The following is a 72,089-nucleotide window of genomic DNA, read 5'->3' as shown; positions in this document are numbered from 1 at the left end:
CAGAAGGTGACCGTCTTATGAAGACCTCCTCCACCCCTACGCCCGCACTGGGTCTGTTGTTCCCTCGCCCGGCCTTCAAGCTGCACAGGAGACGCAGGAGGAGTCCTCTTCTTCGCAAGAGGCAGATACCTGGATCCAATGGGAAAGGTACGGAATATGAGCTACACCCAGCACTCATCAGATGACATTTGTCAATTTCAATAGTGGACTGGTGGCCCTCAAACTACAGCAGTGTAAAAACATGGCAGGTTGACCTGTAAGCATGCAGCTGCAGCTAATAAAGTGACTGTTGTGACTGAATGTGTCTGTTCGATTTATAGGCATGCCAATGTACAAGCATTGTCAATGTTGTTGACTACTACTGTCTATATGCCATTGGTTCTCAAAGTGGGGTCCGGGGACCCCCAGGGGTCCTTGGGGGGGGGTCCAGGGGGTCCCCAGCAAAATGTTAACCTTTTTACTTCGAAAATAGCAGATATACAAGCTCATAGCACGGCACTCAGTGCCACGCTATGAGCTTGTAGATAGTGTTATTTTTTAAGCAAACATTTGTAACTCAAATCTTTGCTTCTGGGGGTCCCTGGAACAAAATATTTCAGATGGTGGTCCGCGGCCAAATACATATCATTTTGGGGGTCCTTGACATGGAAAAGTTTGAGAAACACAGTTTGAGAAACACTGGTCTATGCTTGCACGTTATTAATTTGATCAGCTTCAGCTGCGTTGCTTGCTAGCCTGCCATGTTTTTTCTTACCCTTCTGTAGTTTTTAACCTGTACCGGAAAATAAAAATTGTCCCAGGCCAGTTCACCAGTCAATCTAAGGTAGATGATCTTACTTACTGAAGTGCATTCTCTTCTTTGTTGTTGCAGTTTGTGCCGTAGTGACGGAGTCCTCACAGCGCGTCAGCCAGGTTCGAGACTCGTACCGCTGGGTCCTGGGCATCCCGACGAAGAACCTTCATATGACCTTCCAAGAGGTACAAAATCCTTACAAATATTATGAAGACAGAGAGGATGAGAGTTTGACTGAGCTTTCCAAAGAACAAAACAAGATATCGTCGCTGTCGGGCAGAAACCATCTCCATAACTTTTTGTGTTTTTTTGGTAAATTAACGTCCAACTTGATCATACTACAGCGTCACACAAAAGTATCAAAAGTACCAGATCTACAAGCTCGAAACGTGGTGTGAAGCGACACTTTTTGAGCGTGTTACTTTTGCAATTTTTTTATTCAAATCTTGAAAAGCAACAGCTTTGGACATACAAGGTTTCCATATATAGCCTATTTCATATATTTAAGAAAATGCTACTCCTTAAAAGGGTTCTGTGAGTTTCTTATTTGTATTAGAAAATCACAAAAATCGATAAGAAAACAACAAAAAAGTCTGTTAATTTTGGTGTAAAAGTAATAAAAGAGATTTGAAAAGAAAATGGATTTCCCAGGGTCAGAAATTTGGGAATACATTTTTTTAGTTAATTTTTTAATGTTTTGAAACAAATCATGTAAGAAACCTAGTACAGTATGAAATGTAGGGAATACAAACAAAAGGTGCCGAGTCATGTAGTCACGTCCTCTCCCTCTGTGCTGCTAACAGGTGCTGGTGGATCTCAGCTCCAAGAACGACCGCGGTCTGTACGAGGCGCGCGTCCGGGCCACGGTGGGCGGACGACCTTTGACCTTCTACAGCCTGGTGGGCCTGGAGAACGAGTCCTTCTACCGCAGCATGCCACGCATCATCGCGCTGGCACTGGACGGGCTCAAAACGTAACTTCCGCCCCTCCCCACCAGAATCAACGCAGAGCGAAAACACCGCAGAGGAAAGCCTTCGACCATGACGTCCGGTGGTTTACGATAACAGGAGACAGTGCGAGCAGAGAGAGAGAGAGCGGTCAGAGGAAGGCAGTGGAACTACCGTGTTTTGGGATTGTACGCTTGTTAATTTAACTCTGAGAGGGTGCAAATGTAAGCAAAAGGACGTGTATATAATCCATTTGGTTACATTTGTGCCCTCTCAGAGTTACTAGTGCTTTCGGGTGGGAGACGCACTGTGCTCAGACTCAGAGAGACAACCAAATGGACTCGTAATTTGTACCCTCTTGGAGTCACAAGTGGTTTCAGATGGGGGACGCTCTGACTAGACTTTTATGGCTGGCGCCCCCTTGTGGAAGGAACACATTTATTTGCGAGACACTTCACTCCTGTGATGTGAGAGCCTGACTTTTGTCTCACAGCGGAAGAACACACAAGCATGAATGTATCAAGACGACAGATGACAGACCACCCATGAAAGCCACAGAGTGTGTGTTTCGTTTGTGGCTGGGGGGAGTGTAACTGAGTTAAACACACCAGTCTGTTCTTAACTTATGAGCATGTGTACAAAAAGAAGTATAAGTTATTCATATCATGTCTGGTTTCTTGTTTTGTCTTTTTTTGCAAAGGTTGAGCCTCTTGTGAAGCGCACAGACTGTACATAATTACCTGAATTGCTATCTTTATTACAATATTTATTTGTATAGAGAAAATGATTTGTATTTTTGTAAAAGAAAAATGAAAATGAAAAAGGGCGGGAAAGAATAAAATTGGAATAAACTTTATCAGATGTTTGTCAGTGGCGTTGAATTTAAATGTGGCAAGAACACAACTGCATTCATTCACTAACCCAGTGGTTTTCAAAGTGGGGGCTGCCAAAAGGAGAAAGTGGAAGAAAATTTAAATCATAGAAAACAACACATATATTTGTGTCGCGACAAAGCTCAGGAGCATGTAGGACCCACTTCCAGAAACACTCAGGAACCAAAGAGTCATTGTAAACATAGACGTACTAATAAAACTCGCAACAGAGGTACACCTCACAGGGCATTAAAGGTAACCAAAGTTCTCCACACTAACGTATGAACAAACTCTCAGGACAAAGGCAGACATTTCAAACAAGCAAACACAAACTCTCAAATGGGTCATGCCTATGTTCCCTCAGCCCTATATTCCCTCAGTTTAGGAGTAGGCTTGGGGTTAGGGTTAGTGTTTTGAGGGAACATAGGGGCTGAGGGAACTTATCCAAGGACTCAATTCATAGCTGAATGAACAGATCATAGCTGGGTGGGAATCCCAGATGATCTCAATCACTGTCCACAGAGGAGAGGGGAAGGAGTGAGGAGCCCAAGGGGGAGGACAGCCGTCTCAATAGGGCAAAACAGGGAATTGACGAAAGGGCACCACCAGGAGTGGAGCCTGCGGCTTAATTTGACTCAACACGGGGAAGCTCACCCGGCCCGGACACGGAAAGGATTGACTAAACAGGGCAGGGCTTACATGACATGGGAAGGGCACACAGGGCAGGGGCAGAGGGCATAATCGTGACATATTTGTATTGTTTCCTCCCCCCACACCCCCCACATAGAGGCAGCTATCCCATTAACCTCCCCATACCTGCCCATCTCCCCCATTTCCCACCTGCAGCTACCTGTAAATGGCGCATGCACACAGTATAGGGCTGGCCCCCTATTGGCCGGGCCCTAACCTGGGTCTGGGTGGTGTATATTTATGAAAAGTATACAAATTCTATGCAAAATGAACGGAGAAAAAGGTTGCCAGTTCAAAGCCCAGACACGGGAGCTATATTTGTGCCACGTTTGGAGGCAGTTGGACGACATGGCCTACAGTGGAAGGGCGGGGACACACACACAAATAAAATCCACTGCTTCCTGATGAAATAGCGAGATTATTGTGCCAAATTAAAAATGTCAACCAAATGTCAACTTGTAGGTCGGCTATTTTTGCTATTTTCATTTTGGGGTAAAAATGCCATTTTACAATGGGGTCACAGCCTATAGGGGCCATGCGCTATTTGTGGACGCTTGGAATGGAAATGTTTGGGAACCCATCATTCTGAATAATTATTTTTTTAAGATATGTTTTGGGGCTTTTTCTGCCTTTATTGATAAGAACAGTAGACTGACAGGAAATGGGTAGAAAGATGGAGGGTGACACGCAGCAAAGGTCGTCGGGATCGGGGGTCGAACCCGCAACACGCTGTTAGGCAGCCTAGGTGCCCAGACGGCTACGGCAACTGTCTGGGCCCGGAGTTAAACTTTTAACATCACAAGATCAAGCCGACACGACAGATATAATGCTGCTAATCCCATCGCATTGCTGCCTGTCTACAGCATGTGGTGTCTTTGCCAAGCAGTGCATTTTCTGCTCTCATCAAGTTTGAATTCTCACTGGTCAGGTTGCACGCAGTGGTGGAAAGTAAATAAGTAGCCTACATTTACTCAAGTAGTATACTTACAATTTTACTTTGGCTGTTCGAAAATAGCAGATCTACAAGCTCACAAAAATGCATCGCGTTGCATTGTGAGCTTGTACATTTAAAAATAAATCAGAGTACTTCTTCTATAGCAGGTGTTCCCAAACTTTTCAGTCAGCAACCCCCCAAAATAATCATATTTGAAGCGGGGACCCCCCCAACCTGACAAGCACTTGGAATTGTAGGAGTTGAGGCATTACATTTAGTTTGAGTCGGTTTCAGATAAATATTGTGAAAATAGCAGATCTACAGTACATGCTCACAATGCCTCGCAACACACAATTTGTGCCTCTTTCTTAAGTAATATTTGAATTTTTTATAGCATAGTTTTTTATAGCATAGTTTGTTGATTTATTTTGACACAGCAATGGTCTTATATTTTATATATATTTTTATTTTAGAGGTATTAAAAAGGTCTTTAAATTGTGTTTAAATTGTCACTTAAAATGTGCAGATAGCCTGTACGTTGGTTACACCGTAAGCAAATCATCTGGGGACCCCCCCAAAATAATTTGGGGGCCCCCTTGGGAGTCCCGACCCCCCACAATGCATCGCATTGCAACGCATTGTGAGCTTGTAAAATAGATTTGAAAAATCTGAGCACTTCTCCTAGCACTGATTCCGTGAACCCAGGTCGACCCTGCTGTCTACGCTGACAGCTCCAGGCCCATTAGCGTTCCCATCAGCCACTGCAGCTGCTCTGGCGCACGGCGACCGCTGAGGACCGCCTTCTTCTCGCACTCCCTCCTCCTTATTCCTGGACGGGGGAACTGTAACCGGAGTCCAATCTGGCTCGACTTTTACATACCACCGGACCGGACCGGTGCGTCAATGGCCATTGTGACTCAGACCATTGTACTGTACCAGCGTGGTCTAATATGAGAGTGACGACACTAGCGTTGACTCCCATTGTAAGAATGGAATGCTTAAATGCTCGTTCTGTCTCAATGAGGAAGTTCCAATGTTTGGAACTATAGCCCATAGTGGCCCGCTTTGCGGCGAGATCAAAGCGTGTTGTAACTCTCTCTCTCTATGGGGGGGGGGGGGGGGGGGGGGAGTCCCCAGATGATTAGCTTAATGTGCATTGTTCAACATTGTTTTCTCACTCAACTGTAAACAGATCAACATACAGTATGAGTGTATTACAGGCTATCTGCTCATTTCTAAAGTGACAGTTTAAGGACTTTTAAGACCATTTTAATGACTCGAAAATGAAAAATAAATACAAAATAATTACTATAAATGAGTCAAAAGTAATCAACAAACTATACTACAAAACCTTTTCAAACATTGGCCAAATTGTCAAATATTACCAAAAGAAAGAGGCTTTTTTTTTAAAATAGCCGATTGTGAGCAATGAGCATATAGATCTGCTATTTTCAGGATATTTATCTGTGCAACCAAGTCAAACAAAATGTAATGCCTCAACTACAATTCTGTGTGCTTGTCAGGGTGGGGGGGTCCCCAGTTCAAATATGATTATTTTGGGGGGTCCACAGTTTAAATAGGTGATTGTTTTTGGGGGGGTTGCAGCCTGAAAAGTTTGAGAACTACTGCTTTACATGCAAGCAACTGCAGTATACTGTAGTTGTTTGCATGTAGCATAGAGGCCGACCAATGACCGATTTTTGGGTCCGATGCCAATTTTTTTCAAAGTTTCTTTGAAAATAGCAGATATACAAGCTCATGATGTGTCCCATGACAATGCATTGTGAGCTTGTACATCGGCTATTTTCAAATAAACAATGTATACCGTATACATAGCTCTAAAGAAGCTGATTTTGACTTAGCTGAGGACCCCCTGGAACCCCCTCAAGGACCCCGGGGCAGTCCCTGAACCCCACTTTGAGAACCACTGAACCACTGTAAATATCTTCATCTGTTGCCGTACCTTTTAAGTGGTTAAGAAAATATCCCCCCACGCCCCTCACCCCCACACATGGTGCCCTGTGTGCGTCACTCTAGTACTGTAAACAGTACAAGTCCTGGCTTATAATAAGCGGACATGGCAACCGTGTGGTTCACAGTGGTGTAGTGAGCGTAGTGGAGGCTGGCAGGGCAGACTGACCCTGGCCCGACCAATGCAAACAGGGGATCACAATCCCAGAATGCCCTCTAAATCTCTGTGGACAAAACACACACAGCCTGTTGCTGCCCAACCCTACTGGCCCCGAATCACAGATATCCATGGGATAAAAGAGCACGACAGCTGACCACACACACACACACACACACACACACACACACACACACACACACACACACACACACACACGTGGACAGTAACTAATTCCATACTTTTACTTCGACTCCACTACATCTTAGAGGCAAATATTGTAGCCTACATTTTACTCCACTACAATTATTTGACAACTTTAGTTAGTGGTTACTTTGTAGATTTCGATTATTATTACAAAAGATACATTAACATCTTCAGCCCTTTATATAATTTGGCTGTTTTCAAAATATATTTATACATTTTGAACGAGTGAAATAGGACATTTTGTACATAAGCATAAGTATTATAAGTATAATGTAAGTACATATATTTTGAGGCCAACACTTTTGTACCTTTATTCAAGTACATTCTTAATACCGGACTTTGACTTGTAACAGAGTATTTCTACATTGTGATATTGATACTCTTACTTAAAATTAGTACTTATTCTGACACACACACACACACACACACACACACACACACACACACACACACACACAGGGGGGGGGACTATAAGGGTGAGGCGAGGTGAGGTGAGCCAAGCATTGTGGTCGACTCTGACGGGAACACAAAGTATTTCTGTGATGAGTTTCTGCAATGACCCCCCACCCCCCCACACCCCACCACACACAGTGTGACAGGCATGTCATTCAATCTGACCAGGCTTGCATCAACCATCAAAGAGGCTATAGGGGAGGGGAGGGGTACATTTTGGTCTGATTGCCCTCACCTGTTGCCCTGCCTCCATTTGCAGCGGCAGACCTACTGTACCTCACCTCCCTCACTCTCCCTCTCCCTCTCCCTCTCTCTCTCTCTCTCTCCCCCTCTTTCTCTCTCTCTCTGTACCCCAGGCGTCCCGTCTTGTCAATGCCTGTCCTGCTTCTATTTTCATGTTAAGGACCACCAAAATTGACACATACTGTATTAGCCCGTGGAATTTGAAAAGATATGCCAGGGACCCCCATAAGAGAATTTTTTTTTTTTTTACAGCTATAGCAGTGATTCTCAACCATTTTAATTTCAAGGACCCCCAGTTTGATATGCATTAGACCACGGACCCCCATTTAAGGGTTCATTTGGTTTCCTAACTATCAATCATTTGGCTGGGGACCCGCTGGAACCACCTCAAGGACCCCGGGGGTCCTTAGACCCCACTTTGAGAACCACTGCTCTATACAGAGCCCAAGGATCCTTCGGCATCACACAGCAGAAATAGCCAATCTACAAGCTCAGGACGTGTGTCGTGTGGCAAACGGGACGCGTCCTGAGCTTGTAGATTAACCTATCCAGTTATCCTACAGATAAAGGAGAACAGTGCAGCTTGCGGTGGGCCCCCGAGGGGAACGCTGTTGGAAATTATATTATGAGCAGTGTTGGAAAAGTTACTAAAACATAGTAATATATTACTTATTACATATTACTTGTTTAAAAAGTAATATAGTTACTTTACTTATTACTCCCTGCCAAAAGTAATTAGTTACTTTACTAGTTACTGGAAAAAAGTAATATATTACTTTAAGTTACATATTTCTTTATAGTTACTTTCCAACACTGTGTTGGAAAAGTTACCAAAACATTAGTTTCCAACACTGTGTTGGAAAAGTTACTAAAACATAGTAATATATTACTTATTACATATTACTTGTTTAAAAAGTAATATAGTTACTTTACTTATTACTCCCTGCCAAAAGTAATTAGTTACTTTACTAGTTACTGGAAAAAAGTAATAATATTACTTTAAGTTACATATTACTTTAGTTACTTTCCAACACTGATTATGAGTCACGGACGTGCTAAGTTTGCCCTCTTAAAACCCCCCCCCCCCCCCACCCCCCCACCCGCCAGAGGTATTTTTGGTTTTGTTGAGTGCGCCTGTTCGGAATGCTGGCGGGACAATAGCCCCGGAGAGAGTTAATGAACTACGTGCACTTTCTCCACATGGAGATTGTGGGGTTTGTTTGAGCAACCCCCCCCCCCCCCCCCGCCCAAAAGGGGAAATACGATAAGACTTAAAGGAGTAGTTCAACCTTAAGACTGTCTTTTGTGCCGGTAGCCATGAAGATTTATAAGGAGGCCCACGATGGCTGCTCGGCTCGTTCAGTAGACTAAGTAGTAGCTAAGTAGCTAAGTAACAACAGCTCATTATAACAGTAAAGGCAGTAAGGATCTGTCATGGTTACTGAGTGTGTTCTTATTATTTATTTAGTTCCAGCATAACGCAAGCTTTGTTGAGGATGTATACTGTTGTGTGTATAGTATACTGTTTATATTATATATAATATTTTTGCTCATTAATTATAGTGCTTCTTTTTTGGTTGATGTCTTGATTACCAGTACCTGTGTATTGTGTTTTCTCTCCAACTACATGTGTGTGTGTGTGTGTGTGTGTGTGTGTGTGTGTGTGTGTGTGTGTGGGGGGGGGGGGGGGGGGGGGGCATTGTTGTGACAGCTGACTATGCGAGAGCTGGGGACGGGAAAGTGGGAGAGTGGGAGGTTCTCTCCATCTCTCAGTTAACAATCATCACTCACTCTCCAACCACAGCCTTCCATTACTTCCATCCATCCATCCATCCGTCCGTCTATTAACCCCCCTACCCCCAGCCCCCCAACACACACACATCTATCCCCTCCTCCCTCTCAGCCCAACCCCTGACCCCATACCACTACCCAGAAACACACACACACACACACACACACTCAGGCCCCAAGCCAGGAAGCCCCTTAACTCCCAGTGTACATACAGAGTTAAACCAGATTAGTTTAGTCTCATCTAGAGACACAGTGTACATATGTTTCAAACCAGATTAGTTTAGTCTCATCTAAAGATGGATTGTGGATCTCTGCCCTTGGTACTTATTGCCATGATGTCTGCTACAGGTAGGAGTGACTATCTATTCTATCCACTGCTGTGTTTGGGGGCGAAATGTTAACCCGCTTAAGCCTGGATTATACTTTGTTGTAACTAATGTTGTCATGCGGTGAAAACAGCAGATCTACAAGCTGACAACGTGAGCTTGTAGATCTGCTATTTTACACTTCTTCTGGAACATTTCCATCTATGCTGACGTGGCCAAAAATAGGGACACCAGGGTTGATAGTGGTTTTGACGGATTCAACGTGGTAGAGTGAATGTAGGAATCCAATATGGCCCCATCAAAACAGCATGTAGCCTAATGACACGTTGTGTTTGTTCAAACCAAGCCAGTCTGTAGCGTGGGGAATGCCATGATGTTTGGCTTAATAACTCTTGTAATGGAACGATGCCCTGTTGAGTCATGGTCCAGTAATTTTCTACTGTTGGACCAATCAAATTCTATTCTGGTCTCTGAACTGTCTTCTGTGTGCCTTGGCAGGACATTGTTTAGTCCATTGGTTCTCAAAGTGGGGTCCGGGGACCCCCAGGGGTCCTTCGGGGGGTACCAGGGGTCCCCAGCAAAAAGTGTTAATATAGCATCACAATCATTTTAACTTTTTATACTTTGGCTATTCAAAAATAGCAGATATACAAGCTAATAGCGCGGCACCGAGTGTTGCGCTATGAGCTTGTAGATCTGCTATTTTTGAAAAATCGTGAACATTAATTTTGTGCAAACCTTTGAATATGTATATTTTTAAGCGAACATTTGTAACTCAAATCTTTGCTTCTGGGGGGTCCCTGGAACAACATATTTGAGATGGGGGTTCGCGGCCAAATACATATCATTTTGGGGGTCCTTGGCATGAGAGAGAAAGAGAGAGAATTACTACAAATAATGCGAATTATGAAGTTGTGTTAAAATGCTAAATGTTTAGGGAACATTTGATTTGTGGGAATATTAGATGATGTTCCCTTTAGACATCAGCCCTCATAAAGGGCTTTCTTTTGGAGATAGTAATTCTTCCTTTCCCGGTGTTGTGTGCGTGCGGGTGCGTGTTGTGTGTGTGTGTGTGGGCTTGCGTGCGTGTGTAGCGTGTGCATTGAACCTGGAGGGAGAGCTCATCAAAGACCTGATGAAGGGCTACAACAAGAACGTGAGGCCGGTGGAGAAGAGTGGAGACATCACACATGTGCAGATCAAGATGACCCTCACCAACCTCATCTCCCTGGTGAGAGAAGACAAGTGTGAGAGACAGCATGCCGTGCACACATTGCACAGTACATGCATGGTGATAGCCTGTCGGTCTATCTAAACACAAAAACTAAACACACTGTCTGACTGTGGGTTAGAGAGCAGTGGTTCTCAAATGTTTTAGCTCAAAACCCAAAAGAGAAATTTGGTGTCTCCCTGAGACCCAAACTAGTGAAAATCAACAAGCTCACAACGTGTCGCATCGCGACACGTTGCGAGCTTGTAGATCTGCTATTTTCACTATTTCTTACAGTAGTTTTTTCTTATTAAAAGGAACTTCTTTGATTTCTTTGATTTATGAAATTATTTTAAAAAATGCTTGAAATTGTAATATTGTGAATTGTTGAATTTTCTTTTAATCTTTTTTTTAAAATAATAATAATAAAAAACAAAAAGTAGGAAATGAAAAATAAAGGGCTACTTACTCGCGACCCATAAAAAAGGTTCCGCGACCCACACATTGGTCCCGAGCCACTATTTGGGAAACGGTGGGTTAGAGTGTACGCTATACATATTTAACCCGATTTATTCTTCAACGCACGTGCTGCGGATGCTACGCATTGTGGATTTGTAGAGCTATTGTCGGCAGGGTGGGGCAAGTGATGGCAATTGCCCCACCTAGCATTCACATTGAACCTCAGTATTAGTTATTTTTTCCACATTTTCTCCACTTCTGTTTTTTTTTGGCAGATTAATCTGACACTAGATTGCCGCTGAATCCACACCGGTACATTTACATGAGACATATCGTCGCTGTCGAGCAGAAACCTCTTATTTCCATATTCATATCTGTGTTCTTTCGTACTTTCCGTAACTCCTTGTTTGATCATACAACAGTGTCACACAAAAGCATCAAAAGTAGCAGATCCACAAGCTTGAAACGACGCGTTGAGCTTGTGGCTTGGACCCGTTGTGGCTTGTGACAACCATGTCATTATGGGCAAACTAAAAAGTTTACAAAAATGCATTTTGTATTTTTAAAATAGCAGATGTACAGTACAAGCTCACAAAGGGTCCCATTGGGATGCGTTGTGAGCTTGTAGATCTGCTATGTTTGCTATTTTTAAGTCCACCATCTAGGTTGTTCTGAAATTACCTTAATTTGATGGCTTGCGACACTGTCATACAACAGAGCATACGTTCAGGGTTTAGAGTGTATGTGTCTGACTGTATAGTCTTATGGTTAGAGTGGATGAGTAAGAATTGTTTTCATATAAATGTACTGAGAAAAAAATCCCCATTTGTTTTCAGAATGAAAAGGAGGAAGCCCTGACAACCAATGTGTGGATAGAAATGGTAATGTTACACCAAATGCATGCTTATTCTGATGTTCTTCAATGTTAAAAGCATTATTTTAGTCCTTACGGTGTGTAACTGGCCGCTTGCAATGATGGTGATGATGAAAAGTATTATTGTTTTCAGTTATTCAGATAAACATTTGCTAGCCTAAATTCCTGTAACATCACAGATAATATATTTACTGGAAAAACATGTTCTCATATTTTGGATTCTATGTGTGTGTGTATGCAGCAATGGTGTGACTACAGGTTGCGATGGGACCAGCCCCCCCGTTCAGAGCTGTATGGGAACATTACCTCACAGCTCCGCATCCCCTCCAAGAGCATCTGGCTGCCTGATGTCATCCTGGGGAACAAGTCAGTCAATCACTATTTAATACACCTATGATTCTCAACCAGATCCCCCAGTTTGACCCCCAACTTGACACGTTAAGAGCTTGTAGATTGGTTATTTCCACTATTGGGGTTCGCCCTACGACAAATATATATACTGTAGGCAGGGTAAAGTGGTTAAAGTGATAATTTATGAACAGTTACAAATACAATCTTACCTGGAACATAGTCCTCAGTGACAATGGGGTGCAGGTTGTAGTTATAGTCACTCCAGCTGTGTAGATGTCTCCTCCATCCAGAGTGATGGCATCTGCTTCACCGACCTGTCAAAAACACCACTTTATCAGCTTGCGACTAAACAACATTTGCAGAGAACCTGGTAGCTATCTCTCTCTATATATATATATATATATTTTTTTTTTTTTGTTGCTTTTTACCCTCTTTTCTCCCCAGTCTGTTGATATGCCCAGTCCCCCAGTCAGTTGATATGCCAATTAATTCCTCCCCACACACATTTCTGTGTGTTGTCACAGCTGTTCCCTCCTACTGACTCACCTGTCAGGGAGGAGTACGTAGAGCCTTCGTCCTACCCCTCCCACCCAACACTCCCTGCTGACAGGTGTTGCCCCCCAGCCCGTAGGAGGAGTACATGCAGTGACAAATATCATCCTCCCCGCCCGGCTTCCCTCCCCCGATCGTGTTCGTATAGAGACGCTCGAAAAAGCCGGGTTGCACCACGGTGGATTGGGACCCCAAGCCTCCGTAGTAGTGGTGGTGGTGGGCAGGTACCCCTGCACCACCCGAGGCGATTGTCTTAAATCTCTGAGACCCCAATAACTCCAGTAATTAGTTATGACGCTGAACTTACATTTATTACTATTATTTGTTGTTACTCCTAACTGTATCTCTTTTTCTTTATCTGTCCTGTGTTTCATAACTGCAGTGGTGTAAAGTACCGTAACTACGTTAACTAAGCACATCGCGATGCATTGTGAGCTTGTAGATCTGCCATTTTCAAAAGCTTTTCATGCATTTTGAAAACTGGTGAACATGGGACATTCTGCACAATTAATACTTTTTACTTTTGGTACTTTAAGTGTATCTTGATGCCAAAACTTTTGTACTTTTACTCAAGTGAATTTTGAATGACAGACTTTTACTTTGTAACAGAGTATGTTTATAATGTTGTATTGATACACTTAAATGAGTAGTTCACCCCAAAAATTACTTGTTTTCCTGAGCCAATAATTTCATTACCGGAGGAAAGATGCTAATGCATGGTATAGGGGACTCTTTGAGTCTCCTACCAGAGAGACTGCCGGTCATCAAATTATTGGCTCAGGAATGCGACAAAAACTTAAAAAATCACTGAATTCAAGGCTTCATGGGGTGTGTAATTGATAGAAAACTAGAAAAAGTGCTCCTCGGAGCACAGGTCTCCGCCAGGTACGGTTATTGTGGCCTCCTGTTGGCGCTATAATAGGCCAATGTGAAAAGGGTGCCATTTATTCTTAGGCCTTTCGCGGCAACCGGACACTGCATTCATGATTTGAGGCATTTTGTTCCAAAAATTTGTTTTGCTAAATTAGACCTGCTGGTGGCGCGATAACAGGCCAATGTGAAAAGGGTGGCATTTCTTCCTTGGCCAAGTGGAAATTTCACAGAAATCGCAGAGGTTCTGAATTGGCATCCAGGGAGTGTGTGTGCACAGTTTGGCTGCGATTAAGCCAACGGTGCCAGAGATTAGCTGTCCACAGACGGACGGACGGACACACACACACACGGACGGACGGACAGGGGGTAAAACATACTCTCTCGCCATGCCTTTCGGCCTGGCGGAGACAATAAGTCCTTTTTTGGGTGAACTAAAAACATTTGAGTACTTTTTCCACCACTGATAACTGCAGCACTGCCATGACAATTGCATTTCTCCCATGGGATAAATAAAGGTCTATCTATCTATCTTGTGTCCTGTGAACAGTGTGGATGGCCAGTTTGAGGTGGCGCTGTACTGCAACGCGCTGGTGTCCCCCGACGGCTGTGTGTACTGGCTGCCTCCTGCCATCTACCGCAGTGCCTGTCCCATGAAGGTCAACTACTGGCCCTTTGACTGGCAGAACTGCACCATGAATTTCCGGTGGGTAGAATTATGGATAATGCTGGTGGTACTTGAATTGAATTTGGTAACTGGAATTTACATGAAGAGAGGTGAAGAAATACATCTCCCTCTTCAAATCGGTGAGAGCTATTTGGGATTCTCTCAGGCTATTGTAGATGGGAAAGGAAAGGGAAATGTATGTATGTATGCAGTGGTGGAAAATAACTAAGTACATTTACTTAAGTTCAATTCTGAGGTACTTTTACTTTACTGGAGTATTTCAAATTACTTTACTCTGAAAGTGTACAAATGGAATAATTTTTACAAATGGAATAATTTTTACAAATGGAATAATTTTTACAAATGGAATCATTTGTACACTCAGAGTTAAAGACCCGTAACCGTAAGGGTCCATTGGAACCCCATCAAGGAACCCTGAGGGTCCCAGGACCCCACTTTTCTGCTGAGAACAGAATCACAATCAACATCCTCATAGACATTAACATATTCTCTATTGCTTCATTCGCTATAGTATGCATATTATATTGTGTTGCTACTTTAACCACCTGAGGCTCACTTCAAACATTAGCATCATCATTTCACTCTTCGGGCATGTTATTATCTAGGACAAACAACGATGTGACGCATTGTGAGCTTGTAGATTGGCTATTTTCTCTATTTGTCTTATAGTGCTTGGCAACGAGTCGTCACCACGGGGGGTGGGGGGCGTGGTATAGTAGCTGCAGACATATTGGGGGGTAAGAGTCAATGTTAAGTCAAGCTGTTTATGACCCACCAAGATGTCCGCTACCAAGTGACACTTGTTGACGCCCCCTTCAGGATTTTTTGCTACGCACTATTGGGCTTAAGTGGATAATGAGAGAAAGCAAAAGCTTCATGCATAGGCAACATATAGATGCCAGAGCCATTTGTTTAGTTCTTTATAAAGTATTTAAATGTATTCTACCAAGACTACCATGTACTACAATCTGTCCCCACCAGCCAGATTCAGGGACAATACTCCGCTCACATGCAAATCACCCTTTTCAGCCAGTTGTCTTGTAAAACGTAATGGACGGTTTGTATTCTTGGAAGTTGAGGCAGACCATGGTGTTGTGGATAATAAGCGATGGCTGTGTTCTCCCTGTGTGTGTGTGTGTGTGTGTGTGTGTGTGTGTGTGTGTGTGTGTGTGTGTGTGTGTGTGTGTGTGTGTGTGTGTGTGTGTCCAGCTCCCAGAGTTATAGCGCCAATGAGATCGAACTGGTCCTCAAAGAAGAGGACAACCTGACCTGGGAGTGGGTGGACATCGACCCCGAGGCCTTCACAGGTACAGTGATGATGGACTATAGAGCCGTGAAGCCAAGTCAGACCGCTCACAAACTGTGTGATCGTTGTGTGACTTTTAAAAAGGATCTATTTAGTACATAGTAAGATCCTCAATGTAAATGTATCCCGTTGTAACTCCAAGAGTATACAAATGTACACTTTTGTACACTCTTGGAGTTAACGGTAAATTATTTTGACTGTGTGTGCAACAACATAAAATACTCATAAAATACCTGTTGTTGTAGGAGGCCTTTGGTGGAGAAATGAAAGTGTTTCACAAAATAATTGATAATATAAACTGTGATAAATCAATATTCTAATAATTTGGCAAATGTATTACCAATTTCTTGGATTTCCTCAAACTTTTTCCATGCATTTCCCACGGACCTGTCCTGCGAATGTCTTGTTGTTCGGACTTATGGTTCATGAGAAGAACAGAGAACTCGACTCAGAAAATAAAAAAAAGGACGGGACAATGTTGTTTCATGTAGAAAACGGCGAGTGGGCCATTAAACACAGACCAGCTAAGAAGGTGATCAACCACGAGTACACCAAAGACGACCTGGAGTACCAGGAGCTGGTGTTCTACCTCATCATCCAGAGGAAACCTCTCTTCTACATCGTCCACATCATCGCTCCCTGCGTGCTCTTCTCCTCGCTCGGCCTGCTCGTCTACTTCCTGCCCGCCAAAGGTATGTTACTCTTTTACCCCCCCCCATAAATTATTCCACTTCCAATAAAATCCACTTAAGCCTGACACATCATATGATGTGCAACACCGGCATAATTGTGTATAAATTAAACATATAGGTCTACTAGGCTATTGAGATTTTTTTACAATAACAACATACCCAGAATAGGAACGCCAGGTTTAAAGGTTTAATGACATTCACTTTTACACCACATTCAAAGTCTTTGTCCTGGTCCTTCAAAAGTGTACAAAAAGTTTTAAGTGAAAATTCCATTCCAGTGATCCATGGCAGGTGTTTTTCTCTCACATTTCTAAAGCCTTTTCAACTGCAATGAAAAAAGAAATCTTTGCCTGCGGGTGTCGCTGGTGAGGTATTTTGCCTGTCAATCATCGCCTCTGCTCCGCCCCCCCAAAGGAAAGGATAGGGGAGGGGAGGGGCGAGGAGGAGAGTGGGCGGGATTAATCGACTGTGACCTCACTGTCGAAGGGCCAAGCTCAGATTACCTTTCAGCCTAATTATTCAGAAAAACCCAGACCACAGAAAATCCACTGAATGTTCTAAGTTCAGTTTTTTTTGGGTGTAATTGAGGTCATAAAACCCCAAATAAAACATTGAAAATAAAAAAAGTGAAAATGAATGTCATGATACCTTTAATGTGAGTCATTATCCTAATAATCCATAATTATTGATGAAATTGTGTGTGTTTTTGGCATGTCAGCCGGTGGTCAGAAGTGTTTTATGTCCGTCGCTACACTGCTGGGACAGACTGTGTTCCTCTTCCTGTTTGCCAAGAAGGTTCCAGAGACGTCCAGGGCCGTGCCTCTCATTGGAAAGTAAGCTCACATGCATCACCCTAAAGCCTGATATACGCGTTGACGATATAATATGTCATACGTTCATTCTGTTCATCCCTTTTAAAAGCATTCTCCTTTCTTCCCGTCTTCAGATATCTGATGTTTGTGATGACGGCGACCACCATGGTGGTCATGAACTGTGTCATAGTGCTCAACGTGTCCCTAAGGACCCCCAACACCCACAAGATGACGAATAGAATACGAAGGGTGAGACAGAATTAAAGATCTTGAAAGTATTGAACATTTTTGAATAATTTAGATTTTCTTTTACACAAATCCTCTCTTCTGGGGGTCCCTGGCACAAAATACATATCAATTTGGGGGTCCTTGACATGAACAAGTTTGAGAACCACCGTTCTAATCCTCCTGCGAGAGCAAAAAACGTGTACAGTGGATTAACCCTTGGACTCCCACATTGTCCCACCAGCTCCTTCTGAACGTTGTGCCTCGACTGCTGCGGATGGAGATGCAGCCCTGGAAGCCGAGCGACGACCGCGGCTCAGAGACGGGCAGCGGCAGCTCGGAGACGGGAGAAGGCGAGGCTCTGACCAACGAGGCATCGCTCTACCCCTGCCGGAGACGCACCTCCCTGGGGCTCATCGTCAAGGCGGAGGAGTACGTGATGAAGACCGCTCGCACCGAACTCATGTTCGCCAGACTCCGAGAGAGAGACGGACTCATGAAGTCGGTGTTGGACAAGATACGTGAGTATTTTGAGTACGTTTTGCGTGCGTTGTGCGCATGCGTCAAGGGATTTCGACAGTTAATTCGAGTAATCAGTTATTTTAAAACATCATCGATAATCGATCGTTTAAAAAAAGAATCCAATGATAATTGAGCATGATTTTGGGCATGTCATTATAGACGAAAAGTTTCAAAGAATTTCCCCCAAGAAATTGTTTTAGTGGGAATAGCCGATCTACAAGCTAACAACACGTTTGCATGATACCATTGTGCGCCGAAGCATAAAATATGAAAATGAAAATATTCAATAGTTACAGTCAACGTATTCGTTGATTATTTTCATAGTGATTATTTTATGCTTCGTCGCACAATGGTGTCATGTCCTACAGTGATGAGTTGGGCAACGTCTGACCAAGGGGCAGACGCTTGGCGCATGTCGCGTGTTGACGAGGACGATGCGATTTATGATTCCAAGCCTATCGGTATGCAACCCTGAACGGCGCAGAGTCGGCGGATGCGGACATCACACCGATCGGCGCGGGCACTTGCTCAGCTAGCGCCTGGCTAGACGACCTGGAGACACAGCTTGAGCCCTGTGTGCCTCACAGGGCTCAAGTCCACTTCTGAGGGCACGCCTCCTTGTTTATTATGTTTTTACTGACACGTCGTCAACCTATTGCGAGTTGGAAGTGAGAGCGCATGTCAGCATTCCATTGTCACGTGAAGCGGTACAACCGGGAATGTTGAAAAGCAGCACGACAGGGAAGCCCTATCATGATAAAACGTCTTGCGCAACATTTTGCCCAACTCTTCACTGTATTGCATGTTGGAGGTGAGAATGTATAGTGTTGGTAAGTGTTAAGTCACTGTACTGCCTAATTTATGTTCTGTTACACGATGGCGTGAGGCGGCGAAAATAGTCGACCTACAAGCTCACGACGCGTCTAATCCGTGGTGCGTGGTGAGCTTGTATGTCGGTTATTTTCGCGGCATGACACTGTCGGCGTGAAACTGAGCATGAATTGGCCTGATATCTGAAAATACAATGTATTTTGTATCCCCCCCCCCCCCCAGATAACGGCCTAGAGAACGGTTCAGCCCAGAAGCTTGAAGCCAGCCTGGCAGAGGTTTCTCCAGAAGTTAAACAATGCGTCGATTCCTGCAAACAAATCGCAGAGACCGCCAGAAAGCAGAACGACTTCCAGAGTGTAAGAAGCCACATTTATAAAACTCTATCTTTTTTTTAACCATGAGCGTTTCATTTAACTATCGTAACACCATCACTGCTGACCTACTTTCCCCTCGCCTCTGCAGGAGAATGAAGAGTGGTTCCTGGTCGCCCGGGTCATCGACAGGGTGTGCTTCATCGTCATGGCCACCGTGTATTTCTTCGGGACCACCGGGATCTTCCTGATGGGCCATTTAAACCAGGCCCCGTCCACGCCCTTCTACGGGGACCCCAGGTTATACCTGCCCCCCCTGGACAATGTCACCGATCTCGGCGACCTGGCTCAGAATTTCACAAGTTAAAAAAAGGGTTCTTCTGTCGCCTGGACATCTCAGGACCTCCCTTGATGAGGCTCACAGTGACAGCTGGCGTCCTGAGAGAGAGAGAGACGGAGTAGAGAACATAAGATGCTGGAAATACTGCATATGGAGTACCGTACATACTGTATACCATACATGGGCAACTGGCGGCCCGGGGGCCACATGCGGCCCCCACCTTCACTTAATGCGGCCCGCAAGTTAATATCGGAATACTGATATATTATTGATTTCAGCTGTTACAATTGCAAACATGACCTGCTTTAAATACTACTACTATATTAGTAGTAGCTTAATGACTAGTATTAAAATTCTATTGTCTTTTTTTATGTCCAATATATTTGTATTGTGTTCATAAAGTTAACATAAGTATACCTAAATGCATTTGAAATTAAATACAAATGTTACGTTTCAGGATTCCAATTAAAAAATAGCTTTTTGATCTGCTATTTTTGCTACTTTTGTGTGACATAGAATGCATATTATATGCATAGTATATGCAATGTGGCCCTCTGGAGTGAGTGTGTAAATATAGTGGCCCTCTCCATCATCAAAGTTGCCCACCCCTGCTGTATACCAACACATCAATAGTGTCATGCCACCCCTTGAGCAATGACGATTTGTCTACGGCGGGCTGACGGATGCCTGGTGAAGGAATGCTGCCCCCCCCCCACCCTGAGGACCAGGATTCTGGTGTTCTGCTAGCTGGCTGGGTGCATACTTCAAAGTTTTACTCACTGGTGGCTACATTGGACATGTGGATGTGTGGACTATCATGATAAAGTTCATAATGCTGGATAGTGGTCTTTATGGTACAGTATATGACCGTGTTTACACAAGTCTGTGTAACAAAAGGACAAACAAGCCTTCCTTTCTATCAGTGAGCAGGTATATCTACCCTCTCATTCAGTGCAGTGTTTTCCAGAACTATACATGACTTTTTTGCTACAAGGTTTGATTCTTTGATAACTTCTCTTTCTTTCTGTCTTTCTTTCTTTCTGTCTTTCAACTTATTTAAAGCTGGACCCTGGCGTCCCAAATTTTTGACAAAGAAAAAGAAAAGAAAAATACCATAAAATTATAATAATCAAAAAGAAAATACAAAACATTATAAACATTTTCAAAGAAAATAGCAAAAATAGCCAATCTACAAGCTCACCATGTGTTGCGTTGTCAGCTATTTTCGCTATTCGTCCTACAACAAAGTGTATAGGGCCTAAGGGGTTAAACACATGACATCTTGACATTTATAGCCAAAATAATGATCAAGGCTAGCGCTCAAAAAGTTCTGAACCTGTAAGGCCTATCTGTTTGGTCCTGGTTGTCTGTCTGACCAAAGCAAAGCAATGACATGTGTGTAAGCCAATAAGAAACATCTTAGATGACAGAGGACAGATTTACTGTAATGTTCCTAAAGTTCTGCTTTTCATGAATAAAATGTACATTTGTCCACATTCTTTTCTGTACCATTGATAGTGACTATGTGTGACATGTGGAAAACTGAATAGTGCCGCGCCTGCTTCCCATCTTCTGGTGGGCACATGGATGGAGACCCTACACCCACCCACCACCCCCCAAAAAAACACATAGCAAAAAAACACTACCTCCCCTCACTCTAGCCCCCAACCCATCTCTGGAATAGAAACAGGATTTCAATTACATGGCTGAATGGTGCTTTTCTGCTGCCAACAAAGGGCAGATCCGGGCTGGTTGGGATGGAAACTGAGACAGAGTCGGGGAGAGATCTGGGGTGGGAGTGAGTGGTGGAAAAAGTACTATTTTGTTTTACTCAAGTAAAAGTCTCAATAAATACTGCAATGTAGAAATACTATGTTACGAGTAAAAGTCCGGAATTCAAAATTATGCAGACGGTCCCATTTCATAAAGTTTTCAAAATGTATAAAATGTCTAAAAATCTTTTGAAAATAGCAGATCTACAAGCTGACAATGCGACGCATTGTCAGCTTGTAGATCGGCTATTTTCAAATGGCCGAAATGTATATAGGGCAAAAGTGGTTAATGTATGTTTTGTAATAATAATCAAAATCTATAAAGTGACTAGTAACTAAAGTTGTCAAATAATAGTATATAATAATAGTACAATATCTGCCTCGATCTGAGATGTAGTGAGGTAGAAGTAAAAGTATTGAAAATTGGAAACACTGAAAAATCCTCAAAAGTGTACTTAAGTACAGTACTTGATGTACTTAGTTACTTTACACCACAGGGTGGGAGTGAGTGAGTGAGTGAGTGAGTGAGTGCGGGGGTCTCCAGACAAACACACCACTGCACAAAGGGGTCCGTCTGTACACACGACGTACGCACACCAAGCCAAACATTGCCACTCCAAGCCTCACACACGCACAAACACATGGAGAGAGAGAGAGCAAGAGAAGCGCATGCTTAACCCCTCCGGATCACCAAGACTTTGCAGTCGCTCGCCCCGGTGCCCCTCTCTCACAGACTCCTTCAGGGTCGTACGTGTTCTCACATTCTGGTAGATGCCTGGAAGTGGACCGCAGATGGTATGAGACTAGTTTTATTGTCCTTTGCTTTTGGCTGTTTTGGCTGTTCTATTATGCTATGTTTATTGCCTTCTGTTGAGGAATGACAGCATATTTAACCCATTAAGACATCTGTGTAATTTTTTGATTTCTTTGGCAATTAAAAAAATAGCAGATGTACAAGCTCATTGCACGGCACTCCGCAATGAGCTTGTAGATCTGCTATTTTGGAAAAATTGTGAAGATTTGTGCGATAGTTTTGAAAGTGAAGATTTGTAACTCATATCTTAATCTTTAAATCCTAAGTTTTTTGAAGAAAAAAAAACATGTTGTGGTGTCAGTGGTGCTCAAACTTTTTCATGTCAAGGACCTCACAAAATTATGTGTATTTGGCCGCGGACCCCCATCTGAAATATTTTGTTCCAGGGACCCCCCAAGAAACAAAGATTTGAGTTACAAATTTGTGCAAAGATTTGCACAAAAATGTTCACGATTAAAATAAATATAGCAGATCTATATATGTACGTCATGTTGAGTGGTGTTTGGGTCAGCATACCCTTGAGAATGAAAGATATTATTTATACTCTGAGCTGTAAGCACACTAAGCACTGTTTGAAGAAACTCTGTAGTTTGAATGTGAATGCGAAGGCTGACTACTAGCCACAATGAAGGCGCCTCAGAGCCTTACCTATATATAATAAAGCAAGCATTGGCCAGAAATATAATCTTTAAGAAAATGTGTACTGTATAGTGACTTTTCTTTTGTAAAATTGTCTAAAATGACATTAGTGTAGTATGACTTTTGTAATATGTAATACATTAACATTTTATGTAGAACAGTATAGCATGATATTTTGTTTTGGTAAAATAATATAAACGTTATTATAAGAGTATGGCATGTGTTTTGTAAAATTGCACAGCATTTGTTTTCAGGAAAGTCCACACTGTGACTTTCACTGACTACATCATGGGGGTCAGTCATTTGTGCTCCACTCCATGGCCATTAGTGGCATCTACAGTGATGCTCCTGCACCGTCATAGTAGAGCATTGGTTCTCAAAGTGGGGTCCGGGGACCCCCAGGGGTCCTTGGGGGGGTACCAGGGGGTCCCCGGCAAAATGAGTAAATAGAGCGTCACAATCATTTTAACCACTTTAACCATATTTTATACTTTGGCTATTCAAAAATAGCAGATATACAAGCTCTTAGCGCGGCACAAGCTTGTAGATCTGCTATTTTTGAAAAATCCTGGCACAAAAATATTTTTTGAGACAGGGGGTCCGCATCCAAAAACAACATCATTTTGGCGGTCCTTGACATGAAAAAGTTTGAGAACCACTGTAGTAGAGAATGCCTTTTGTTTGATTGCATACAGTAGTATAGGATGACATATTTTGACACATGAAATGTTCCATAACAGTATATAGGCTAGTATTGCTTTTTTAAATTCTATTTGTTGACATTTTGTGTATGACTTGAGTTGGTTGTAAGGAACAGCACAGCCTCTCAAAAGAAAATCCATATCATACTTTGTTTTCAAAGAAAAGAAAAGTAATGCTATGTTATAAAAAGAAAATCATACTATAATTGTACAAAATGTATAACATCATAATATACTACTGTTTTGTTGTCACTATACAGTAGGGGTAAATTCAGTCACCAAGGGCAGCACAGCAGTTAAGATACAGACTACAGGGCAAGGATAAAAGACGTCACACTCATCAGAAATGGACAAATTAAACCATGTACAACACTACACACCCTCAGCAGTGCTTGCATAGTGCAAGGCAAAGGAAAGAGAACACACAGTAAGCATGTCAGATAGTTCCAAACAATTAGCCTATTGAACAAGCTGAGCGATCATATGTATCATCGTAATATGGGTCTTGAAAACAGCAAAAAAGGCAAAGTAGTAACTTTTTTTTGCGGTTTTCAAATATTGCATAGTGCAGGACAAAGCTAAATACAAGAGAAAGCGCAGTAAGCATGTCAGATAGTTCCGAGCGATTAGTCTATTGAACGAACTGAGCGATCACCATATGTATCATCGTAATATGGATCTAAGGGACCGCAAAAAAAGTTGTAAGTTGTAACTTTTTTGGCCGGTTTCAAATATCTTTTGACAAAATCAAATGTTTTATGGTCATGACTCACCAGGAGCCTGGATGGCTTGGTTACAGGCTTAAAATGATTCATGTAGATATTTTCGTAAATCTCTATGGGCTGAATGAATGGGCTTTCTATCTGTGGAACCAGGGCCGGTAAACAAAAGCTATGCTCAATACTATATCATTAAAAAAAAAAGAGTTGTCGGCTACTATGGTATGTTGTCTAATAATCAAAACCAAAGCCATACTATGTTGTAAAAAAAAAAAAAAAAAATACCCATGTCTTATTCATCTTAGCCCAGGTCAGCGGTGACCAGTCAACCGCTACCCTTCGGTCGACTGGAGAGAGAGAAACACATCCAGATGCTCTTCAGAGCTTTCCGCCGCCCAGGTGGGCCTGCTACCTGTGACCACCAGGACTCACCTGAAGACCCCCAGCCCCACCGAGGAGGAGGAGGAGGAGGAGGGGGGCCTGGCCATCAGGAATCACACCTGGACCTCCTCGGGAGGAGTACGCTGGAGAACGGTCATGGTGGGCAGCCTCCTCTGGGACAGACGAGCCGGTCAGGGATGGGAGAGCGGTGGTCACCGTCTGGTGGTGGTGGGGGTGGTGTTAGTGACTCCGTTGCGATGCTGGACACAGTCAGCCAGCTTCACATCACAGCGAGAACAGACTTACAAGGTTAGTAAGTCGTTCAACATGTCAGTGCAATCAAGTATGTGCTTTGTTTTGGTAATCGCCATTCGCCGTAAAGCAATGCAACAAAAAAAAAATGCAGTGGTGTAAAGTAACTAAGTACATTTACTCAAGTACAATTTTGAGGTACTTTTACTTTACTGGAGTATTTCCAATTGTCTATACTTTTACTCCAATACGAGGCAAATATTGTACTTTTACTCCACTAAAATTATTTGAAAACTTTAGTTACTTTGCAGGCATAAATTATTACATTGTAAAACATACATTAACCACTTTAGCCCTATTTAATAAAAAACTTTAAACTTTAAATACATTTGGATACCAATACTTTTGTACTTTTACTCAAGTAATTTTTTTATTCTGGACTTTTACTTGTAACAGAGTATTTCTATATTGCAGTATTGGTACTTTTACTTAAGTAAAGCATTTGAGTACTTTTTCCACCACTGGTGAAATGTTCCTTTAGTTTCCTTTCACCTGTTGCAGGTCTACAGTGTGTTCCCAGGAGGATCTACAGCATCGCCACGGGGGGCAGCAGAGAGCAGCTGTTTGTGGCCGTGGAAGGTATTGTTCCCTATCAGTGTCTAAATCACTGTGTAAATCACTGTGTGAATCAGTGGTTCACACTGACCAGAATATGTGTTGTTCCCTCCCTGCCCTCAGAGAGTTCCTGCCTGTGTCTGCAGTGCTGCGGTCCGGCTCGTTCCTGCTCCCTGCAGGGCTTCAACCAACAAGGATGCCAGGTGTTCCACTTTGAACGGCCCCTCCGGGCGGACGCCTGCTGCCTCGGCTGCTGCCTGATGGAAATCAGGGCCTACACCCCACAGAGGCATCTCATTGGCTCTATACATCAGAGGTAAGCGTCTCATTGGCTCTATACATCAGAGGTAAGCATCTCATTGGCTCTATACATCAGAGGTAAGCATCTGATCTTTGTGATGTGGTTTGTTTTAGAGAGAGATCAACAGATAATTCAAATAAAGTGAGGGGGAAAAACAGTACCATTTGGCATTGTCATAAACAATAAATGTGTTTAATTACATTTTGGAAATGGTGCTTGAACAGCTAAGCAGTGGTGGAAAAAGTACTCAAATGTTTTACTTAAGTAAAAGTATCAATACTGCAATGCAGAAGTACACCACTACAAGTAAAAGGCCTGTGTTCAAAATGTTACTTGAGTAAAAGTGCAAAAGTATTGGCATCAAAATATACTTAAAGTACCAAAAGTAAAAGTTTCTAAAACATTTGAAAATAGCAGATCTACAAGCTCACAACGCGTCGCATCTTGTAGATCGGCTATTTTCAAATAGCCTATGTTTAAAATATGTTTATATCTGCAAAGTAACTAGTAACTGAAGTTTTCAAGTAATTGTAGTGGAGTAAAAGTACAATATTTGCCGCTGAGATGTAGTGGAGTAGAAGTATTGAAAATTGGAAATAGTAAAGTCCAGTAAAGTAAACATGCCTCAAAACTGTACTTAAGCACAGTACTTGAGTAAATGTACTTAATTACTTTACACCACTGCAGCTAAGTCACAACATTTCACACCCTAAAGGCTGTCAGGAGTAGAAGAAGTCTCCACTCTGGTAAACTGACCCAAGCTCCATATCATAATCAATATAGCTTTAACAGTAGAGAGGCTTCCAGAGCACTGCAAATATACCTGGTTTTGAATGCTAGACATTTACAATATACTGTACATTTATAGGCCAATATTGTACCATCTTCAGTCAATACAGTATTGGATTACTATCCCACAACAGCTACAGTACATCAAATAGGCTCTATGCACAGCAGGCATAGTGGAGAGAAATTGGGCCTCTTCCTTACTTCCTTCACACAGGTCTTACCAATGATACTAATAAAGGCCCAGTGGTTCTCAAACCTTTTCAGTTCAAGGACTCCCATAAAATGGAACCAAATTGACCCGTATAAGGGTCCATTTTACACACCCGTAAGGGGCCATTTGGAACCCCCCCAGGGAACCATGAGGGTCCCTGGACCCCAATTTGAGACCCACCGGTGTAGCAGAGTCTTTCCAGTGAGCCAACATGCACAATATCAGCCTTCATTTAATTAGTACACCTGTGTGAAGGAAGTAAGGCTCAATTTCTTTCCAGTATGGCTGCTGTTAACTCAAACCTTTGCTTCTGGGGGTCCCTGGAACAAAATATTTTGAGATGGGGGGGGGGGGGGGGGGTCCATGGCCAAATACATATCATTTTGAGAGTCCTTGACATGAAAAGGTTTGAGCACCGCTGATAAGACATGCATTTTTTTCTGAAAACTGGAGGATTTAGAAGACATGTTTAGAATGGGGCTCAGGTCTTAATTGGTTAAACATGTTTCCATTCCACTCATTACATTAGGACTTACTGTACGCTATGGCCTCCAACCTTATTGGACCACCATGATAGATGCCCGTCTGTAAATAGCAGGGAGCAGCTCTCCCTTGTTTCGCCCTGCAAGGGTGAGGTTTAATCTGGGAGAATGAACACACAAAACAGCTGCCAGCATGGAGGGAGCCCCCCCCCCCCCCCCCCACACACACACACACGGCAGAGGAATGCAGTATTGCTCTTAATGGAGGAAAAACGGCTTTGCTGCCAGATTTGTTACATTATATCGTCTCTGTCGGTTAGAAACCTCATATGTCCAAATTAAAAAATAGCAAAAGTAGCAGATCGAGCTCAAAGCGTGTCGCTTCATTTCAATGAACAATCAATCCATTGTGTTCCTGCTTGGAACAATGGAACTAAAATAGTATTCGGTTCTTAAGTCTGACGTCATTTTGTCGTCCGACGTCACGTCCGGGTCCAAAAGGCACCAGCGCCGTCCACTCTTCATTGTAAACAAACATGTTGGAACCCGTAAATCTTTTTACAATAACCTCCTTTTTCAGAAATGAACCATTGAGGGTTAATAAGGGTCTTAATGCTAATATCATAGACAGTAAAAAGTAGGCTAATATATATATATTTATATTTGTATTTATTTATTATTATTAACATTATAATATATATTTATTTATATTTATTTATATATATTTATATATAGATGTATATAAAAAAACGATTTCCTTTTCTTTTTGTCATTGCCAGGAAAGCGGTAGAATTGAGTTGTTATTTTAGTCTCAGATCTGTTAAAACAGCAAGGGACACAGCACTGCGCATATTGGGAAAATACACACTTGGACCGGAAGTTATTCTAGCGGGGCGTAACGTCACGTCTTAACAACCGAATACTTTAAGTTCCTATTGACTGACATTTATTTTTACATTCATCCTTTAATGTTATATTATTATGTTATATTGTCATTAAAATCTTAGTGTTTTGCCATTATTTGGGGGGCCCACTTACAATATCCTCATGGCCCACCAGTGTGTGTCTGTGTGCGACTGTGCGTGTGTGTGTGTGTGTGTGTGTGTGTGTGTGTGTGTGTGTGTGTGTGTACCATCAGATGGAGCATGTTCACTCCTCTTCTGGAGGTGTGTGATTCAGAGGGAACATCTTCCATCAGAATCCAGGGTGACTGCTGTCCATGTCGCTGTCTCTCCAACCAGGAATTCCAGGTTAGTGTTCACTATAGAAAATGTATGTCTGTAATATATATATATATGCATCAATCTTTTGGGGTTCCTGATACATTTATTTATAACATAACATAATGTCACCTCTAAAGACTGTCTGTTTTTGTCAACGACCAGCTTGTCTCCATGATTGGTGAGAGAATTGGCTCAATATGGAAGAGATGGCCTGGCTTTAATGACGAATGTAACATGGACCATGAATACTTTGGTTTGGAAGGTCAGTAGATTATATTAGATAAGATATAGATTCAATAGATGGATAGAATATATCCCAATTGTATGTATGTATTATTTCAATTTTTCCTATTCAACCAGTTGTAAATGTGTTTCAACCACAGTGCCGCTTAACATGGACTCAAACACCAAACTACTGCTGCTGGCTGCCACATTCTTATTGGTAAGCTGTCGTCTGCTGCTGCATACTAAACCATGGCTCTCTGGAATTAAGTGTGTCAATACTTACTAAACGTACTATTAGGGATGCACAGTATTGATGTTTTGGCCGATACCTGAAGTACGGATTAATTGCATGGTCAAATCAACAGATAGTTCCCTTTAACTGAGATTCTGAGTGACGATGCAAGACTTCTAAATAGCAGAGCATTCTTATTACCTGAATTATTAGGCCTACTGATGCACAATGCACATATTAGTTCAAACTACTTAAATGTAGTATTTTAACTTTTTTTTTAAATGCTACTTTTGAAAGCTTCCCCAGAAAACGGATGAAATCTGCAGCCTTCAGCATTACAAAAGACTTTCAGATTCACATTCAAACATAAAATGTCAGCTAAAACCGATGTATTATTTTGACATCGATTTGATCCAGCCATAGCATTTCAAGGCCGAAATTGCTGATGCCGACATGACCGATTAACACATTGCATGCCAATCGCGTAGATCTACGCGAACCTAAATAAAGCCGCAGCGTGCCAATCGCGTAGCCTACGTGAAGTGGTCTTTTTTGTTCCTCTCTCGCAGTGACACATTTCATTGTAGCACTCTCTCGCAGTGACACATTTCATTGTAGCACTCTCTCGCAGTGACACATTTCATTGTAGCACACCCGGATACGGAAATGACGTCAATCGAAGATTTTCGTTCCTATCTGCCGCCGCTCTAAAGCTTCCGCTAAATCGACATTATCTCGTGTTGTTTTTCTCCGCGCTGAACGCTGTTTGAAACGGGTTTTAGAAACTGCTACAACTGCAAAATGGAACGTCGCCGATTGAAAATTTCTTCTCTGGGCCACTCACACAACTACCCTGTGTGTCTAAAAACAGTTGAACACGCGATCATAAGGTATTTAGCGAGGTCTGTGGCGAGGTAAAATAAATAAAATCGCTGGCAGTGGGTGAGTAAATTATGATATTAAACTCTGGCATGGAATGTGTTAATGGTGCATCTCTAATGACGACATACTTTACATACTTGGTACTGTACACGTGACCTGGCTTTTCTGACCGACAACCTCTGCCTTGTTCTCTCCCGTAGAATCACATGTTCTTCGAGATGAGCTGATTGGTGAAATGAGCCATGAGCAGAATACAGTTTAAGTCATCATCACTACAGAGCACGTCAGTGACCCTCGTTCAGAGGATTGACAGTGGTATCAAATAAAATGCCAGAATTGAACAGAAAAGGACAATGAACCAGGTTGTAGCAGCAGATGCATATTTGACATTTTATTGCTATAATTCATCATCAGGTGTAGATCACACAGCACGTTTGATCCCTCTGTGTGGACACACAGCCGTTACCCAGCACCTTATCCACACCTAGGCAGCATTACAGTTTTCTTTTCTCATGAAATATTTTTATACAACCACTTTAGGCTCTTTTCCTAAAGCCCCGATTCATACTTTGTCGCTCGCAGAGAATAGCAGACCTCTACATGCTCACTTGCGAGCTCGTAGGTCTTGCCATTCTCGGGCCGTTCACGGCACGCGACACCACCTCCGCGCGACAGAGCATAAATTTGGCCTCAACAGTTCAAAAAAATATATATACTCCCAAGGGAATTGATTCAAAACTGTAACAGGGGAGGCAGAGATAAGACTGAGCCCAAAGCCCGGAGCCCCGGCCCAGTTTCAGTTCTTCATTACAAAATGGAGTCGGGTGGGGAGGAGACGTGGTCAGGCTCACTGATTTCAGATCAGTGTTTTTTTGGCGCTGCTCTTGCAGACTTTGGGGAATATCACAGAAGATCTCATCCCATGGAGGCGGTTTTGAAGGGGGGTGGGTGTCAGAACAGAAACGTGGTTTGGGGGTGGTGGGGGCTCAAGGGCCAGGCACAGTGATACAGGCAGCGTGGTCAAGTCCAGTCTAAAGAGGTTAAGAGGTGAAACGCACACCTTGAAGCATGGTCCTCGTCCTTTGGGATTTCAACTTCCAGGCCAACAGTTGGAATAATCGTCACCGATTTCCATTGAGTCATCTTTGAAGTGGACACTGGACAGTTTGTTGTTGTCGTTTTTTTACAAATATATTTTTGTACACAATAATAGCAATTCTAGTTCAAATGACAAAGAGGATTTGTAGTTAAAATACAGCGACTGTAATAAAATAACATCTACATGTACCTGTAACCCTGTTTATTTCAGAGTCCCGATAAAACAGTTCCGATAGATGTACGTCTACAAACTCTCAACAGAGGGAGGTGTGATTATGTTTGTTACACAATAAAATCTGATCTATGTGTTATCACTGTTCAGGTTTGTTATATTTATAAAAGAAGGGACTCTTCTTTTGTCACCAGATATTGATCAGAGGCAGAACACCAACCATCTGTAGCGCAGCAGGCTCCCTCTGGTGGCCAGCAAGTCTGAAAACAAAAAAACTAAAAAGACATCCACAGAGATTCTCCTCTGGCAGATAAAAACAAAAAACGAACAAAAAAAACCCCACAGACTTTGCTCTCTCAAGCAGACAGCTCCATTCCATGTTATGTGTTGAATGGGAGTCCTGTTTGCGTCCATTGGATTCCATGTGCAAACGGAAACAAAGGAATGACTCTCGTTGCCTCCGTCCCATCTGTGACCCTCGCTCTGGCACCGTGGAAAACGGCGTCAATCCATACCGAGGTATCCTTCCTTGGACTTCTTAACTCCCCAATTCATCAGCTATAGTGTACACATCTGGACGGGAGCAGGGCACAAACAAGAGACAAACAGCATTTAGCGGCAGATGCCTGAACATAGCACATCAGCAATCACCCTTAAAAAAGTGGATTTTACACAAAAGGTGGGGTTCTGAGAGACTTCCCACCGCGAAGAATAGGCTTTCAACATAATAAAACTGCCAGTTTTGTAGAGTAGCAAAATTATATTCTTTAATTTGACTACAGTTTAGACGTCACACTTTAGACTTTTAAGACCAGAGCTACCTAGCGCCATGGTTGTGTCATTGCTGTCAATTCTTGCACATTCACATACCTAAGGGCTGCCACACACACAGCAAGATATTTGCTCCGATTGTGCTCTCGCTGAATTTTTTTGCCGTTTACCAACAAACCTGATCTGACGCAAGATTGCAGAGGTTTTACTCGCCGAGTGTTAAAGGCTCTACCGAGACCTCAGAGCATTTCTAGATATCTAGCACGTTTCATATTTGGCTTTGTCGCCGACTGGAAATCGTACAGTATGAATGGGGTTGCGATCACTCTGCCGAGGAGATAGTTTATTAGTTTATTTTTTTATTTTATAACCCGTAAGATTTGCGTTGGGACCTGCGGGTACCGCGGGATCCCGCTGTCGTTGCAGGGCTCTACTCTCGGCAAGTCCTGTGAAATATCCTGCCGTGTGCAATCCCTTGTCGGCGATCAATCGTATAGTGTGAAAACCACGTACAACGATATGACAGAAGAGACTTGTGTAGTGTGAAATGCTTAACGAGCTGATGACTCCCCTACTCTAAATCTAACATAACCATTATAAATTTTATTAGGTGCAGCAGTGTTGCTTCCGTAATGGTGTACTATAAAGGTCAGCCGTATGCATTTTGTGGTGTGTGACATGTTGTAGGAAGAGGTCCATTTTGAGTTGTGTTATTCATTACCTCATTCAGTGCCACTGGACGTCTAAGACGTCCGTTGTATCATAAGCCCTGTGCCACTGGACGTCTAAGACGTCCAAAAAAAAAACTGGACGTCTAAGACGTCAAAAAAAAATAATAAAAAAAAAAAAAAAATATATATATATATATATATATATATATATATATATATATATATATATATATATATATATATATATATATATTCAAAAAAAAAGTTACTTTTTTGGGGTTCTGAAAAAATTTTCAGAACCCAAGATATCATGATTTGAAAATGTTCTGCTCCATTCACTGCTTGTTTAACTTCTTACTGAAAAAGGGTGTATCTCGGTTCCAAAGCACTTTTTTTTTTTACAATGAATTTTGGCTCTGGCACTCAGAGCCAAACTGCCAGAAATAAGTCAGGCACTGAATGAGTTAAAGAGGACATAACAGACAGCAGATATGTAGAGTAGGGGTAGGGCCCGACAAGCTTAATGCTTCCCCCTATCTCTTTTTCGGGGACATGGGACAATTAATCTGCAATAGCAGATGTGAATCACCAAATTAGTTGATTTGTTTTGTTGGTATTATTATGATTATGATTATAAATGTTGTTTAGTAAATCGGCTTTGATTGAAAGAATTGTACATTATTTTCTTACGATTTATGTCCAGTATCCAAAAAGTCAAAATGAACTGAACTGAGAAGTGTTCCTACCCTTGGCAAGGAATCTCAGTATCCGCAGTTAGCGATCGCCGCTAACAGTCACCAGACCATGGAAGTCTTCCCAGGCTCTGAAAGCACAAAACACACGCAGTAACATCTACAGATAACAGGTGGACTGGGCTGGATTAAAGGGATTCATTTTGATTCCATTATGGATCCAGCCAGTCATTGCTTTATACCAGAACTAGGCACAGTATTTGATTCATAAAAAGGAAACCAGTCTTCATAATATCGTATGAGATGGGTTACAGAATTTGATTTTATTTGACTTAAAAATTTAACTAAATGAATGAATTGGTTTCGAGCCATCCTTCCATGTGAGGAAGTGGGCCTACTTTCTTCACATGGAAGGAAAGTAGAGTGAGTGAGTGAGTGAGTGAGTGAGTGAGTGAGTGAGTGTGTGTGTGTGCACGCGCGTGTGTGTGTGAGAGATTAGATCAAATACAAATGTGCAATTCAGACATTTAGCAGATGTTCTTATCCAGAGTGACTTACTAAGTACATGGTTTGAGCAAGTATCAACAAGGTACGTTAAACACAACAAGCAGAGTGTCATTTGGTTTCCTTTGCTAAACCTGTAAAGCCTGTAGAGCCCTTTGACAACGTGACAGTGATTAAGGCCTATACAAAGTGACAGTGATTAAGGCCTATACAAATACAGGCGGGACTTGACTTTGCAAGAAAATGTCAAGACATTTGTAATGACATAATATGGTACTGCATTGAGTTAAAAAAAAAACACTATCACTATATTTTTCAATTACTTTTTATTAGCGATAAGCAAATGTTAATTCCTTTGCTTAGATTGTACAAAAAGGTATGATGTTGGATCTTACGGGGTACAAATGCAGATACCACTGTTCTGATTCTGTTCTTTATACCGACAGTTTTCCTCAAATTAAATGTAGAAACTTAATAACTATATGTCGCCTTACTTACAGTATCAAAATACAGTATATTGCAATATATTGAATCGTAACCACGGTTATCGTGATCAACGCATCATATCCCCAGATTCTTGCTAGTACACAGGTCTACAACAAAGCCCCTATAGCAGGGGTCTTCAACAGGGGGTCCGGGACCCCTAGGGGGTCCTCAGAGTTACTACAGAAGGGCCGCCAAATGTTTGTGTGATAGGAACTTTTTTTTACATTAATGACTTGAACCCTAGAATTCCTTTTCTGAGGGGAACATTAGCCGGAAAAAAGCTGATCTACAAGCTCACAACGAGGCGTTGTGAGCTTGTAGATCTGCTTTTTTCGGCAAAGAGGTATAAGGTGTAGAGGGAAAAAAGAGCAGACTAAGTAAAACATTATTTTAATCTGAAACACAATTTTATACAATATAGAGGGGGTCCCTGCTTCATCTCTCTCTCAGCTAGGGGGTCCTTGGCCTGAAAAAACGTTGAAGGCCCCTGCACCTATAGGATCACACATTTACCACCTAAGCTGCACTTTACACTTTGTCCTACGACGGAGTCGCACGACGAAAACAGCCGATCTACAAAGCTCGCAAACGTGTCACAGACGCCAACAGGGTTTGTGAGCTTGTAGATCTGCTTCTTGGGGTTTCTTTAAAACAAAACGAAGAAAAAAAAAAACGAAAATGACAAAACTGATGAGAAGAGAGAGCAGACAGAGAGATAATTAATAAAGGGCGTTCAAACATACATACTTGATGCTGTCTGTGTGCGTCTTGTACTCCATGATGGTGTTGGGGGGCAGGTTGAGCACGCGCCGCAGGGTGTCTCTGATGCGCGCCGTGGTCGCCTGGTCCAGCGCCGTCTTGTTCCAGATGGAGATGATGTCCTCCTGAGAGGCACGGATGCAAGCAAAAAAATGCTGTTAGGCTAAGTCCTAAATAATTTGCGATTTGTGAAACGGTGTGAAAGGAGCGCCCGCACACGCGCTAGCGCTGTGTTTCATAAACAATTTGCACAAATAAAATAAATGTGATGTCTGCGACGCGTTGTAAGCTTGTAGATCGCCTATTTTCGGTGCGAGACATGCTTCCATAAATTCTATGGAATCCAAATGACTGAAATCAGCCGTGGCGACTGAGAACTCATGTGAGAGGCACGGATAAGACGTGCCTACATTAGGGCTGGGCAATTAACCAACAAGATATCGAAACTGTCTTGATATTTAGAACCAATACAGCCCCTTACTGTTGCTCATGTAGCTTGATGAATCCAATGTTTTTTCTTTTCATATATATATATATATATATATATATATATATATATATATATATATATATATATATATATATATATATATATATATATATATATATATATATATATATATATATATATATATCAACTAAATCGACACAAAACCAATCTATAAGCTTAATCAGCTACTTACGCTATTACACATTACTCGTGTGTCTGTCTGTGTCTCACAATCCGCTAGGCCGATCAGCATACTGCCTGTAGGCTACAGAAGTGTGCGTGTGTGTGTGTGTGTGTGTGTGTGTGTGTGTGATAGAGAGAAAGAGTGAAAGCGCACATTCGTGGGTGTTTACTTTGGTGTGCATGTGAGGCTCCCCTCACAGCTCATAGTTTATACTTTACTCCTTGGTTGAACACTGTGACTTGTGCAAATATTGTCCAAACCAGTCCTGCTACTTCATTGTGGGGGAAGTGAAATGGCTGAATGCAAGTTATAATAAACCTTGATGGGACGTTCTCTAGCACGACGAAAATCAGTAACTCCCCACGACCAGTGTAATGTGTTGTACGAGGACTCGTATTATTAAATATTGTCTGAATCGACTTTGTTGATATATCATGTAGGACTGCAACAAATCGATTATTTTCATGGCAATTATTCTATTGATTACTTTTTCGATTAAAGGAATAATTTTTTTTATGGATTAATGCGACTAAATCAACCAGTGTCATTTATTTATCGCGGGTGGGTTGAGCCATAGATTTATATATGGGTTCGAGGGGCGGGTTGGGTTCCGTGGCGGGGCGGGTCATGAAAAAACCCGACCCGCACATCACTAGTACGCACCCAACATTGCTCGCTCAGGCAGCCAGAAAGCAGAAACTCCACTTGCATGAATATTTTTACTGTTACTTGCCCCGGGCAATCAGGTAACCGTTAGTGCCTTCTTCTGCCCTTGCATTCCTATCCTCTCTTGTCATATCCAAGCGAAGCAGGAATTGCCTGCCTCTCCTTAAAAAAAAAAAGGAGAAACAGGCCGTGGTTGTGTTTGTTTTGTACCTGGAAGCGCACAGACACCACGGCACCGCAGATCTCCTCTCCCACCATGAACTGCTCCCCCAGCATGGCCAGGATCAGGTTCTCCCAGCAGCGAGACGCCAGTCCTTTCCTCAGACGGATGATCCACTTGCCACCCATCTTATTGGCATCGTCCTGGACATAACACGCGCGCACAGACACACAGTTACATTAAACATAGTGGATCCTCACTTTCAGCAAATCAGAACTATAGTTGGATAAGGCATTTATTTTTGCACTGTATATCCAGTACCTGGATGTATGACATACTATACACACACACACACACACTCGTAAATGTCACTACCAAATATCATTGGAGTGTTTTACATAATGTGTGTGTGCTGTTTAATAGATAAAAATGAGACAGATTCAGTGCAGAGTTATTTATGCTTCAGTGTACATGATAAATATGATAAATCAATGGAATCATTGATAATCAATTCTAGGTGTGTGTATTCAACTCTGGTGGTCAGTGTACTGGTGAACGAAAGGTTTGCGTTTTCAATCCAGGCTGCAGCATAGTGCTGGGATGTCAGGTGCCAGCCAGAAGTTTTGTGACTCATGTCAGTTATGCCTGATGTATAACTTGGCCCTGTGCCGTGTAGTGCACCGACAATAGGGGATCTACGAGCTTGTAGATTGGCTATTTTCGCCACACATCACTGGGGCGCAGATAATTAGAGTTGTTCCGATACCGATACCAGTATCGGAAAAGCTGCCGATACTGCCTAAAATGCTGGTATCGGTGAGTATGCCTGTCTATGCCATTCCCATACCACATCATTTATCAGTTTTCAACAGTAATCAATTATTTTGAATGCGCTTCAGTTGATGTTGCACTAACGTTTTGATTTAGTGGTTCTCAAACCTTTTTAAACTCTGAGTGTGTACAAATGGAACCAAATGGACCCATACACTCTCAGAGTTACAGACCTGTAAGGGTTCATTTGGAACCCCCTCAAGGAACCCTGTGAGTCCCTGGACCCCACTTTGAGAACCATGGTCCTAGATTTTTTTGAAATTACACACCGTTATTCGCCGCAGGCTGAAACCCCACCTCTTCAGGAAACACCACCCTGACCCTTCCTCTTAGCCTTGCCTACCTGTTGTCAATTATTTGTGCGAGCTCTTGTTTTATTGGATCTTATTTGATACTCGTTTCTTTTAGCTCTTGCTCATTTGATTTTCCTATTTGTCTCATCTGTTTAAGAAAGTAGGTAGCTGATATATTGCACTTTTACTTTAACGCTAGGTATACTCCTGGTTGCTTGTTTTAGAAGAGAATGCACTTAAGACTTCCGGTAGTTTGAATGCACTTATTGTAAGTCGCTTTGGATAAAATCGTCTTCTAAATGACTAATGTAAAGTTAGGATCGGTACTAGGTATCGACCGATATGCAAGTTAGAGGTATCGGAATCAGTACATCTCTACAAATAATTATAACAGCGACATCACGCTGACTTGGAGAACCATATGATCAAAATAGGTACGGACTGTAGCGTTAAGCCAAGATCACCCACCTCCCACATAGGTTTAATCCCTTCCTTGAAGAGGTGAAAGTCGCTGTGACCCGTCAGGTCCCCGGGGCGGATCATGTGACTGTAGAAACGCCAGAACTGCTCCACCTGTGGAAGAAACAGGATCAGAATCAGCTTTGTTGTCACACCACAGAAGGTTTACACAAGTAAAAAAGTTTACTAATTTTTGTTATTTCCATAGAAAAAAAAAGAAAGGGAAGAAAAGGGGGGGAGGGGCAAGGGGGAAGAGAGATCAATCAAAGAAAACAAACAATCTATATATTTACACAGAGTACCTGAGGTAAGATATAAAAGTGCGTGAGCATAGCAGCAGATGTATACTGTACGTGATACTATGGACGTTAGTCAAATGCAACCTTGTTCCCAGGCTTTCCTCATTTCACGAGGAGAAAAGTCTGGTAATATCCTAAGGCAGAAAGTGTCTATACTGTAGGTCGGGACTTCCACTGTATGCATTTCCCCTCAGAAGCAGTCTTTTTTTTTCTTGACCAATCACAACACGGGTTTCATGCCCGGGAAAACGTAAACAGATCTGTAAAGCATCGATGCGTTTGCGTTGTGAGCTTGTTACATCGGCTACTTTCAGCGAGTGACGCCATCGTACGACTAGGGTTGGGATCCGTAACCGGCGGAATCGGATCCAACAATGAGGGACCGGAATCAGTTCCATCACATTTAGGAACCGTTTCCGGAACCTGTTTTTAATCACACTGTCAAGAGCTGGTATGCGGACTTCACGTCTGCTATACAATAACAATACCGGTGGTTCTCAAACCTTTTAATTTCAAGGCCCACCATAACTCTGAGAGTGTACAAATGGAACGTTCCATTTGTACACTCTCAGAGTTACAGTCCTGTAAGGTTAAGGTCCGTTAAGGAAGGATCCATTCCCAACCCTACGACGACTGACTATAAATGAAGCGTGTGGGGCAAACCGACCGAGGCGAAGCTTCCAATCGGCTTGATGTTCTGCTCGTAGCTCTGGGTGCTGGCCGGTCTCCCCGGGGTGCGTCGGGAGTACCAGAAGGTGTAGTTATTCTGAAGAGGGTGCTCTCCTACTCCCGGCACCGCCATCTGAAAAGGAGATGACACGAAGTTATACTGCAGAGGGTGCTCTCCTACTCCCGGCGGCGCAATCTGAAAAAGAAGACGAAACGCAAGTTATCTTCAGGACAAAATCAAATGAGTCAGAGTCACGTGATTGTATTAGATTTTTTTTTCACCCATTACTGGGTTCAACTCACCCGCTTCTTGGCAGAGTTCAGTTCCTTGTCCTCGTCTTCGTTCCTTTCCGTCTCACCGTCTTTCGGTGAGACCTGGTCCTGGTCGTGATCCCCACTGTCGTCATCTTTCAGACTGTGTCACGCAGAGAGAGAGGACATCATGTCAATGGCTTTGTGTAGATTTATCTGTTCATCCACTCTATACCAGCACCATCAGTACACCTTACATTGAGGACTATTTGAGGATAACCTTTACACGGTTTGGGTTGTCCTCTCTAGGCCTGCCACAATTATTACATAATCGTCTAATCGCAATTATTTGAGATAATTGCAATAATTTTTGCATAAGTCATACTCGTTTCCAAGGTGAAAAAGGTACATTTTTGAAACATTTTCAAAAATAGTGGAAATAGTAGATCTACAAGCTCGCGATGCGACGCATTGTGAGCTTGTAGATCTACTATTTCCACTATTTTGTAACAAATTGTGAGAAAACTTTAAATATGCTGTATTTTGGCCATAATACAATATTTATTTTGATATTTTTATCGGCCAATGTCAGTCATTTCTTTGTGTATTTAAGTTTTTTTTGTCATATCTGCCCCGTACAACTTTTGTTTACAAGGCCTAAAAGTCACACAATTAAATCACTAAACGCAATTATTTGTGTGACAATTAATCGTCAACGTAAGTTTGTAATCGTGACAGCCCTAGTCCTCTCATAGGCTGCATGTGGAAACGGGGAGGTGGAGTCGCATACCACCTGAGTGGCGTATTTGTCAATGTGAGACTGGTACAGTAATATACAAAACAAACAACACATACTGGTGTGTCCCCTCACACAAGAAGACATCAGAGCTAAATATGGACATGAGTTTACTGATCTGAGCTCACTCTTTGTGGGCACTAACAGAGGAACTTTGCCTATGCTACATGCCTGCCTGTCAACTTTGGAGCAACAGAAAGCTCCTGGTGTATGAGTAAAGGGATTTTGTGTTGTGTATTATGCCTTTTTATAGTTTTTAAAGTTTTTTATTCATGGGATTTCGATTATTGTTTGAACCCAATGTTTTACACAATTGCGTCAATAAAGTAACTAACTAGCACAATGGTTTCCAAACTGGGTTCCCCCAAATGATTTTGGGGGGGGGGTCCCCAGATGATTAATGTACAACATTGTTTTCTCACTCAACTGTAAACAAACCAACATGCAGTATAAGTGTATACAGGGTATCTGCACATTTTTTAAGTGACAATTTAAGGACGTTTGAGACCTTAATACCTCTAAAATGAAAATAAACTAATAAGACCATACTACTTCAAAAGTAACCGACAAACTATACTATAATAAAAGATCTACGATCTACAGGCTCACAACGCCTCGCATTGCGAGCAATCTGAAAGATCTACAAGCTCATAGTGCTGCACCAAGTGCCCCTCCTCTACGAGCTTGTAGATCTACAATTCTTTTGGAAAATTTGTGCAAATCTTTTTTTTTTTTTACACATTTTTAACTCAAATCTTTGCTTCTGGGGATTCTACAAATGTCTTCTAAATCCTAACAGTTTTTAGAAAAAAACTCATGTTGCTATAATATCAGTGGTGCTCAAACTTTTTCATGTCAAGGGCCCCCAAAATGATATGTTTGGGCGCGGACCCCCATCTCAAAATATGTTGTTCCAGGGACCCCCCAGGGGCAAAGATTTGAGTTAAAAATTATATATATACAAAGATTTGCACTACAAGCTCATAGCGCTATGAGCTTGTAGATCGTGGTAGAGTCAAACATTTAGGCTAAAAGGATAACACAAAAAAAATCCTGGGGACTTGTTTCCATTGCGGTCCTATGTATTCAATTCATCAACAATCAACATAGCATAAAAATAACACAATAATACATACATATCATCAACAATTATAAAACACTATATGTACAAAGGAGAAAAATATAAAAGGATGGAATAATAATAATTAAAAAATAATAATAAATAAAATACTAATATAAAACACTATGTACAAAGGAGAAAAAGGGGAAAATGTCAGCAGTGAATGTCGCCTCCTTTCTATGGGAAAATTGAGTTTACCTCCCCTTGTGGTCTCCTGATAGTGCGTGCGTGCAGTGGACACACACGCACGCATGGTGCACACCCACCCATACAGGATGTCACCCACTCATATACAAACAAACTGTGTGAAAATGATTCCATCCAAACTACACATGATGGTTGCTTCCAGTGGTGGAAAGGGTACTCAAATGTTTTACTTAGGTAAAAGTATCAATACTGCAATGTAGAAATACTAAAGTACAAGTAAAAGTTTGGAATTCAAAATTTACTTGAGTAAAAAGTACAAAAGTATTGGTATCAAAATGTACTAAAGTACCAAAAGTAGAAAGTACTCATTGTGCAGAATGTCCCATTTCAGGTCAAGTTCAAGATGTATAAACAATCTTTTAAAAATAGCAGATCTGCAAGCTCACAATGCATCTGCTATTTTGAAATGGCTGAAATAAATATATATATATATATATATATATATATATATATATATATATATATATATATATATATATATATATATATATAGGGTTGAAGTGGTTAATGTATGTTTTGTAATAATAATCAGAATCGTAACTGTAGTGGAGTAAAAGTTCAATATTTGCCTCTGAGATTTAGTGGAGTGGAAGTAAAAGTACTGAAAATTGGAAATACTCTAGTAAATCAAAAGTACCTCAAATAGGTACTTTAGTGCAGTACTTGAGTACATGTACTTCGTTACTTTGCACCACTGGTTGCTGCTTCAACGTTATTTGTCTGCGGTCAATAATAACAACAACAGGTCCCAAACGCAGCTCCATAAGAGACGTGCAGCGAGCCTACAACAACAACAACAACAACATAGTTTCAGTCCGACTTGGCCTGCACTCAGCCCGGCCTCTCAGCCTACTCACACACCGAGGCTTCAGCCAAGGCCCAGAGCAGGGCCTGTACCAGTGTTGCCAGGTTTTGAGAGAGAAATAAGCAACCGGGTCTAGGAAAACAAGCCCAAAAGAAGCAACTATAGGGCACTATAGGCCATAATGAGCACTTTAAACCTATACACAGTATAAAACATTAGGAAACAAGCTACACTTTAGAAGCCCAAATATGCAACTACACTTAAGAAACAAGCCCAAATAAACAACTACACTTTAGAAACAAGGCCAAATAAACAACTACACTTAAGAAACAAGGCCAAATAAACAACTACACTTTAGAAACCAGCCCAAATAAACAACTACACTTTAGAAACAAGCCCAAATAAACAACTACACTTTAGAAACAAGCCCAAATAAGCAACTACACTTTAGAAACAAGCCCAAATAAACAACACCACTTTAGAAACAAGCCCAAATAAACAACTACACTTTAGAAACAAGCCCAAATAAACAACACCACTTTAGAAACAAGCCCAAATAAGCAACTACACTTTAGAAACAAGCCCAAATAAACAACACCACTTTAGAAACAAGCCCAAATAAACAACTACACTTTAGAAACAAGCCCAAATAAACAACTACACTTTAGAAACAAGCCCAAATAAACAACTACACTTTAGAAACAAGCCCAAATAAACAACTACACTTTAGAAACAAGCCCAAATAAGCAACTACACTTTAGAAACAAGCCCAAATAAACAACTACACTTTAGAAACAAGCCCAAATAAACAACTACACTTTAGAAACAAGCCCAAATAAACAACTACACTTTAGAAACAAGCCCAAATAAACAACTACACTTTAGAAACAAGCCCAAATAAACAACTACACTTTAGAAACAAGCCCAAATAAACAACTTCACTTTAGAAACAAGCCCAAATAAACAACTACACTTTAGAAACAAGCCCAAATAAACAACACCACTTTAGAAACAAGACCAAATATGCAACTACACTTTAGAAACAAGCCCAAATAAGCAACTACACTTTAGAAACAAGCCTAAAAAACCCCACAAGTTAACTACCAATATTTACAAGCAACTTTATGCAGAAAAATAAGCCAAAAGTCGCTTATAACAAGCGGACATGGCAACACTGGCCTGTACGCGTTGTTGCAACAAGGCTAAAGCCAGCTGCTACGTGCTAAAACACAGCAGCATGGCACATTTTTCCTGCAACACAGAACGACTAAATGCACTTAATAAATCTTTGTTTTATTGACATTAAACTGATATAAAGCCTGATACAAAGCGGTCATTGTGTTCGCACGCTTTAAATGTTAGTAAACATTTAAAACACTTTGCATAAAAAAAAGCCGACACACCTCTTTTTCTACACACTTTGACAACATTATTCAACACAGTTATTCTACTTCTCTGTGCTGAAGTGTTCATTAAATGTTAGTGGGTTAATTTAATTACTCACGCGTCAAATTTGTTGTTCATTATTTATTCTCTAGGAATAGAAGTTCTATCTGATGCGACCACCAGCTGCCTCAATGAACAGTGTTGCCAGGTATCGCGAGAGAAACAAGCAACCAGGTTTATGAAAACAAGCCCAAAAAGAAGCGAGTCCCCGGCCTTCGCCCTTTTAACATATTACATTGGCTATAAAAAAAATATTTTCTGATGGGGGTCCGCGGGCAAATACATATTAATGTGGGGGTCCTTGATTTGAAAATGTTTGAGAACCACTGGTTTAAACAACATTAGAAAAGCAACTACACTTTAGAAACAAGCCACACAAAAAAAAACCGCAACTACCAATTATTTACAAGCAACTCTACAGAAAAACAAGCCCAAAGTCGCTTATAATAAGCGGACATGGCGACACTGTCAATGAATTCCGCAGGAATGGCGGCGTGCACGTCGGCCCCGATGCACGCGCGCAGCACCGCCTCCTCGCCTCGTTGGTGTGTACGTGCGTGCGCGGCGTGCACGCTGACAGCTAGGAATGTGATTATAATGTGTGCATTTTGTTCTCATAATGAAGCAGTGGTGGAAAAAGTACATCTCTCACAAGTATCAATACTGCAATGTAGAAATAGCTGTTACAAGTAAAAGTCCGGAATTCTATGGGTGCGTTCGGAAATTGCGCACCGGAGCACACTCGCCTATTAGTTTGTATTGGCCAGTGCGCTCAGTGCTGTATTTCCGAACGCACCCTAGATTTACTTGAGTAAAAGTACAAAAGTATTGGTATGGTATCAAAATGTACTTAAAGTACCAAAAGTAGAAAGTACTCATTATGCAGAATGTCCCTTGTCCCATTTCAAGTTTTCAAATGTAAAATATTTATAAAAATCTTTTGAAAATATTTTCAAATGGCCGAAATATATAAAGGGAAGTACAGTGCTTGGGTAAATGTACAAGCTCACAGATCATTTACCAAATAGCCAGTGTCCAATAAGTAGGGTTGAAGTCACAAGTGTGGTTAAACAGATTTGTATGCTATATTTAACTAATTTTGCTGGGGACCACCTGGATGCCTGGATCCCCCTCAAGGACCCCATGGGGGTTCACCAGACCACACTTTGTGGAACCACTGGTTTATGGAAGTAGTTCTCAAGAGAGTGTGTGTGTGTGTGTGTGTGTGTGTGTGTGTGTGTGTGTGTGTGTGTGTGTGTGTGTGTGTGTGTGTGTGTGTGTGTGTGTGTGTGTGTGTGTGTGTGTGTGTGTGTGTGTGTGTGTGTGTTCATGTCCGCGACTTGAGACCCCCCAAATTGTTGGTCCTCGACATGAAAACGTTAAGAGAACCACTAATTGACACATTAAGACACATTAAGCAGAATCTGTCAGCACTACTTTTTTTTTTTTTCTTTTTTGTTCACTGAATTAGTTCCCACATTGGAGAACCACCGATTTATGGGACAGAAACACACGCTCATCTTTTTAAAGACGTCTTTATTTGTCAGGTAAACACATGATCAAATTAAAATACGTACAGTACCACTAACATTAGATCCTCATCATCATCATCCTCATTTAAAAGCCTATCAGTATAGGCTAGTCTGTCCACCACGGTTCTGGTGTTGTCTAAAAAACTGTCTGGTGTGACTTGTGACGTGTGACTTGTGACGTGTGACTTCTGCACAAGCGCGCACACTTGGACACGGGGTACACAAGCATCAGGAGCGCACTCACGGGGGGGGGGGGGGGGGCTGTTCAGTGCTCAGCAACAAAAAAAACAAGTGGCGGTTTCTTCATAAGCTTCCACTAATGCGCTGCTGCGGCCCATGTTTAATCCCCTCCATTGCTCTGTTCCTGCAGCCACCGCTCACACAGTGGGTCAGGTCAGGTCCAGTCAGAGCTTTGGTGGGTGGAGGGGGGTGATGATGGGGGGGGGGGGGGGGGGGGTCCAACCTGACTTTGGGAAGAAGGGATTGAGAAGTGTTTGTTGGAGGGCTGCTGAGGTTGCTGGCATGCGTGCTGGTCTGAGGTAGAGCGCTTCAACCATTTTCAACCTATCTTCATATAATTGGTCCTCACTAATGGTCATTAGAAGATGGCAGCATTTCTGTCTCCTTGCTCTGTGTCTCAGAGGAGGGCTGTGGACCAGTTCAGAATCCTGTCTGCCAGTGACATCATAGCTAGGAATGTTTGGTCATTGCAAACAAAATGTATTTTTTTTATTTTTTATGCAAGAACTAGAGCCTCTATTCCAGCATGCTAACATTCCAGGAGGAGACAGGCTTATTATTAGCTTGGAATCCCCATCGATGATGTCACTGGTAGGCCCGGTTTCTGAACCTTCCACAGCCCACCAACGAGTAAACAGAATGAGCATTAGTGAGGTCCAATCATATAAAGATACGTTGAAAATGGGTGAAGTGGTCCATTAATAACTTTGTACGACAAAGAATTTCACCCACGTTTCACACCTGGGTTCATTCACTTGAACCCTAGCATTCCTATTCTGGGGTCAAACATCCGGCGAAAATAGCAGATCTACAAGCTCGGCAAAGAGATTTGGTGTAGAGGGAAATGCTAGAGATACCAGTATAGAGCCCTGGGGGACCCCGGTCAATAAAGTATATAGGGTTAAGTGGTTCTGATGGTGGGGGGGAGACAGAGGACAGAGTCCTGCCTCTCTGCTCTGGGCTCAGTCAGGCAGTTTGATTCATCACTCAAGTAACACAAGTAACACAAGTAACACAAGAGTAACTTTCTTTGGTTCCAAGCTCCTCGACGCTTTAGTAACAATAAAACACGTTAAAGAATAAAAGAATGTAGAAAGATTTTTAAAAAAAACTTAAAACGATATTCTAAAAATAAATATGTTAAAAGTTACAATGTCGGTGAGGAGAAAGAACGAGGCACCATCCATCTATATCGCCGCCGTGGGGTATGAGTGGCTGGTTGTGTGTGTGGGTCTGAGTGGTGCAGGGTAGGTGTGGTGTGGGGTGGTGTGGTGTTTTAGGGGTGGCACGGTGTGGCATGGTATGGTATGGCACGGTGTGGTTGGCTCTGTTGGTCTGGAAGCCCGTCCTTTCGGCCGGCCCCTGGGCCTCAGTTTGAGCAGCTTCATCAGAGGGCCCTTTGTCTGGGGGCCGGCAGGCGCTCCGGTGAGCGAGAGAGAGAGCGAGAGAGGGAGGGATAGAGAGAGAGAGAGATCGGCCTCTTCAATGGCGGCTGTTTGTTTACACCAGCCAGCCCCGTCATCCTTCATTAGCAGCCCAGCCCACCGACAACCTCTGATGTGCTAATCACCACTGTGTGTGTGTGTGTGTGTGTGTGTGTGTGTGTGTGTGTGTGTGTGTGTGTGTGTGTGTGTGTGTGTGGGGGTGTGTGTGTGTAACTGTCCAGTGGTCCTAGGCTTTGCCGCTTCAGGATGAAAGGGTTTCGAAATATCGCGGCACACACACACATACACACACATTTCCACATAATGTTCTCTGTCTGCGTTGTCAGCCACCGGCGGAACACACACACACACACACAGAAAATGCACAAAGCATGTGGTTCTTCAGAGCGCCCGTGGAGACGGGCGGGGGGGGGGGGGGGGGGGGGGATGGGCGAGGGGTCCTGTGATGTCGGGCCAAGAGGCAGAGAGAGGTGAACCCACATCAGTGTTTCAGAACTAGCTCCGCATCACCGAGATGTGAGAGACCTGCCGACCCACACAAGAGACACAGAGAGAGCATTCAATGCTGCCATCTATTGACCAGCGTTATTATAGTTAACTACAACTAACTAGTAACTCAAACTAGAATTGAAAAAAGTAAACACTTTAGTTAACTGAAAAAAATAAATGGAAAAAAAGGCTTGACAAAAAAAATAACCCATAACTGAAACCGTTTAGTGTATTCACAAAACTAACACAAATCATAGAGAAAATGTCCTTAGTTTATAGGTCCTTACACACCGGGGCGATTTTTTTCATGCGAATAATACGTTTTTTTTAAAAACCTTATAAAGTCAATGCAAGCTTCCACACCAGTTTTTTTTTTAAAAAAGCGTCTTTTAATTATTCGGAACGAGTCAGAATTTTGCGTATATTCGCATATTCGCCGGTGTGTAACCGCCTTTAGTCTTTCTCAAAAATCTTTTTAAAAAAAAGGTACCAAAATAGCAGATCTACAAGCTCACAACTGGCTTGAGACTACCATGTTACTGACCTCTTGAATGGATCTTCCAAGCCTCTCCTGACTTTTCACCACTCTCCTAGAAGACAAGCAGATCCTTTATCAAATACTATAAACGTCATCATCAGACTGTATGTACAGAATATCGATTATTTTACATTATACTGTTTAGACCAGGGGTCTTCAACCTTTTCAGACCAGGGACCCCCAAACTGATGGGGAGATGGAGCAGGGACCCCCTACCTCGTAGGGTAGGGGGGGCTACCACATATATTGTATATTTATGTATACAATTGTGTTTTACATTGCCTGCTCCTATACGCACCTGCCCCAGTAGGCGTCTAAAATAAAAAAATCTCTACAAAATATGTATAAACATACCATGTTATTGTGCATTGTGCCTCCATTTATCTGTTTGCTATGATTCATGTTATGTTTTAAAGACAATTTGAAATAAAAAATAATTTTTTTTTAAAAGAAAAGTTTTTTTTTTCAAACAAAAATATTGTTTAATCAAACAACAATTTCGCGGACCCCCTGCAGTACCTCCGCGGACCCCCTAGGGGTCGCGGACCCCCTGTTGAAGACCTCTGGTTTAGACTGATGATAGGTTCTTGGTTTACCTATGATCCTAGGTTACTATTTCTATGCATTTGATGTATTACCTCGTGTTTTCCTTGCTTACTGTATAAATCGCTCTGGATTAACGGGAACGCATCTGTGTAATTTTTTGATTTCTTGTCTATTCAAAAATAGCAGATATACAAGCTCGAGTGCCGCGCTATGAGCTTGTATATCTGCTATCTTTGAAAAATCTTGAAAATTTGGAAATCTTGAAAATTATTTAAAGCGAACATTTGTAACTCAAATCTTTGCTTCGGGGGATTCTACAAATGTCCTCTAAATCCTAACAGGTTTTTGAAAAAACCTGTTTCTATAATCAGTGGTTCTCAAACTTTTCATGTCAAGGACCCCAAAATGATATGTATTTGGCCGCAATCCCCCCCCCACCCCATCTCAAAATATGTTGTTCCAGGGACCCCCAAGAAGCAAAGATTTGAGTAAAGAAAATTCGCTTTAAAAAAATTATATATTCAAAGATTTGCAAAAAAAATCCACGATTTTCCAAAAATAGCAGATATTCAAGCTCATAGCGCAATGAGCTTGAATATCTGCTATTTTTGAATAGCCCAGATGCTTTCCCGGTCTTAATGGGTTAAGAGCGCCTGCTAAATGCCTAATTGTAAATGGTAAAAGTCAACACCAAAGTAACAGTCCACACAAAGCGACAGGTGCTAACCTGTGTATTGTGTGAGCCACGGTGAGAGTGAAGCTGGCTGGACAGTCAGGCTGGTAGGTGGAGGGCACTACGACATAGTGGCCAGCAGGGAGACGGCAGGCCAGGCTCACGTCCTGCATGTAGCAGTGAGGAACGCAGCTGGCCACGGGCTCCTCGTCCCTGGGTAGAGTTGGCTGAGGCACTCCCTCCTCCGGGACCTATTATACACATGAGAACAGACTACACAGCTGGGACTCAACCAACGAATACGCTGAGCAAGTTAACTGTAAATGCCTGATTTATATATTAGTTGCACGCCGCGTCACACAACTGGGTATAAGACGCCCTTAACGGGATAGTTCACCCCAAAAAAAAAGAAAAATCTATCGATAAGTCACCCCATGGAGACTTGAATTCATGGATATTTCTTTTGTTTTTGTCGCATTCCTAAGACAATAATTTGATAACCAGCGGACCGGTAGGCAGCGGTTCCGGTAGGAGACACAAAGGAGACTCTTTGTGTCCGCTACCGGAACCGCTGCCGATCATCAAATTATTGGCTTAGGAATGCACAAAAAAATATCTATATCCATGAATTCAAGTTCAACTAATCGATAGAAAGAAAGTCATTTTGGGGGTGAACTATCCCTTTAAAATGTGCTTCAATCTGACTCAAGGTGTAATGCGATGTCATATACAGGGGGTCATCCCTATGTTCCCGGGGTTCTATGTTCCCAGGGTTCTATGTTCCCAGGGTTCTATGTTCCCCGCTTACCAAAGGGGTTGGGTTTAGGGTAATAGGGTTAGAGTTAGGGTTGTAATTGTCTTCAGAGAGGAAATCATTTTCCACTCAGACAAAACAAATGCAAAAACATACAGATGCTATACAAGTCTCCTTCTCTGTCCTCAGTTTACTATCTCGAGAGTCGAGACAAAGGCAACCTAGAGTTATGCATAGCTGAGCCTAGCATGGGTTCAACAACGGTTGCTTTAGTATTGCATTAACATAAACACGGCTACATTAAAGTACTGTAATTCTAACGACCCACTGACCTTGAATGACATGACTATGAATTGAATACCAAGGACCTCAATGGAAACAAGACCGCAAGGACTTTTTTGAACGGACCTTTTAGACAAAGTATTTTAAATGTAACTGTGCTATTTTACATTTTTGCCAATAAAATATTCAATCAAACCTTATAGATGTGGAAGCCGATAGGATGGAGGTCAGTGTCGGCGCGGTTCTGGTGCAGGTTGACTCTGACGTTATTAACGCCCGACGTCTTCGCCGGGTCTTCGCGCACGGCGAATGGAAAACGGGGATTGCGACAGTGAGAGAGGAAGTTCCTGCTTCCTCCGCCGGTCGTCCCCGCCTCCCACGCGCCACAAAAGACGCTGGTCTCCCACTCTCCGTCTGTGGCCAGCGGTAGCGATGGACCCGGGGCTTTCAGGGCACTGAGGAGGAGGAGGAGGAGGAGGCACAGTTCCTTATGCAAGCATCCAGACACACAACAAAACATACAGGCTTTGTGCTTAGGACTGTCACGATTAGGACATTTTACACAACGATTGTCACACAAATAATTGCGATTAACGATTCAATTGTGTTTTTGTCGTTGAACACTGGAACTGGAATATGAATAAAATTTATATTTTACGCCAGTGAAATCGCACCCGGGCCGGCCGGTCCCAGCACCAATTGGTGCTGTTCAAATGGCACAATAACCCACCAGTTATTATGACACGGTTAATATGATGCATGTCTGTCTGTCTGTCTGTCTGTGTCTCTCTCTTTGTGTCTCTGTCTAACTACTGTAAGTAATAATAATAACCTACACAGGTATAGCTATAGTTGCAAAATAATCCATGTGGGGTTGCCAGACTTTCCAAAAGTCCTCCTTAATGTTGCAATGAATTTTATCTAGAGGGGTGTAACTGAATAGTTCATTTATCCAATGGGAAACAGTAGGAGCTTGGAGGGATAAAAGACTTCCAATGTATTGTAATACATTTCTTTTCTGCTATTAAAGCTAGGTCAATGTATTCCTTTTGGGATTTCCCCGCTTTCTACTTTTATGTCAATCAGTCCACCGATTCATTTCTTACTGGCAGTGATGAACACCAATTTAGCGTTTACGTATAGGTAGGTATACGTTTACCAGTGTATACCAAAAATAACATGTCAAAATATATCCAAATTATCTTGTTAATACTCTTTAAAAACACAGAGACACTTAAGCACTTTCAACCTGACATTCCTATTTTGGTCATTATAGGTGAACATTTTAAAAATTGTTTCAAAAATAGCCGTTCTACAACAAGCTTGTAGATTGTTTTCGCTACTTTTGTGCGAAATGTGGATATACAAGGTTTCTGTCCATCAGCGATGATACATTTTGAGAGGCCAATTATTTGGGGGAAATTATTGCTTCACTAAATCCTAACAGTTTTCTGAAAAACCTATGTTGCTATAAATACAGCTAAAATCTGAAACCAAGGTCAGGGAGAAGGGAGAGACATGACAGGAGTCGGTTTCAAACTCATCACGACTCACAAAGGGGGCATGTGGTCTGTGCACCAACCTTTATACTTGTGCTAGTTGTGCTACAGGTACATGCTCACAACGTGTCACACTGCGGCACAAAGAGAGCTTGTAGATCGTCTGTCTTCAACGTGCGACACGCGCATGCAACTAAGTATAAATCAAGCCTCTAGGCACCCCAAGAGGCCAAAATATATATGAAACATATTCATGAGAATGTATTTCCAGGGGCCCAAAAATAATACAGTGTTTTCACTATTGTTGCAAACATGATTGTATGGGCGTTACCTGAGGGATAAGGGGGAGAGGGAGAAGGCCCTGATGAGGAAGCTGGCTTCAGCTCCCGGTAGGAAGGTGCTGGGGATCAGCAGATGGTAGCCAGGCTCCAGGTGAGCATGGAGGACCACTTCTCTCTCGTAGGCGTGGCAGTGAGTGGACGCACAGGGAGGGTTGCTCAGTGTTTTGCCCAGGTTCAAACGCTTCTTCTCCACCTGACGGTAGTTAAACACATAGGCACACACGCACAGTTGATGTCCATGTTGATGTCCATGTCTATCATTTGCTGATTATCATCCTAGTCTGTAGAAACAGCACACATTTAAGATACAACCCATTGACACAGAAAATGACCCTGTCTGTTTCAGCCATTTTCTGAACTCTCACAATTCCCATGATTCATTTTGAAGGCAAGTACCAGCCTAAAACGCCCATGCAGATCTATAGTCACCATTACATTATTAACCTGATTTGTATTTTTTCGTTTTATTATTATTTGTATTTAGAGTAGTGAATGTATTTCTCAATAACGTGAAAAAAACATCTTCAAAAACTAACCTTCCACATGTGAAGAGCAATAGCCTGGTGATAGTGCTGGTGTTTAGTGTTGTTGGTTCCCTCCGGTGGTCGTTGTGCGTAGTGCGTTGCTGTGTTCCTGCATCTCCTCTGCTGCAGCAGGGAGAGCAGCACCTCTCCTCTCTCACACACTTTCAGCCAGAACTTGGGGTTGCTGCCGTAGCTGCTGCTGTTCCGACAGCCCCCCGCCGAGTGGCCTTTCATCCACCGGCCAACGAGCTGGGTACTGTGAGTCAGCACATTTCCTGTTTGGAGGAAATTACATCAGTGGTTCTCGATCATTTTAATTCTAAGGAACAACAAAGGAACCATCCACACCACACGAACAAATAAAAAAAAAGTCTTTAATATGCCGCAGCAGCAGTCATCATCGGACAACTTACGCATTTTGAGACCTGTCGGCCTTTGTCAGTGTTCAGAAACGCTGACGCAAGGCCCATAGGTTGAAACACGCACGTCGTCTGGCATATTAAAGACTTTTTAACTTTGTTCCATGAGTGCGGGTCCGTTTCTTTGTCAAGAATCTGCAACCGATTGACCTCTCAAGTTGTTTGAGTTGAGTGCGCCTACGCCTAAGTCAATTGCAACGATCGGCAGTTTGATATACGTACATTTGCATAGAAGCCCCGTTTGATATGATATTTTACAATCTACACTGTAAAACCCTAATGGTTTAACCGAGTCGGTTGAACAAAATAACGGTTTAACCGACTAGCATGTGAGTGTCGACTAGCGGGAGCAGCAGCGTTTAATATTCTAGCCGACTAGCTACGCACATCCGGAGTCACAATAAAACCAGATGATTACCAGTATAGATGCTCTGCAGGTGGCCCTCCTGGTTTATGGGGTAGCCTACAGTGACATCGTCAAACCGCGCCACAAATTCAGCCTCGTCCACCCAGAAGTCGCCCTCCTCCGCCCTGCCTTGGAGGCTCGTAGCACAGACGGGGTCCACAGAGCTCCAGCCTTCCCCACTGGAGAGAAGAAGCACACAAGACTTAAAACACAGATTAGGTTTTTCCAAAAAAATGCCCTGTAGCTAGACTGTAGCTATTTTTGAATATCCAATGTATAAAATACTACTTAATTGCTTAAGAAAGGTCACTTATTAGGTTCAATTAAGACTCACAGACTCAGACTCAGACTCAGACTCAGACTCAGACTCACAGACACAGACACAGACACAGACACAGACACAGACACAGACACACACACACACACACACTAGGCCTGACCTCGACTAAGTCGACTAGTCGACTGGTTAGTCGCGGGGGGTCCGAGTCGACTGCGTGTCTCTTAGTCGAATCTAGTCGATTATTATTATTATTATTATTTTTTTTTTAATGGCCAAACATTTTTAAAATTGTTTTTTGGCCAAGTCTACACCTGAAACCACACGTAACTTCCCCTTTTTTTCTTCTTATTCCTCGTCTTTGTATTGGTATTGTTTGTGTTGGAGCGCCTCAGTGCGGCTGCAGAGTTCATGTGCAACCTCTTCCAGAGAGAGATAGAGACACTAGAAACTCTGCTGGAGACACAAAACAAACTGTGTAGACTTGGCCCTTTGAAATAAAATTTATTTTGGCCCTAAAAAAAAAAAAAGAAAAAAAAAACCTTTTTTTATTTTTTGTATTAGTCGACTGCCAGTCGACTATTGGCAATTAGTCGCCAATTAGATTCGACTAAACAAATCCTTAGTCGGGGACAGGCCTAACACACACACACACACACACACGCACACACCTCTCAGTCCAGGCCCCTCCACAGCAGCGTCTGCCCCAGGGGTTTCGGATCCTGAGCAGTCTGACCGTCCCGCCCGATGTCCTCCTCACGTCCACCCACTCCATGACACTGAGGGCGTGGTGCTGACCCAGCTCACCGCCACTGCTGGGACCACCTGCTGGAACACACAGGCAAGACAGTTTCTCTAAACAACAGGTTCTCTAAACCAGCGTTTCACAACCTGGGGGGGGGGGTTCAAATATCACATTGGAGATCACAGGGGGGAGTGAGGCCTTGTCTGTTTGGAGGTTGCCCAGCATTTTAAACGTGTTGCACAAAATCATAACTTGATTTCATCCACTTTCAACCTGGTGTTCCCCATTTTGTTGTATTACAAAGAAATAGTCAAAAAATGTAATAAAAAAAAAATCCAGATGTGTGCGTGCCTGCATGCGTCGCATACATGTGGGGGGGGGGGGGGGTCTTAGCTTTTGTCAGATGTAAGAAGGGGGCTCCAAGGAAAAAAGGTTGGGAACCCCTGAATGACACACAGATTCTCTAAAACGTATATCATCTAATTTCATCTGAATATGAGACAGGACGTTTCCCAGCCAGATGAATAAAACATGCCGTTTGACAGCTTTAATTAACTTCAGGGACTCGGTGTCGAGCAATAATCTCTCCAATCTACAAGAGATAAATCAAGCCCCCTCCTGACCTGCGGGGGTGCTGTGAGTGGAGCAGCTGAGAGCGCAGCCATCTCTGACCGCTTGCAGCTGGTTTAGGTTGAGCCGTCTCCTCCGGCCCCGGTCGCTGTCCTGCCTCGTCCCCGGCTCCTCCTCCGGCTTTCCAGAGGACCCCAGGCCCCGGCACTCTGCGGCCCCCAGGCTCCGGCACTCTGCCAGGCCTCCGGTCAGGTCCACCAGGGCCTCAGACACCTGGCCCGCCCAAAGGCGCTCATACGACCCGTGGAGCCTAGAAATAAATAGGAGGAGGGAGAGGACTTGTATTTAGGGGGTGAAGCTCATATAACAAAGTAGAGAGAGAGAGCGGAGTATTGTAATTAAATGCCCGTTCACGGGATGCTCACTTGGCGTAAGCCTTCTCCAGCAGAGCTACCCAGAATGCATTGGGGGCGTGGCAGCGGGAGAAGCAGAGCGTGGCGCCGATGCAGGGCAGCCGGTCGTCGACGGTTACCTCTGCCCAGCGACCCTGCTGCCATAGACGAAAACAGAAGCAGCCATTGTACCCGCTAGCGCCCCACTGTGGCTGGTCTGGGGATAACACCTAAAATGACACAGATAATGTCCCTGTTTTAATGGGTTAATATCCAATCAAAGCTGGTGCCAAAGCCGATACTAATATTAGGAGTTATAGGTTTCCGATAAAGATATATCGTCTGATATTATTTCAATATGCAACGTTGCTATAGCAACACAACAGACACAATAAATCTGTGATAAGGTCGACCGATATATCGGTCGGACTGAAATAATTGACATGTTCACAGATTGCGTTACCCTGTCCAACAGATGCTTGTTCTTCAGTAGGATGGTGCAGGCACACAGGAACCAGCAGTCTCCCAGTAGACCCTGCTTGGCGTGGCCCTGATTCATGTTGTCTGGGAACAGAGCAGGAGACTGGCAGATCTCCTAGAGAGGGAAACACACCCATGACAATTCATTAACACCAGTAGATCTCAAACTGTTTCATGCCAATTTGGCCGAGGACCACCCATCTGAAAAAAAATTGTGCCAGGGACTCCCAAATTATATTATATCATTTGGGGGTCCCTGGCACAAAACATTTTCAGATGGATGGTCCGCGGCCAAATATACATATATATCTGAAAATGACACATTTGGTCGCGGACCACCCATCTTAAAATGTTTTGTGTCAGGGACCCCCATGAAGAGAAGATTTGTGTAAAAAAAAAAAAGAGCAAAATTCTTCACAAACACTTTCAAGATTTTTCGAAAATGTTCAAAAATAGCAGATGTATAAACTCGAGCTTGTAGATCTGCTATTTTTCAAGCCAACATATAAAATATGGATAAAGGGGTTAAAATGTATTAACACATTTGGCTGGGGATGAGAACCAATCAAAATACCTTAAGTTAAAGCATTTAAAAAAATATATCACACTGTATTTGAGGAGTGGTGATTGTGTCATTTTATAATAATGTAGTTTACACACACAAAAAAAAATACTGATTTGGATCACTGCTGCTAAATAGACTGAGATTCTATATCTTCTGCTATTTATATCTGCTGCAAATCTGCTCTACTTGCACAAGAAGAGGTTGCTGCCTCAATGTTGTTTCTTTCCCTATATCCCACCATACCCATGTTACCTGTTTTCTTCAAACAGAAAACCGTTTGGGAGCTTGTACACAAAATCATTTCACCCACTCTTTTAACAACTGTAAACTTGTGATGACGTGACAATAAAGTTTAAGTTCAAGTTGAAATAAATACTGGGGGGATATTACTGGCCAAGCAGATTTTACGACAGCCAGGTTCTGGTTATTTATTTACTAAATAAATAGTTACCTGCGGGCGACGCCAGACAATGTCACCCTGTAGCCTGCTGATGGGCGTGGAGAAATCAGAGAACAAGGATGTGTCATCGGCGGGGAAGTGGAGATCCTCAAAGAGACCTTCACCTGGGCTCTCATCCCAGTTCTCATCCTTCATGGCTGCTGGCTGGCTGGCTGGCTGGCTCTCCACACCTGGCTGGTTTTGTTGTCAGGGCCTGATCGATCAACTGGCTGTGATCAGCTGGACCGCATCCATTGTCAGTTCACCTTCCTTAGGAAAAACATCAGCCATTTAGCCCAGTGATTTCTCAACCTTTTGAATTTCAAGAACCCCCCAGTTTGAGATGCATTAGTCCATGGACCCCTATTTCATATATATTTTTTAAATCATGGGGAGGAAAAAAGGGTCCATTTGGTTCCACTTGTACACTATCAGAGTAACAGACCTGTAAGTGTATGTAAGATAGGATTGGTATTTAAGACAAGTCAAAGAGACAGTTCCCTCAATACTAAACTATTTCTCCAAAGTGAGTGACACCCACAGCCACAACACTAGAGGGAGCAACATGATCTGGTACCACCCAAATATAGACCAAACACGGGAAAGTTCTCATTCTACTACTCTGCCACACAAATGTGGAATCCCCATGCATCAGTGATTTAGTTCCAAATTGTCCTGAAAAAGAAAAAAACATCTATCAGGAGACCACAAGGGGAGGTAAATGTAATTTTCGCCATCTCTGTTTTGTACTTGTCGATGAAATGTATTATTGTGTTCACTTTTAATGCTATGTTGATGAATTGAATACATAGGACCGCAATGGAAACAAGTCCCTAGGATTATCCTTTGCTGTACCATGTGCTGTTTACATTCTGACTAATAAAGCATTAAATCAATTTGAAAATAAAAAAAGCCATTTGGACACCTGGTGGTCCCTGGACCGGGCATTGAGAACAATGTCCGGACATTGAGAACAATGCCCCCCCCCCGCCACCCCATCCTAACCATGATAGCAGCTATGAACAGCTTGTGTCTTCATAATATCCATGCAGTGTCGGGCAGAAACCTCTTATCTCCATATTTTTTTTAACTTTTTGTGTTTTTTTTCGTAAATTAACACCCTACTTGTTCATACTACAGCGTCACACAAAAGCATCAAAAGTAGCAGATCCACAAGCTCGGTTCGAGCTTGTGGTCCATTCTCCTGCAGCAGCGGCAGTTATAAACACAGAGTTATGTTTCTGTGGGCTTAAGCAGGTATGAACTTTTCGGCTCATATTATACACTTGACAGCAATGTATTCATTGATTATGACGTATTACACGAGTGGTGTAAAGTAACTATAAGTACATTTACTCAGGTACTGTAGGCTACTTAAGTACAATTTACCTTTCCGCCACGGGTTCGTCCACATTCATTTGGAAGCACAGCATCCCTCTGTTGCCATAGTTACCTGGTCCTGCATCACTTTTCAGGGCGTGTCGTCGTGATGGTCCTGATGCTGATAATCATTACATCTATAGCTTAGCGTCCGTTAGCTCATCACCAAAACATGGACATATCGTCTCCACGTCGCTTTAAATCATTACACGCATAATGTTACCGTCCACTCACACTCAAAATATTAAAACAAATGGGTGAAATATGTGTGGATACCATAGCGTTATCTCATGAGAACCGTAAAACTGCGCATTATTGTGGAGAAGAAGCGCAGGCAACGACATCTGAGAGAACATAATATTCGTCACGCCTCTTCCGGGAAATGAATGAATGACACCTTAGTGCTGAACGCATGGGAATCCTTCCTTTGTTGGCTATGGGCGCCACCCAGTGGACCCATGCTGTACCTACTACACATATAGTGGGGTCTTCAACAGGGGGTCCGGGACCCCTAGGGGGTCCTCAGAGCTACAATAGGGGGTCCGCCAAATCTTTGCGTGATAGGATTTCATTTTTTTACATTAACCACTTGAACCCTAGAATTCCTTTTCTGAGGGGAACATTGGCCGAAAACAGCAGATCTACAAGCTCTCAACGCCTCGCGCTGCGAGGCGTTGAGAGCTTGTAGATCTGCTGTTTTTGGCAAAGAGGCTATAGGTGTAGAGGGGAAAAAAGAGCAGACTAAGTTAAAAAAATACTTTAATCTGAAACACAATTTTATACAATATAGAGTAGGGGGTCCCTGCTTCATCTTTCTCTCAGTTAGGGGGTCCTTGGCCTGAAAACGTTGAAGACCCCTGGTGTAACAGAATAAACCTGTGGAACAGAACGCTTGACCTACTAGATGACCAGTGGTGGAAAAAGTGTTCTAATTTTGGACTTAAGTAAAAGTATCAATGTACTGAAATGTACTGTAATGTTACAAGTTAAAGTCTGGAATTAAAAATGTACTTGAGTAAAAGTACAAAAGTATATTGGTATCAAAATATACTTCAAGTACAAAAGTAAAAGTACTCATTATGCCGTTTTCAAATGTTTAAAATGTATACAAATATTTTGAAAATAGCCGATTTACAAGCTCACAATGCGTGGCATCGCGACGCATTGTGAGCTTGTAGATCGGCTCAAGTAGGCTCAAGTTAACATTCAAGTCTGTCTTCTGTTTATTCTCTCCTCGTTATTTTCTCTCTCTCTCTCTCTCTTGCCCTCCACTCTCTAGTCTGACAATTAGACTATTAAACTGTCTCTGTACTTTTGATCAGAGTCATGTGTACAGTATGTGGTTTTTATTTATTTTGTTTATTATTTTGGTGTCAGCATGTTGGCAATGGAAAATAAAATCATTCTAAAAACAATTCACAATATTATCACATTATATTATTGCATGTCTTTGCATATTTCTTCCAATGCTGTTCATTGTCAAATGCTGATCAAACCTGGTGTTTCACTTTGTTCCTTAGAAATAAACCAGAGTCTCAAACCAGTTTACAAAACTGAAACTTTGACTCACATTTTGCCCTTTAATGCTGCCAACTTAAATATCAACATACCGTTGTGATAATAACTAACAAGGGGTGGAGAGCTCTGCTTAATAAAAATGCATTCTTCTTTAGAGAACTTTATCTTGAATTACTTGTTCTAATAGGACAAGCAAAGCCTGAGGCAATTACTGCCACACTGAAAGCAGTGCAATCTTTCAGTACATCAGTGATGGAAAATAACTAGATACATTTATTGAAGTACTGTATTAAGTACAATTTTGAGGTATTTGTACTTTACTTCAGTATTTCCAATACTTTTACTTCTACTCCACTACATCTCAGAGGCAAATATTGTACTTTTACTCCACTACAATTATTTTTAAACTTAGTTACTAGTTACTGTAGATTTTGATTATTATTACAAAACATACATTAACCACTTCAGTCCTATATACATTTCGGCCATTTCAAAATAGCCGATCTACAAGCTCACAATGTGTTACGATGCGACGCATTGTGAGCTTGTAGAGCTGCTATTTTCAAAAGATTTTAATACATTTGAAAACTTTAAATGGGACATTCTGCATAACGAATACTTTTACTTTTGGTACTTTAAGTACATTTTGATGCCAATACTTCTGTACTTTTACTCAAGTACATTTTGAATTCCTGACTTTTACTTGTAACAGAGTATTTCTATGTTGCAGTATTGATACTTTTACTGAAGTAGAACATTTTAGTGCTTTTCCCACCACTGTAGTACATAGACATTCCTGGAGGTCATTCATAGTACTAGACTGGTGCTTGTTGGCCCGCTGTGCAGCGGCCTACTCTGGAATGATGCAAGTTTGGATAGTTGGGAATGCATGCCCCACCCTGTTATGCAATAGGCTACCTGTTATACCAGTTGTAACTGTCAGTTGTCTGTCTGCCTGTGTCCCTTTTATGCCCTTTTATAATCCGGGGGGATTGGTGGTTCTGGAAAATCCTTGTGCAGTAGTAAATGTCTGAAGATTGCAAACTGACTGGAAAGTGGACTGACTAAGTAATCAAATGGCAGGTGTGGCGAATAAATGCATTTATTGAATGTTCTCCATGGCTTCTTGAACCCGCTTGCTGTCCAGATTGTCATAGTCCTGAAACTGTAAGACAAGAGAGACATCAGTAGCCTCCAACAACAACAACAACAACAACAATAACAGTAACAGTAACAACAACAGTAACGATAACATGAGCAAATGTAACTCCCAAGATTTGAACCCCAGTCTCCCGCGTGGAAAGCCAATATCTTAACCATTAAGCCAAAGGGAATTTTTCATAGTTCAGGGGAGATATTAGAATTTCAGTCCATCAGGCTGAGGTTGTGAGCCACTCCGCTTCACTCACCCGCCTTTTGACCTCCTCCTCCCACGGGGGAACCCAATTCGGGTCACGGCACCAATGTAACGCCCGGGAGTCGAACTGGGGTCTCCCGCATGGAAAGCCAACATCTTAACCACTGAGCCAAAGGGAATTCCCCACAACTCTGGGGCGATATTAGACTTTCAGGCCATCAGGCTGAGGTTGTGAGACACTTTGCTACACAAACATGTGTTCATGTTGTTGAGAGTGGCTAGTGCTGTGCAGTGGTGTAAAGTAACTAAGTACATTTACTCAAGTACTGCACTTAAGTACTGGAGTACTTCCAATTTTCAATACTTCTACTCCACTACATCTCAGAGGCAAATATTGTACTTTTACTACAATTATTTGAAAACTTTAGTTACTAGTTACTTTGCAGATACATTTTTATATTATAAAACAAACATTAACCACTTTAGCTATGTTATACCTAGGCTATTTAAAAATAGCCGATCACAACGTGTCGCGATGCGACACGTTGTGAGCTTGTAGATCCGCTATTTTCAAACATTTTAGTTTACTTAAGTAAAATATCTGAGTACTTCTTCCACCACTGGTGATGTGGCACAGTAAATGAAATAATTCTTTACACCACATTGCAGACCACTGTGACCACTTTTCAATTCACCCATTCACACACACACACACACACACACACACACACACACACACACACACACACACACACACACACACACACACACACACACACACACACACACACACACACACACACACACACACACGCACAAAGAAGCAACATCATAACACACAAGAAAAAAAAGTTACATCAGCAAAATCCACAAAAGGTTCTGAGAAAAAAAGAAAATCCCTTTTTCCTCCCTCCTCCCCAAATAAAACAAAGCCTTATGTAGCATCAGGAAGTATTGTCAGACTAGTAAGATTATTATATAAGGTTATTGGCGCCCCAGGTGGACATACATCCGCCTGTGATCCTCATAAATCAAATAAAAAAATCTCTAATTTCAAGTATAACATTACGTCCTATACGGCCAAAGATCTGGTTTAGGGACAAATGGAGGATTTCTCTCCGTGCCAGCAGTGTCAGAAAGGCAATATACCATTCTGAATTGTTTTATTATGAGTCAGTTCTTTGGGCAGCAGTAGAACCACAACTACAATTATTTGACAACTTTACTTACTTGTTACTAGTTGAAAATAGCCAATTGTAGATCTGCTATTTTCAAATTACAATTTCATATTTGTATACATTTGATGACTTGAAATGGGACAAAGTGCATTCTACTTTTGGTACCTTAAGTACTTTTGATACCAATACCTTTACTCAAGTCAATTTAGATGTACTGACTTTTAATTGTAACAGAGTATTTCTGCTTTGCATTATTGATACTTTTACTTAAAGGAGTAGTTCACCCCCAAAATACCTTTTTTTCTATGGATTACTCACCCCATGGAGCCTTGAATTCATGGATATTTTTTTGTTTTTGTCGCATTCCTTCCTTTATTATTTGATTATAATAAATTTAGCCCCATTGATTCCGGTAGGAGACACAAATGCATTTGTGTCTCCTACTGGAATCAATGGGGACAAATTTATTATAATCAAATTATTGGCTTAGGAATGCCACAAAAACAAAAATAAATCCATGAATTCAAGGCTTCATGGGGTGTGCAATTGATAGAAAATAAATCATTTTTTGGGTGAACTCCTCCTTTAATAAGATTTTTTTTCCACCACTGAGTACCAGTAAGGTGGAGAGACATAGTGAGTCTGCCACCTTTTCACACAGACCCACTCAGGCAGTCACTGTTCTTCTGATAACGGTTGTTTCCAGACTTGGACCCTGCAGATGAAATGTTAAAGATCACGTTCATTCCGTCTTAGATGGAGATGCAGCACTCCTCTGTCAACCTCATAACCACATTTATTTGGGGGGGGGGGGGGGCGGGGGGTATGGAAATTGTACAGTATTTGGGTCAGATGGCAAGAGTGACAAGCGGGTGCAAAAACCCTTCCTCTCTGACTAAATGTCTTTTTCCATGCTGTTGTCTATTAATAACAAGGTGAAACTTTTTGGACATTTGCTTATGGACTTTTATAAGGCTCTGGTGTTTTGTAATGCAAATTCTGTTGGTCAAAAATAAACAACCTTGTAGATATGAATATGCTTCATCATGCTCAGAATCATAATGATGTCACACTCTTCTCAGCCTTTATTGGTTGTGTTAACCAGTTAATTTTGACTCGTTATTTGTTGTTGTGAGAAAGCATTTGTATGTGTGTAATAAAAAAGAAGAACAAATTGAAAGGTACTTATGTTGCCAGGCCCAATACTGGATTGTTTTGTACATTTGTACATACACATAAAGGTAATATACACATACACATTCTTAAAGAGAAAAAATATCATAATTTCCTAACTCATATTTATTGTAAGGTTTTCAGGAGAGACAAAACAAAAAAAAACTTTTTGCCTAAGTCACCTAGATGACTTTTTCTCATGTTTATCTGCCTTTATTCATATTTGCCTAACTCTACTCTCCTAACACTGCTGATTCATCCTGCCTTATTGCCAATGTCCTCAGCAGAATGATTGTTACAAAAAAAAACACTTTCTGTCAAGTCAAAAAGTTGACTTAAAAGCACTTTCTGCCTAAGTCATTTTTGGTACTATGTAACAAGCATTCTGATTGGCTTAGGACATAGGCAATCAGGCACAATGATACAGCAATGTTAGAAGGAGAGTAGAGCTATAGGCAAAAATTTCAATTTCACCAAAAAGTTAGTTAGGCAATTATGCTATGAGGCTAACGATATGTTATTTGGAACTTTCATGCCCCATTATGAATGCATTTATACTTATTTTGTAATGTAACCAAAATACTGTAGGCCTACAGCAAATACAACTAGAACACTCACACTCACTCATGTAGAGATTATGAACATGTCTCCATTGTTATCTTTTTTAGTTTTTAGTTTTGCCACGACTATGTTTAGCATAATTATTATAGAATCTCATCACAAAACAAAGTAAAGCCACATTGAACTTGTTACTGTGACATTTAATGCTTGCATCAAATATAAATTAGACAGTATGAAACCAATATTGCTTCACACATACATTGCACGTATAAAACCAGGTTGTGGTTTCAGAGAATGTAGGTTATGATATTCATTACGTGACATTCATTCTTCCGACCTATTTGATATTTGTTACTGACGTCTTCGTTTTCCCCTTTGGTCACGGTTCAAGCCGCTGAGTGTTCCTTTGACCTAGAAACAATTCATCAGCCCAGACAAAGCCTTGCCACACTGGAGGCCCACATCTTGCAGATTATGCAATGTATTGACACTAAACAAAGAACGGTTTGACTTCTCTAAACACACGGTCACATTACACTACTGGGCATATCAACTTCCTTATAAGAGCCTCGCTCTGAATTCCCCGATAAATTCCCACTACGTTCAACCGGCTTTGAAGGAATGTGTGAGCTTATAGGCTAAACAATTTGTATTGGTTTACTTTCAAACAAATCTGTAGCAATATATGCATGCAACAAATTAGGTTGAAACTTAAAAGGACAACAACAAAACAGCAAGTACACGTATATAGAAATACACATAAGCATATATTATATATATACACATATGTATGCACATATACAGTATATAATATATGGTATACTTTATATATACTTATATTTGAAGGAGTACGGACGTCCATAATGTGGTTTATATGTGTCACAGATCTACTCTTTGATTACACGTATTGCACTGTACTCTATTCTGTTGTATTCTAGTCTAGACTATTTTAAGCCCATCTATTGTAGGCTATTTACATAATACTATTACTGTAACACAGGTAACCCGAGTGTGGAATGCCCTGACCCCATCCCTCCAAAATAAATCCTTTAGAACAGCCCTGAAAATCCACCTTTCAGGAGGCCAAAGGGGGAGGTAGTTATCACTTCTCCCTTAGACAGGCAACCCCCCCCCCCGTCTTTACCCGCATTCCCCCCCCCCCACATTTTTTCTCTACTCTGTTCATATAGTGTTTTATATTTGTGATAATATTGAATGTTTGGTGCTATTTTATATGTTGATGAATTAAATACCTAGGACCCTGATGGAAACAAGACCGCAAGGACATTTTTGGTGTAATCCTTTTAGACAAAGTGTTTGACTGTACTCAAGTTGTTTTTACATTTCTGTCTAATAAAATATTCAATCAATCAATCAATGTTGCGTCACTGTGTGACAATGTTTAATTAATCCATGAAGCTCTTAAAAGGTCACTGTTCACACGATTGTTGATCTCTATAAAATATTACTTTAAATTAAAACAGCAATTGTACTAACTATACAATACTGTATATTTAGCTATGATCAGCTATGCTGTATATTTTAGTAGTTACACACACACTGCAGTCAACATGTGAATAAGGTGCAAAGATTACATGACAGATATTTGATCTGAACAAGCAAATGCTTATGAATAACAACAAGCGAGTAAGGTTACACTCTAACATTAAATCCCACAATCACTGTGCCTGACAGGTGTTCCCTTTTTGGTCACAAGGGGAAAGTGAGGGGGAAGTTTTGTGATGTAATAGTTAATAAGGGCAGCGTAGGCGCTCACTGAGGCAGGAAAACCCATAGGTCCCTTAAATGAGGGTTTGAAGTTTCCTGCTTCTCAGGGCATGTAGTATATAAGACTGCTGGGACCAGCATCTCTCCACATCACCTCTACACCTCCAAGACAGGAGAACACAAGAGATCTACTCCTACACTCAAAGACAGGAGAACACAGCAGCTCTACACCTCAATAGACAGGAGAACACAGCAGCTCTACACCTCTAAGACAGAAGAGAAAGGAACAGAACTAAACAACGACCACAGTAGAAGTCATGGTGCACATCAGGGCTCCGATGTTATCCCTTCTCATGCTCCTGGCAGTCGGCCTGCTCGCAACACATGCATCTGCAAGTAAGTATGCCTCTATTTTCTGTTTGTTTGTCACACAGTGAAATCCGGATAGTTAACTCTTAGAGGACACATTTTTCCCACTTTAAATCAACACTTCGGATTTTGGTGTTTCTTCCCTTTCTTGTGTGCAAATTTGTGTTGGTCTTGCATTGATTCAGAATCATAATCAGAGTGAAAATTATGGAATATGGAGGCTATGGATATTGGTAAATAAATAACTTTGAATTATTGCACTTGTATTAAGTACTCAGAAGGTAATAGTGTCAAAAGGAGGTGATGTCAGTGGCAGTTTTAATATCTCTATAACAATCTGATTGTCTTCTGTTTGGCAGGACCTTCTCTGCGCCGCTGCTGCACAACTTACGGCAATGGCAGTATTCCATTCAATGCCATCAGAGGCTATTCAGTCCAGACGGACAAGGAGAACTGTTCCATCAACACTATAATGTGAGTAGCTATATGGACTGAATGTAGTTCTACTGTGGCGGGACGGTTGTGTCCTTCTGTCACTTCTGTCAGGGGTTCCCAAAAGGTTTCAGCTTGAGACGCAAAAGAGACATTTGGTGTTTCCACCGCCGGGACCAAAATATAAAAAATAAATAAATGCATGAATCTTTTAAAGGGATAGTTCACCCCCCAAAAAAATCCTATCGATTAGTCACCCCATGGACCGAAACTTGAATTCATGGATATGTTTCTGTTTTTGTCGCATTCCTAAGCCAATAATTTGATGACCACCGGACTGGTAGGCAGCGGTTCCGGTAGGAGACCCAAAGGAGACTCTTTTTGTCTCCTACCATTACCGCTGCCGGTTATCAAATTATTGGCTTAGGAATGCGACAAAAACAAAAAATATCTGAGTCTCCATGGGGTGACTAATCAACATTAAAAAAGTCATTTTGGGGGTGAACTATCCCTTTAAGCCCTATTTTTTTTTTATGTGAAAATAGCCGATCTACAACCTCACAACGCGTGCCATTTGTCACTATATTCACATTTTAATTGAACATTTCTGAATTTCTGTGGATCTTGTGGATGCTTGACCTCTGACCTCTATGGTTGGGAAGTGTAACCCGCTGCGTGGCATGCATTCAATGCACTGATCATTAATGTCTTTGTGTTTCTTTTGCAGTTTCCACACAAAAAAGGGCAAAGAGACATGCGCTAACCCAGCCGAGGACTGGGTAATGAGGTACATTGAAAATTTAAGGTAAGGCAGGTTAAAAAATTTAAATTAAAATATTTTGTTCACATTAACGTGTATAATTGAACACCTTTACATATCTGATAGAGTAAAAACAAATGATTAATAGTACACTTATTATTTCAGGAACAAAGCCCAGAAGATGCATGGCAAGACTTCTGGTTCCAAATGAACGCATGCTGGCTCTTAAGGATGGATGATATTTTGTATTATAATTTATACTTTTATATTTTTAAGGACAGCCAGTGGAGTACTTCCATCCTGACTGCTCTACTGTCTATACTAGGCTTCCATGTCCTGTTTTGCCTTTCCGTCTGTATTTTGTTAAAGAAAATACTGTTGGCTTTCCGGTCGCTGCGTCATGCCTTTCACCACGCTCCCACTCAACTTTTTTATTTTAACCTTTCTAGCCCTTTTATATTCACCAAATACACACCAAACAGTTTAGTAATGTATAAAGTTTGCTTTTGAACAAGAAATGACCACGAAGCCCACGTACAAATTGAGATCGGTCGACGCGAAAAAAGACACAGGCCTACAGCCTGGTGGTGCAGACATGGACGCATTGCAGTTATGCTGGAGAAGCACAAAGAGGCCTTGTCCGCCGAATTTAAAGTAGGATTTTCTACTCTCGAGAAGAAACTGGACCTCATCAACTCAACAGTAGAAGATCATGAACAACGTGTTTCGTCCCTTGAGTCCAACGCCAACACAACCAGCGACCGTTTAGTGGAGCTGGAGAAGCTTTGTGCTAACCTGGCTAACGACAATGCTAAGCTACGGGCCAGAACAGTGAGTTTGGAGGGGTTCAGCCGCAGGAACAACGTCCGTATACTCGGCTTGCCTGAGTCCACTGAAGGGGCTCGCCCCTCCGAATTCCTTCCTGGGTTCCTGGTAGAAGTCTTGGGCGACCAGGTGCTATCCTCTCCCCCAGAATTGGACCGTTCGCATCGCGTCCCTTCATCCACAAAGCCAAGAGCAATTGTTGCTCGCTTCCATAAGTTCCAGACCCGTGACCTGGTGGTCCGCGAGGCGCGCAAGATGAGGGGTAAACTCAACTATCGAGGCTCCACAATACAGATTTTCGAGGATCTTCCCCCGGAGGTACTGGAGGAGAGGAGAACCTACCGCGACGTCATGCCGGAGCTCTACACCCGTGGCCTGAAACCGGCTCTTCGCCACCCGGCCAGACTCTTCGCCTCTACCGTGACAGGCGGCCCACAACGGGAGCTTACCCTCCAGGAGGCTCGTCGACTTGTGTCTTCAGCACAGAGCCATGATTCTACAGAGCCCGTCGCCACGTCGGATCAAGACTAGTGAGTAAGGTCTCAGCCTCATACAGTAGCCTGCCAGCTAACAGACTCTCTTCATCAACATGGGGCTGACCATAGAGGTATAATATAACTAGAGGGCGGATTGCCCCGCCCCCAGCTATCATTTCAATGAATGTGCTCAGTGGCGTTTTGAAGCACCCGGAAACCTGCCGGAAGTAGAATTATTGGTTTGATTTTGTACCCCCATAGAGTTATGAGCATGCGCACTAGTGTCCTTTTTGCGTTCTACGGCAGCCCGTGTGTCAAGGATTGAACGCGAGATATTTATTAAATACACTCGAGATGCCTATGTATATGTAAATGCATATGTGTTTATGTATAATATGTTTACATATTTATATCTATATATACAAATATCTCTCAGTATGTTTTGCTCGCGCATGTATTTCTCCCCGCCTGCAGTTCCAGCTTTGGCCACTGGGGTGGCAGCTTCAATGTTTCTCAGCAACTCTGGGGGCTTGGGGCTGACGTCCCGTCCTCCTATGATCATAACATCGTCTTTTTTTTCTCTTTTTCTTCTCGCTTTTTACTCTGATCTGTGGTCAGGAGCCAAGTGGGACGTGGCCCACTTTCGACCCATCTAGTTTTGTCATTCTGTTTAGCAGCTACTACAGTGTTGTTTTCATTTTATATCCATTACTTTTCAATGAGCAAATGTGATTTTCATTTTCTATTTTAGTTACTACTTATTCAAGCTTGTAACCCTGCTAGAGACGTCACCTATTCCTCCTGCTGTATGTGGGTTTCCTAGGATTGTTTTGTGTCTACAATTTTGGTCATATAGCGCCTCCCTCTGGCCTTTTTTTGTGTAGTTTTATAAATCTACAGAGAGGCAGCTATTGTGTAAAGTAGACATCATCTGTCTGGTGTGTGTATATAAGGTGTTTTTGGGCAGTTTTTTATATCAGTGGTTTGTGGTTTTTGACCTGATAGCCCAAGTTATGGTGAGTTGTAGCCGTTGCTACATTCTGGGGTTTTACCCCTTTTGGGAGGGGTGGGTTTTTTGCTGTGTGTTTTTGTTTTTTGTTTTTCTTTCCTCAGCCTTTTTTGTAAATTTTTGCTCTTTCACTCTTGACAGCAGTTGTTCACCGTGTATAACAGAGCCAAGTGATAACCCATAATGCATCTGTTTCTCGAGCACAGGGTAGGGGTTTCAGATTAATGAGTTGGAATGTCAGAGGCTTGGGTCATATTGTAAAGAGAGCTAAAGTGTTTGCTCGTCTCAAATCTCTTTCAGCAGATATAATGTTTTTGCAAGAAACACATATTGAACACAAAGTCAAGGGCAGGCTCAAGGTTGGTTGGGTGGACCAGGTCTACCAGTCCTGTTTTAGCTCTAAAGCAAGAGGGGTGGCAATCTTAATTAGGAAAAACGTCCCCTTTATTCACTCCTCCACAATCAGCGATCCTAATGGTAGATACCTCATAATAGTTGGTGTCCTCAACTCCGTGCCAGTTAAATTTTTTAATATATATGCCCCTAATTTTGATGATCCCGCTTTTTTTAAGAAGATTTTTAATTTAATCCCCAACTTTTCAGATACCAACCTTATCTTTGGTGGAGATCTGAACTTGACCTCTTGATCCCCTTTTGGACAAACAGTCCTCTAAATCCCCCCAGCCATCCAACGCCAGTGCTTGTTTGAACACTTTGAGGGCCAACTCCAATTTAGTAGATATTTGGCGACTCCTCCACCCAACCACTAGAGATTATAGTTTCTTCAGTCCGGTTCATAAGAGTAGTAGTCGCATTGACTATTTTCTCCTGGATGCTAAATTGATTTCTACAGTTGGGTCAGTAACATATCACCCTATTGTTATTTCTGATCACGCTATACTGTCCATGGATCTCAGGATTGGAGAACATAGCTCTAGAGGGCGACAGTGGCGTCTTGACCCCACACTTCTGGCTGACGAGCAGTTCACTGACCACATGGAAAAATCAATTTCTCATTTCATTAGGGAGAACGACACTGGAGATGTTAATGACTCTATCCTGTGGGAATCTTTTAAGGCTGTGAGTAGAGGCCACATTATTTATTTTGCCTCAAACAAGAGGAAAAACGAAAGTAAGAGACTGACAGACATAGAAAAGGACCTTTCCATTCAAGAAAACGCATTTAAGGACAACCCTAACGATGCAATTCTGGAGTCAATTACTAAATTAAAATTTGAATATAACACTATCCTCTCACAAAGAGTTAGCGCACTGCTTGCTAAAACCCAACAGAAATACTTTGAATTGGGCGATAAACTCCATAGTTTACTGGCAAGGCAGCTTCGGCACTCACAATCCACCCGAGCCATTCACAAAATAAAAGATAGACAAGGTAAACTTATTACGGATCCAGCCGGGATCAATAAGAGTTTTGCTCAGTTTTATGAGGAACTCTACCAATCCAAAAGTAAGAAACCAGATCCCCAAATCATGAATCAGTTCCTTGCCGACAGCCAGCTGCCTACCTTAGCTGAGGAGGCCGCTACGGCAATGGATGCAGATATAACGCTTGGTGAGATTATAACAGCTATATCTCAATTTCCCAACAATAAAGCCCCCGGCCCTGACAGATTTGTAATTGAATTCTATAAAAAGTTTCAGTCAACCATAGCTCCATTGCTTTTGCGAATGTTCAAGCAGTCAAAACAAGCTTCAGAGCTGCCGCACTCTCTTTATCAGGCAAATATTGCTTTAATCTTGAAGAAAGATAGAGATCCATTAGACATGTCCTCCTACCGTCCAATATCCCTTCTTCCTATGGAAATGAAAATTTTGAGTAAAATAATGGCAAATAGACTCTCCAGGCACATCGCCGATCTGATTCACCCCGACCAAACGGGTTTTGTTCCGGGCCGTCACATAAATTCCAACCTACGCCGTCTTTCTAATATCATGTACCATAAGCATAAGGAAGAGTCGGTGGTCATTGCCTTAGACTGCGAGAAAGCCTTTGATTGCCTGGAATGGAAATACATACTGTCTACTTTAAAACATTTTGGCTTCGGGGAAACATTTATAGATTGGATCAATATAATTTACGCCCATCCTGAGGCATCAATTGTCACTAATGGGGAGGCCTCACGGCCTTTCCATCTTATGAGAGGGGTGAGACAGGGGGACAGCTGCTCCCCTTATCTCTTCAATTTAGCCATCGAAGTTCTAGCCAGTCAGATAAGAGCTAATCAAGAAATCGCCCCAATCCAAGTTCACAACACTGTCAACCATTTATCGCTTTTTGCTGATGATATGACTTTATTTATTTCCCGTCCTAAAACAACTATCCCACCTTTATTACATTTAATTGAGACATTTGGTAGTTTTTCGGGCTACAAGATCAATTGGGGGAAAAGTGAATTGATGCCCATTTCTGAGAATGTTGATCCAAGCTTCCTGCGCACGACACCTTTCAAGGTTTCCACAGACAAAATTTAAACCCTGGGTATAATAGCCACTCGTAAACATGGGGAACTTTTAAAGAAGAACTGGGATTGCAAGATGCAGCAATTGAAAAATAACATTGAATTCTGGAATACTTTACCCATATCCATGGTTGGTCGTATTAATGCCATAAAGATGGTCGCTCTGCCTAGATTTTTATACATCTTCAATTG

At 42.1% G+C, this 72,089-nt stretch overlaps 4 protein-coding genes across 8 annotated transcripts; 2 read left to right on the top strand and 2 right to left on the bottom strand.

Moving 5' to 3' along the window:
* Positions 1-22,940: 22,940 nt before the first annotated feature.
* LOC308093368 (phospholipid scramblase family member 5) lies at positions 22,941-29,892 on the top strand (the record flags this gene model as incomplete). The annotated part of the gene is made up of 8 exons (XM_080439702.1): positions 22,941-22,946; positions 24,378-24,762; positions 25,267-25,344; positions 25,444-25,636; positions 28,242-28,353; positions 28,489-28,588; positions 28,710-28,768; positions 29,866-29,892. 8 exons carry the CDS (start codon positions 22,941-22,943, stop codon positions 29,890-29,892), a joined length of 960 nt encoding a protein of 319 aa, XP_080295828.1.
* A 136-nt stretch (positions 29,893-30,028) lies between these two features.
* Positions 30,029-43,693, bottom strand: eif4e2 (eukaryotic translation initiation factor 4E family member 2). Of its 2 annotated transcripts, none has more exons than XM_080439044.1 (8): positions 43,554-43,693; positions 39,173-39,284; positions 38,868-39,065; positions 37,911-38,015; positions 36,369-36,521; positions 34,803-34,943; positions 33,124-33,200; positions 30,029-31,508 (listed from the first exon to the last, which is right to left on the bottom strand). In XM_080439044.1, the coding sequence occupies exons 1-7, from the start codon at positions 43,571-43,573 to the stop codon at positions 33,165-33,167; spliced, it is 765 nt and encodes a 254-aa protein (XP_080295170.1). In that variant the 5' UTR covers positions 43,574-43,693; the 3' UTR covers positions 30,029-31,508; positions 33,124-33,164. The 2 variants fall into 2 exon arrangements, with proteins under 2 accessions (XP_080295170.1, XP_080295169.1); XM_080439043.1 differs by having other exon boundaries at positions 34,807-34,943.
* A 3,340-nt stretch (positions 43,694-47,033) lies between these two features.
* capn10 (calpain 10) lies at positions 47,034-58,369 on the bottom strand. 4 transcript variants are annotated; one of them, XM_080439504.1, is made up of 13 exons: positions 58,041-58,369; positions 56,664-56,921; positions 55,631-55,762; positions 55,201-55,397; positions 54,829-55,085; positions 54,132-54,288; positions 53,196-53,362; positions 52,371-52,633; positions 51,825-52,027; positions 50,191-50,449; positions 49,013-49,209; positions 47,746-47,791; positions 47,034-47,237 (listed from the first exon to the last, which is right to left on the bottom strand). In XM_080439504.1, the coding sequence occupies exons 2-13, from the start codon at positions 56,805-56,807 to the stop codon at positions 47,208-47,210; spliced, it is 2,052 nt and encodes a 683-aa protein (XP_080295630.1). In that variant the 5' UTR covers positions 56,808-56,921; positions 58,041-58,369; the 3' UTR covers positions 47,034-47,207. The 4 variants fall into 4 exon arrangements, with proteins under 4 accessions (XP_080295630.1, XP_080295629.1, XP_080295632.1 ...); XM_080439503.1 differs by having other exon boundaries at positions 58,105-58,369; XM_080439506.1 differs by having other exon boundaries at positions 54,132-54,285; positions 58,105-58,369.
* Positions 58,370-65,676: 7,307 nt separating this feature from the next.
* On the top strand, positions 65,677-67,453 carry LOC308093166 (C-C motif chemokine 20-like). The gene is made up of 4 exons (XM_080439402.1): positions 65,677-65,942; positions 66,275-66,389; positions 67,075-67,152; positions 67,273-67,453. The coding sequence occupies exons 1-4, from the start codon at positions 65,864-65,866 to the stop codon at positions 67,316-67,318; spliced, it is 318 nt and encodes a 105-aa protein (XP_080295528.1). The 5' UTR covers positions 65,677-65,863; the 3' UTR covers positions 67,319-67,453.
* The last annotated feature ends 4,636 nt before the right edge of the window (positions 67,454-72,089 follow it).

Source organism: Gymnoscopelus braueri, assembly GCF_963280865.1.
Source record: "Gymnoscopelus braueri genome assembly, chromosome: 10".
Taxonomy (NCBI): Eukaryota; Metazoa; Chordata; class Actinopteri; order Myctophiformes; family Myctophidae; genus Gymnoscopelus; species Gymnoscopelus braueri.
The sequence above is the reverse complement of the archived record's forward strand: the minus strand, read 5'-3'. Positions and strand labels throughout refer to the sequence as shown.

Coding starts and splice junctions, on each gene's coding strand:
- LOC308093166 (XM_080439402.1), top strand. CDS start 65,864: ATGGTGCACATCAGGGCTCCGATGTTATCCCTTCTCATGCTCCTGGCA. Junction 66,390..67,074: donor TGTTCCATCAACACTATAAT/GTGAGTAGCTAT, acceptor TTTCTTTTGCAG/TTTCCACACAAAAAAGGGCA. Junction 67,153..67,272: donor AGGTACATTGAAAATTTAAG/GTAAGGCAGGTT, acceptor TTATTATTTCAG/GAACAAAGCCCAGAAGATGC.
- capn10 (XM_080439504.1), bottom strand. CDS start 56,807: ATGAAGGATGAGAACTGGGATGAGAGCCCAGGTGAAGGTCTCTTTGAG. Junction 49,210..50,190: donor TCGGCTTCCACATCTATAAG/GTTTGATTGAAT, acceptor TGTGTATAATAG/GTCCCGGAGGAGGGAGTGCC. Junction 47,238..47,745: donor TTGGAAGATCCATTCAAGAG/GTCAGTAACATG, acceptor GTGGGTCGGCAG/GTCTCTCACATCTCGGTGAT.
- eif4e2 (XM_080439043.1), bottom strand. CDS start 43,573: ATGAACAACAAATTTGACGC. Junction 36,522..37,910: donor GGATTAAACCTATGTGGGAG/GTGGGTGATCTT, acceptor TGTTATGTCCAG/GACGATGCCAATAAGATGGG. Junction 33,201..34,806: donor ACGCACACAGACAGCATCAA/GTATGTATGTTT, acceptor TTGTGCTTTCAG/AGCCTGGGAAGACTTCCATG.